This window comes from Lontra canadensis, unplaced genomic scaffold (assembly GCF_010015895.1).
Source record: "Lontra canadensis isolate GAN:19392208 unplaced genomic scaffold, GSC_riverotter_1.0 scaffold13, whole genome shotgun sequence".
Lineage (NCBI taxonomy): Eukaryota > Metazoa > Chordata > Mammalia > Carnivora > Mustelidae > Lontra > Lontra canadensis.
In genome coordinates this window covers 14,992,176-15,064,264 of record NW_022631007.1, presented here as the reverse complement: position 1 = coordinate 15,064,264, position 72,089 = coordinate 14,992,176, and the positions used below count along the sequence as shown (strand labels likewise).

The window sequence follows — 72,089 nt, the reverse complement described above, 5'->3', positions numbered from 1 at the left end:
TCAAGAAATGCTCAGAGGTAAAACTCGCAGGACCTACCCCCTTCCTCCAACCTTTTCACACATCAGGGTCATGCATAGGGAGTGTTCAGAAGACATTTCCTCGTTTGAATGAGTCTGACTTCAGTGAAGATCAACACTACTCCATGCAACCACTGAATGTTAGAGAGTTGCAGCCCAGAGAAGTTGGAGGAGAGTCCCAAGGTCTATAGAAGAATCACCCAGACGTCAGCCCTGAAGCCCACACCACTGTGCTACAGGCACAGAGCTAAGGATGGATGTTCATCAGCACCCAGTATCTGCCAGGTTCTTTTTGGGAACACAGCCACGCCCACTGTTTAGTATATTGTCTATGGCTGCTTTCCCAGTAGAATGACCAAGTGGAGTTGTTGCTATCAAGACCCAGTGGCCAAAAACCTTCGCTCTCCCATCCCTAACAAGAAAAGTGTGTTGACTGTTGATGCGGACCCCATGTTGGGGGGCAGAGCAGCACATGCTCAGAGCCAGTGAACAGAGTGGTGCAGCCCATGGTCACTGGGATTGGGTCTGAACTTAGAGCCCTTTAGAGTCTTACTCCAGTGCAGCTGAACGGGCTCAGTCAGGGTGACCTCCTGGTCCAAGTCTCTGAGTCACACAGAACAGCTCAGAGAAGCTGCAATTTGAGGTTTGCAGAGGTGTTCAGAGTGTCTGAAAAAGGCTGGGGGGTGGGAGATTGGAGGTTTGGGGATGGGCACTCACCTACAGCTCCTGGCAGCCTGGCAGGAGGACCTTGGGAGAGTCCGTGTGCTTGTGCTCTGCATACCTGCCTATGTCAGAGAGGGCAGCTCTGCATCTCCAGCTGGGGGACATCACCAGAGCGGACCCCCTAGAGAGGGAAGGCATCTGAGCTGCTGGCTGTGCCTTGGGGAAGCCGTCCTCATTCCCAACAGAACTGGCTGCCCAGACACTAGCCCAGTCTCCTGTCTTTTCGGTGCTCCCATTCACACTCTCTTTCCTTAGTCAGGTTCCGTTGCTACATCTAAACTCTCACTCTCTTGGAACATGGGTTTTTTGTTGTTTTTTTTTTTTAAACCTGCCTTTGCTGGGGTTCAGGCTGGCTGGCCCTAGCCCTAGCCCAGAGACAGACATAAGGGAGCACAGCAGAGAGGAACAGAGTGCAAGGAGAGGACTCACTCTCCCTGCACATAATACTGGAGCAGGAGAGTGAGGCAGGTGGGAGACAGGCACATGCTGGAAATGTACCAAGAGACCAGAGCCATGAAGGATCCAGCAGCAGATGCCAGTTTGGGGAGGGGACTGCCAGCGAGAGCAGCTTTGTCTGGATAACCCTGGATCTGCCCTCTGAGCCCCATGCACTACTCTATCCTCAAACAGCTTGGTCTGTCAATTGCACAGACCACCAGGCAATGGGGTGCTCTCATAGATGCTGGAAAATAGCATCATTGGTCTTGGTCTGCTCCGGCAAGGGGGCTTTCTTGGCCCCTGCCCCGCGGAGCAGAGCAGGAGGTGGCCACTGTGTGCCTGAGAATGTCAGTCTCACAGCCTCCCCTCCTGCCTTTAGATTCTTCTTCCCCTGATATGAAAGCGCTGGGTCTCCAGGAGCTCCCGGTTCAAGAGTACATCATTCTGAGGCAGGAGAGCTGGTCCTCTAATAATTCAGGCAAAAGTTAGCACTTCAGTGGCCATGGCAGGATGTGATTCAGGGGCGTGGGAACTCAGTTCATCAAACACTTAGGAAGCTCCCACGCTGTGCCCAATCTAGTGGTAGGGGACAGAAATGCAAGATGACATGGACTCTGCCCCAACCAGCTTACATTCTAGTAAGAGCTACACATAGGACAGGGAGATCCAGACCCATATATGATAGAATAATGCCTCCTCCCAAAGATGTCCATGTCTTAATCCCCCCACCTGTGGCAGTGTCACCTCACATGGAGGAAGAAAAGTTAAAGACCTCCAGTTGAGGAGGTTACCCTGATGGTGCAGCTGAAGCCAGTGTGCCCCCAGGAGTCCTACCGAGAGAGAGGCAGGAAGGTCGGAGTCTGAGAAAGCAGAGGTCCTAGTGACTGGATCTGAGAAGGACTCAGTCTGCCATGCTGGCTTTGCGGGTGGAGAAGGGGCACATGAGTCAAGGGACCCAGGCCGCTTGTAAAAGCTAGAAAAACAGGAGTGTGTATTCTCCCCTAGGACCTCCAGGAAGGAAGGCGGTCCTGTGGATACCTTGGTTTTACCCCCTGGAGACCCATGTGGACTTCTGGCTTCAAAAATTGCAAAATAAGAAAGAAATAAAATATAGTAATTTGTTATAGCAGCCATCGGACATGAAAACGGATGTCACAGGTGGCCACAGCAGTATGCTTGGGGGCTGTAGGAGCATGGAGGAGGGCAACGTCAGCTCAGGTTTCAGGGAATATTCCTGGAAAAGATGCCCACATTGAGTTTTGAAGGGTGAATAGGAGTTGGAGAAGCCCAGAGGAGGCCAGTCCAAGCAGAGGAAAGGAATAGAAGGACAGTGGTGTCCAATGGACGCCATGACATAGCAGGACATGACATGATGGGACCCACTCCCCAAATTCCTTGCCAACAAAATACAGGGTGAAGGACGGAGAAAGGATGAGGAAGTGTGTGAGGAGCCTGTCCACACAGGCCTTTTAGGAAACACCGTGAGGCAGTTGGTCACATTAACATAGATTATGTTTTCCTCTCAATGGCACACTTTAAAGAAATAAATGCCTTAATTGTATTGGTCAACAACTGACTTAACTATCATTGCTGGCTATTAACTAGTTATTAAACTCATCACTTCATTAAAATTTAAAAAAATCTACTGGCTGTTCAGTCAACCCATGAACTATATCTATCAAATTATCATTCTGACATTTTAAAATACATTTGATAGTGAAATGGATAGGATCAAGCCGTCGTGTTATCTTGTAAGCATGGTTGCCCCAATTTTCTGACCATATCAGAAGCACTACTGGATATTGACCCTGAAGATACAATGTAGTGAAAAGAAGGACCCTATGTACACTAATGGTCATAGCAGCAAGGGCCACAATCACCAAACTGTGGAAAGAACAAAGATGCCCTTCAACAGACGAACGGATAAAGAAGATATGGTCCATATATACAATGGAATATTATGCCTCCTTCAGAAAGGATGAATACCCAACTTTTGTATCAACATGGACGGGACTGGAGGAGATTATGTTGGGTAAAAAAGTTAAGAAGAGAGTCAATTATCATATGGTTTCACTTACTTGTGGAGCATAAGGAATAACATGGAGGACATTAGGAGAAGGGAAAGAAAAGTGAATTGAGGGAAATCAGAGGAGCAGATGAACTATGAGAGACCGTGGACTCTGAGAAACAAACTGAGGGTTTTGGAATGATGTACTGTATGGTGACTAACATGTACTGTATGGTGACTAACATAACACAATAAAAAAAAAAGAAAGAAAGAAAGAAAAGAAGTACCTGAAGTCCTTGAAAAGCCTGGATAAGAGCCCCCTACCCATTCGAGGAGCCGCCTGTTAATTTTGTAAGAATAGGATTATTCTTATAAAACGCAGAGCAGTAATACATGTCTTGGATACAGCAAAGGCTCTGTCTTGACACCACCTCTGCCATGTACTGCCTAGTGGGGGGCCAAGGGGCTTTGGGCAAGTCACTTACCGTCCGACCTCAGTTTCCCCATCTAATATGTCGGGTTGATAACACCAAGGTCATTGCACTCTGAATGTTAAATAAAATAACAAAGGTAATTAAAGAGCGTCCCCCATAGCCTGAACACTCTGTGCTCTGCTACTCAAGGTGTGGGTGACGGGAAAGGCATCATGAATTACAAACTCAGCCATGGGCTTGGCAGGAGCAGATGCCACGAGATCCCAGGATCACCACCAGCTGGAACAGCCCAGATCCTTCCAAACAGAGAATAGTATGCATCTCAGGCAAGCCTGAGCTAAGACATGAGGAGGAAGCAAATTCCCAAACAAACCCAGATTCCCATGGAAAAGAAAGGAAAAAGGTCAAGGGGTTTGGGCTTCTTTAGCTGCTGCTCCGACCCTGGGCTGTGCCCGGTTGGTTTTCCTGTGCTCTTGGCTCTTTTTGACCCTCTCCCAGCGTCCTTGGCAGGCCTGCTCTGCGGGGCTTAAGTGTGATCTTCCCTGACGCCAAGGTCGTTTGTGATGTCACCGTGGAGATTGCCAGACCTCCCCAGAGCTGACCTTTTCTGTTCTCATTTCCAGGCCATTAGCATCCACCCAGACACACACACACATTCACAAGAGCTCCCCGCCTTTAGGCTCCTTTAGAATATGTTTAGCAGATCTATTTTAATTCACAGCTGAGCATTTTTGAGCAGAGCTGGATCCATGATGCTGGAAGGGTTAAAAACAACTCAAACCAGTTACTTAGCATCTGCTGCATCCGACTTCCAGTTAGAGTTGAAGGTCATGGAGCCCACCTGCAAATTACTGGAAGCAGAGGAACAGCAGGCCCGGAACTGCCTCCATCTTCTGGAACTGCCTTCTGGAACTGCCTCCATCCCCATTGCCACTCCCTCTCTGCAGACTGTTTTCACTTTCCACTTGCCTCTGTGCAGGTTTACGCTTACTAAAACCCACGGCTGGTCTAGCTCTCTAATGGACATCCTGTTTCTCTTTCCCCACTCACTGCAAAGCTTCATGTTCTTATTTTCATATGACCATCATTCTTTTAGAGAGTCTGGACTGTGAACCAGGCCGAGTGCTAGATGTGGGAGCACATGGTGTTGAAAGCAAAGCTGTGGCCCTGGGGATCCTCACGGCCAGGTAGGGGAGACAGGCCTCTGATAAGCAGGTGAGAAGCTACCGTGGTAGGTGCCACACAAAGACAAAGAACCCATAGCCCTATGGGGCAAGAGGCATCATGGAAGGCTTCCCAGAGGAGGTGATAGTCATTTCATCTTGACCATGTGGACTCGGAAGCTCCCGTGAAATGCCCAGGTGGAGACGTCCAAGAGGCAGGTCTGTGTATCTGGAAGTTCAAGAACAGGGTCTGAATGGAGCACTACCCTGGCCTGTTGTCAACCCCCTGAAATCCGCAGAGGGAGCTCTCACTATGTTGCCATGCCCTTCTCCATGGTTGTGTGTTATCTCCTCTCTCTTGAATCTCGTGGCCTTTCTCTGTAAATGTCCCCTTGGCCATCTGAAGCTTCTGACATTTCCCCTGCCTGGCCCCTCTGTCCTGAGCCCCTCCCTGGTCAGGGGCTCTAGTAGAGCCTTCCTGGTGGTTCCCCTCTTCTGTCTCCAACCACCTCATCTCTGCACTACCCTTCCTCCATCCCCTTCCCTTTGTCTGGTCCATTTATTAGTAAAATAGACAAAAGTCCATTAAGCTTTCACATGTGAGAGACTCAGGCAGGAGAGGGACAAATGTCCAGGTGATGGGGAGAATCAGAGAAGTGAAAACACAGCTAAGCCCTGGCCAGGAACTAAGGAGATTGACACGTATTGGCCAGGTGAGGAGCATGAGTGAAAAGGAAACAAGGAACCGAAAGTAATGTGGAAAACGTGAAAAAAGAAGGTCACACGTTGAGTCTGAGTGGCTTTCAGAGCAGGAAGAGGCCATTTCTGGTAGCGAGCGGTCAGAAAGACTTCTTTCAGGAGAAGACTTTCATCTTCTGGGGTTGGTAGGCATCACACTTCCTTTATGTCCCTTGTGTCCTTTATGTCTCCCTATTATTACACTTGTCACTGGGGGCTGCCCTGTTTGTGTCTGCCTGCGCCCCTAGGCCGTAAGTACTAAGAGGTCGGAAACCACATTCTGCTCACTGCTGTCACCTGCTTCCTGGCACAGCTAAGCACCTCATGGATAAACAGTAAATGCAGGTGCAGGTGAGCTATTCTCAGTAGTCTCTGCCCCATGACTTAGTGTCTAGCCTTTTGTTCTTTCCTCCCTTACACTCTCTGTTAGGAAATGCACCTGCTGCTGGCAACAGCTCTTGGTTCTGGGTGTGCGAGGTTTAGCCCACCTTCCTCATTGCACATCACAGCCTGCCCAGCATATGCACTGGCACCCATGTCTCATGCAAGCTGCATGATCTTTCACCCATAGGGACCTATCTTGGTGTTATCCCTTCATCTGCCAAAAATGCAGCCTTCGAAGAGGGTTGTGTGCAAGTAGTTTTTGTTGGGAAGTCAACTAGGTAGGGGGGTTGTGGCTCTGGGAAGGGTAGATAGGGAAAGAGGAAAGGCCAACACACGATATATTCTGCCCCGTGATATCAAGCTGGTCTGCCCCAATGAGACATGGTGTGGAGAGTAGAGTGTCTCAGAACTGTCCACCCACAGGATGAAATGGAGAAGCATCACCACCAGGGCCCATCTCCCTGTGTTCGAGAGTTGGTCCATGAGATGTCAGCCCTCCTAAATGTCAGTGGTTCTCATGCAGGAATGCCGGCCAGGTTCCCACAGGCATCCCCCAAGGAGTAGGAGACGAGAGGGTGGCTCTCAAGATGACCTGCTGGTAGCAAGATGCTGACCAAAGTCTGCATGCAGCTCTTCACCAGAGCCAAGGCTGGGATCAGAGGTGGGGCCACCAGGACTGCAGAGCAGGGCACAGATGGTGTCTAATGCAGACCCGTGTCCACCCGCAATCCTATTGTCTTTTTAGGCAGCCAGGTTCATTCACTGAGACGTCTGTAGCTCTCTTCATTGCTACCCGCCTCCCAGTGAAGTTTCCTTCTCTCAATTCTTCCCTTGGAGGTGGGCATCTCCCCTTTCTCACCTTCCTTGTAGTAACTGTAAGTCTAGATATTCAACTCTTCCCATTTGGATTAGCTTAGCCACCTCCCAAGGGACTTGATTACTTCATTTATTCCCCTTCCCATCCATCCTCACGTTGCTGCCATACTGGTGCCCCAAGTTACTGTCACCCTATCACTCCATGATCAAAGCCATGGCTGCCTCCATCCAAAAACTTGGAACAATATGTCAAGTGCCTTTGGAAGGGATTGGAGTTTCTGCAAACCCAAAGGAGGTCTCACCAGAAACCAACCTGTCAGCACTGTGACCCCGGACTTCCAGCCTCCAGAACTGGGAGAACATTAACCTCTGTTGTTCAAGCTGCCCTGCCCTCGGCGTCCTGCCATGGCAGCCTGAGCACACGAACTAATCAAACACCAGAGTGAGGTCCTGGAGAAGATCTGGGAGAGGAGAGGACTTGGTTTCAGCCAGGTGGGGAGGAGGGCACTCCCAGGGATGTGTGGCAGGCAGAATCCCACGAGAAAACAGGAAACAGATGGTACACCCCAATTAAGATAATTGGGTGGCTATGGGTTTTTTGTTTGTTTGTTTGGTTGTATTTTTTTTTTTAAAGAAGGTACTATTCATGTTGACAAGGGGTGTTCAGGGAAAATATGGAGCTTCATTCCAGATCTGCCTAAATGTCCATGTCTCGTACCCATGACTCCCTTCCCATCGTCCCTTCTTTAGCTCTACCTGGTTGATTGAGCTTCTAATTTGTACTCCACCTTGCACCCCATCCATATAACCAGAGCCTAGACCAGGACCTCCCCCCAGTCTGCCTGGACACCACCGAAGAGGATTCTGGAAAGCTGGCTCTGCACTCATGTTCTTAATTGCATATTCATGGCGCTAATTTCTTTTTCTCTCTGCATGCTCCCTGGGTGGTAAGAAGAAGCCAGATTACTCCATAATCTTTATAATCATTTTTGTTGCCATAGTGACTAAGTGCCATAGCCACTTGATCTCCTAGTGCTTGCCTTCCACCTGCACTCCATCCCATGCTACCACTGATGATAATATGATGATAATATGATCATCATGAGGCCTCCACGTGCCATGCATTAATCATGTTGCCAGCAGGGAGGTTACTCCTGAGGTCACTAAGTAGATAAGCAACCCAATCCTGGAATCTATAATGAGGGTCAGAGGGTTGCTTCTGGGTGCAGTTCTGGTATTAGTAAGCATCCCACCAGGAAACAGAAGGCACACTCAAATTAGAAGAACTCAAAGAAGGTTTTAAAAATATCCACCCCCCAAGTTTGGGAAGGGTTTTTGAGGTCCCCAAAGAATGGTGCGGTAGCCCAGGGGAAAGGAAGGTGGGGTGGTGAACAGAACATGAGGGGGAAGTCCTGCAGGGGAGGCTTCCCTGTATGAAGCCTTGTGACTTCAGTCAAAGGACGGCCTGCCGGGGAGGGGACAGGTGTGTGAGTACCCTGATTGTGCTCCTCCCTCTGCCTCCTGCAGTGCTTCTCCTACCCACGCTCCTCAGCAAAAGCCAGAGAACGCAGCAGTCCAAGTTTGCATACCATATTAATCACACTTTTTCTCTTCTATATTTTATGGGGTTTTTACATCTTGAGGCTTTGCAGACCCACCCAGGAGCTGACTACCTCTCTCAGGGTTAGCAAATTCCTAGAGGCAGTGCAGGACTCACCTGGGAGCACACCTTTCCTACACAAGTCAACCAATCCTTAGTCCAGACCCACAGTCACCTCCTTTGTCCAACTGTCACAACAAGCCAGCCTCTCTGCTGCCCTAAATCAATCCTATAGCCCAGAGCCTGCCAAAATTATTCAAACGATCCTATCCTAAACCACTAAGCTGGTCTGCCATCCCTCACCCATTCTTTCTCACAAAACCACATCCAAGTTCTGTCCCCTGCTTGCCACCCACTCCCCGGACCTCCTGAATGACTCCAACACTTCCCCTGTGGCCCTGCGTCACTATTGTCCACCTTGTCTAAGGAACTGTGAGTAACATACCCCTCTCTCATGGCAGTGGTCTCCATGTCTGTCATTTTCCCAGACCTGATCAGTTAAATCCTGGATATAGTTTTAGACACAGCCATGCAGGGACAGGGAACAGGGGGCACAGTAGAGAGTTGACTGAAGGTACCCATGGGAATCCCAGCACAGGTGACTTTGAGTTGTTCTCTGAAAAACAGAGGTTGCCAACCTTTCAGCGATCTGAGTCAAGAGCATTCCAGGTGTGGGGAACAGCCATTGCAAAGGCACAGGATTTGGAAGGAGACCAGCCCTCAGGGGATGCTGTAGCTACCAAGATGGCGTTCCCACATCCTGAGGCTGCTTCTCCCTCACCTGCCCTCTCTTTCTTTCACAACTACAATCATCCAGTCTAGCAGGCATGAGGCCTACTGAATCCCTAGGCTTTCTGCCCACCTCAACCATCTATGGGGAGTGAACTTGGTCTCTTTGGGTTCTGTTGCATATTTGCTGAATGCACCCAGGGCTGGGCATTTGATGTAGATTATCTTGTTCAAGCCTGAAGCAAACCCAAGAGGAAGACATTATATCTCCATTTTTAGATGGTAGAGATGGGGAACCCTCTGAACACAATGCTGGATCCTTACCCACGGGCCTGCGTTGTCTCACCAATGGCTCCAGGGCTATGGACCTCTGAATGTGTGAAACAAAAACTGTATGGCTGTCGTAGACTGAGAATTGAATCTGAATCCAGTTTCTGAACACAGGGAAGGACTGTTCCTGGTTCTCGATTAAAGAGCAAATGCTCTCCAGACAGCGACCACCTCAGCTCCCCATGGGATTCCCCCTTGACCTACCCAGGTCACAGAGCTGGGTGGGGTAGAGGGGATGTCTCTTGGACACCTGCCTCCTTGGTTTCTGTGATAGATCACAAGGTGCCTTGGCATTTTGATGGGCTCTGGACACACTTACACATGCCTTAGAACTCTCAAATGTCCCAGGTGTCATACTGCAGGGTGTCCCAACTCCGCAGGCTGGGATTTTCCCTGCGACGTTCTGTAGGACAATCACTTCCATGTGAATGCAGCACAATGTGCCCTGATGTTCTGGGTCCACCACCCTTGCATAAACAGGCAGGTCTACCTCAAAGCACGAAAGAGCTTTCTACCTTTGGTGTTTCCTACAAAAACGGGGATACTCACCTGCTGGATGAAGACCCCATTTATCTCAATCGGTAGGACCTTGCCTTCTCCTTTCCTCCATGTTTTAACGATATTTGGGGACCATGGCACTAAGACAGGATCATTCTGAATCTATCACGTCTGAATGAACACAAGCCTCCCCAGATCCACTTTTCTTGTCTCCAGCAGGAATAAATCCACTTGTTATGAGTCCCACAGCAGTGGGGTGTGTGAGCACATCCTCCGTGGGTATCAAGAAAATTGATGTGACTCTAATATACCCAATCCCCCCCATCTTGCCTGTTTCCCTGTGTCTGGTCTCAGATCAGCATTTCATTCACCAGTGCAAGCATAAATTATGCTGGCGGAACGTGCGTACATAAAGGCCTCTGGCTGGGCTGATCTCTGAGCCTGTCCTAACAGGTGTTGCTGGGCTGATGCATGTTAATCACAACATCTGCTCAGCTCCCTCTCACTGCCCTCATCGTGGCCCCAGGGGTAAATAGCTGACCATGGCCCCTGCTCAGCTCTCAGTGCCTTGATTGCTCTATAACTAATCCATGGTCCAGAAGAGAAGGCCTCAGAGCCAGTGTTTTTTCTCATCTCATCTCTCGACTTCTGTGGGACCTCACAGACTCCAAGGGTCAAGCGGCTCCCCAGGCTGGTTTTCCTCTTCTGTGGGCCTGGTGCCCACTTCGCACAGCTCTGCAGGCATATCCTACATCTTGTGGAGAATGCCTGTCTGTGGGATGAAAACCTGGCCTAATAGTTGAAAAAGAAAAATCCTGAAAGCCTCAGCACTGAAAGAGGACACTGGGAATTGTGGGCCTTGCAGACACCTCAGACCAGTCTGTTGGCCTGAAACCTCACACATTCATAATAAGAAAATGTGTCAGTTACCTGGACGAGAGCCACGGCTGATTTTATGCTGAGCTGGAATTGAGCACCCCGAGGAACAGAGCCAGCGTTTACTAGAAACGAAGCTGTTCTCCCTTCCACCTTGGTAGAAGAGAGGCTGACCTACACAGGGCCAGGCCTTTCTCTGGACAAGAGGTGCAAGAGACAGGGATGGAACAAGGGGGCTCTGGGGCTGTGGTGGGGTGAGCCCCACCCCTTGGATCTCAGTCGCTAGGGGCTGTGTAAGCTTTGGAGCTTGGCAAGGGCTAATATATTATCCAAATTAACCCAGCATGAGAAAGAAGCTACCGAATTCAGCAAATAAAAATATAGGATGCCCGTTAAAATGGAATTTTGGATAAACACAGTAGTTTTGTAGTGTAAGTATGTCCCAAGGGTCTGAAATTCACATTTTACTGGGTTTATGTGGTCATGAGGGGGCAAGGACCTGACCCAAATGCCCAAGTTCAGAGGCAGCCAAATGCGGTAAGGAGGCAGAAATGGAATGGGAATTGGATCCAAGTGGGAACATGTCTGCAGCAGCAGAGCTGAGGCCAGGACAGACTGTCTGGAATGACAGTCTGGCAGGCCACCCAGCTACAGGCCCCTGAGGCAGGCTCTTGTGTGTTTGACATGGACCTTGCTCTCTCTCTTTCTCCCTTCCCTCCTCTCCCTCCCCTTCTCTCTTCTTTCCTCTCTCCCTCCCTTCCTTCTTTTCTTCCTTCTTTCTTGCCTTCCTCCATCCCTTCCTTCCTTCCTCCTCTTTTTCTTTCTGGCCACAAAACAAATTGAAACCTGATTTCTGGAGTCACTGGGACTCTGTCTCAGAAAGTCTGGAAGGGGATAAATAAAGGCTAGTCTGCTTTCCTACGCTAGGCAGATAACATTTCTTAGCCCTTCTAGATGGTAGTGTTCTGGTTAAGGACTAAACACACACCTGGTCCCCGAGAGCAGGACCATGGCCTTCTTCATTTGTCTAGCACCTGGTACATAACTGGGAACAAACACTAACAGAGGCACTCACACACACACACACACACACACACACCCATGCACGGGAATGTGTCTGAGAGAGAAATGAGTCACTTACTCCCCTTAAGCCCTGACACCCTTGCTCGTATCCCATTTCACAGAGGGAATTGGAGGTGGAGGCCCAGAGAGGTTACTCTGCCTACCAAAGTCACACAGCTGGGCACTGGAGCCAGAATCAGACTCACCCTTCCCAGGCCCTGTTCTTAACCACCACATTCTTGAGCTACCCCCAGGAGCTGGTCATGGGGAACACTTATCCTGATGGATGACAATACAACAAACAACACAACATTAGGATCTGTCCTAATCCCTGTCTCTTGCACCTCCTTCCTGCCCCTACACATTACCACAGACCCCCCAGTCCATGTAAACTGCAGGAATTAAGCTGTGCTGGGTAGTGCAGCTCACTAAGGTGTCCCAGCCTCTCGTTCTCTGGTTTTCTCTCCTAGGACACAGACAGATGGCTCAATGGGCACATAGGCCACGTGGAAAGCTTGGAGCTCCCCATGATCTCACTCCCTGGGCAGAGGCCCAAGAGCCATCCTCTTGCAAGGGTCAAGAGGATGGCCCTGGGCTGGGGCTGCTTTCCTTTCTCAGAGAAATATTGGCTAGACCCTCTTAGTTTTTGCTGAGAACACCAACTAAGGGCCTTCTGCCTCCTCTTTTGAACTTTTGGGATCAAGTGTCATGCCCTTTAAATAGATGGGATAATTTGACCAGATTGGATGAATGTAGCAAATTCCAGGGTCTGTTCCAGAAATAATCCCAAAGAGGAAATGATGTGCCATTCTCTTGCCTGTGGGATCCTGGGGGCATGACTTCCTATACTCTCTTCCAGGTGGGAAAATAACAGTCATAGTTTTCACTGGAACAATGATATATTTAGCGTTTTTTAAATTTAGACTTTCTAATCTTTCCCTGTAGCTAAACAACTACACACAAATAAGATGCACTGTTTCTAGCCCAAAATAAACAGAGCAAATAGTTTCCCAGATACCACAGTCAGCCCTGCCCTTCTCTGTAGCCAGTGCCAGGTTATGGAAAGAGGATGTTCTAAGTCCCAGTTTGCCTCCAATCCATAGAATCAGGGGTCTCGGGACTAGAAGGAAATTGGAGCCTCTTGATACCGCCATTCCCCCTACATGACCAGGGGATTCCCCTAGGTCAGTTCTGGAGTGGCAGTGACTCTTGCCAAGGCAACCCCTTCAAGTCCAAGCAATTCCTTGCTGCATTCTGGCAAGTTTGCTTCTTCCATCCATCACTCTCGCATCTGCTCTCTAGGCCACACGGAATGGCTAGCCCTCCCCCCATGTGACACACAGCACAATATCTGAAGACAGGTGTCATGTCACCCACATAAAAGAGTGTTAATTTCTCTTCTTATCTGGATGGTGTTTCAAAGGATTGTTGAAAGCATGGATTATTCAACACAGTGTTAAGGTCACTACGGAAAGAGCCGAGATGCCCTCCAACGGAATGGATAAAGAAGATGTGGTCCATATATACAATGGAATATTACTCAGCCATCAGAAAGGATGAATACCCAACTTTTGCATCAACATGGATGGGACTGGAGGAGATTATGCTGAGTGAAATAAGTCAAGCAGAGTCAATTATCATATGCTTTCACTTACTTGTGGAACATAAGGAATAACATGGAGGAAATTAGAGGGAAAGGAAAAGTGAATTGGTGTAATCAAAGGGGGAGACAAAAGATGAGAGACTGGATTCTGGGTAACAAACTGAGGGTTTTGGAAGGGAGGGGGTGAGAGGATTGGTGAGCCTGGTGGTGGGTATTATGGAAGGCATGTATTGCATGGACCACTGGGTGTGGTGCATAAACAATGAATCTTGAAACACTGAAAAAAAATTAAATTAAGATGTTAAAAAATAAATAAATAGGAAAAAAAAGGTCACTGGCTAACTATTTAGATCCTTATCTCCACTGATGAGACAAATACATTTCAGCCGGACTAGAGAGAGAAAGCCTCTCTTTCAATGAAACTATAAAATAATGAAAAAAATTTCAAACAGCTAGAAGAAAATGTTAGCAGAACAAACAAACAAACAAAACCCTGTGGTTGGTTTAGCTTTTCTAAGCATAATTCCAAAATCAGAATACACAAAGAAGGTGTTTACTGATTCTTCTGAGACCTAAAATTACAACTATTCATGTATTAAAAGAGCCCATAAAGTATTAAATTAAACCAACAGACTACGGACTCTGAAAAACAATCCGAGGGGTTTGAAGGGGTGGGGGGTGGGAGGTTGGGGGAACTAGGTGGTGGGTATTAGAGAGGGCACGGATTGCATGGAGCACTGGGTGTGGTGCAAAAACAATGAATACTGTTATGCTGAAAATAAATTAAAAAAATTAAAAAAAAAAGTAAACCAACATATTGGGAATATCTGCAGCACATAGGACAAGTCATTGGAATCCTTAATACAATAGGAATTTTCTCAAAGGAGCTTTTTTATTATTATTTTTTATTATGTTAGTAAAAAATAGCTTTAAAAAGGGCATAATGTATTCATAAAATGATAGATTTACATTAAAATATTTAATGAAAATATTTAATATTAATTAAATATGTCATGATTTGCATGAAAATATTGAAAATATTTAATTTTGCCAATAAACAGAGAAATTCAAACTTAAATACTGATGTGTTCTACCTGTTAGATTAGAAAAGGTTAAAGACACATAGAATGCCTTGTCTTGATGCAGATCTCGGTGATGGGAGTCAGGGAAATGGCGTGATGGTTCTGCAGCGAACCGTGTCCATGTGCACCTAAAGTACATTCACACGAGCACCTGGAGGCAGCAGCTTACATATGGGGAAGTGGGAAGAGAGTTGGCAAAAAGGTTTGGGCATGAAGCTGAATAAATAGTTTCAAATCAAGAGCTGAGACTCTTAAGTTGAATGTCTTAAACATGGAATTAAAAGAAATAAACTTTCTGATAGCTTAGGAACAAATGCTTATTTATTAAGGGAAGGTCTGGTATCCACAGAAAAACCTCACATAGTCACTGAGACAAGTGTGATCTGTTATGGCCTCACATAGGTGCTCAGCAGTAATTCTTGAAAGACCGTATCATGGGCTATCTCTAGAAGATAAAACTACAGGTAGCTTTCACTTTGTTCTCCTTGCATATCTGTACTTTACAATTATTCCAAAATAAGGTTGTGTTCAATAGGCTCAAAAAAAAAAATGAAGTAGCACTTAAGATATGTTTTATCGATAAAATAATTAAAAACCCACACATGCACTGCTGGCAGGGCTGTACAGAAATGGGCACACTCCTACATTGTTTGTGAAAATGTAAAAAGTGCTGGGAGTATTTGGGGAAGTCAACGTGGCATGAGTGACTGAGAGCCACACAATGGTTCATTTCTTTCAGCTGAGTAACGTCCCACTAGAGGAAATTATAACGAGAAAAACTGCTTTAGGGACACGTAGGTGGCTCAGTTGGTTAAGCATCTGACTCTTAGTTTCAGCTAAGGTCATGATCTCAAAGTCCTGGGATCAACCCCATGTTGGTCTCTCCGCTTAGTGGGGAGTCTGCTTCTTCCTCTGCCCCCCTGACCTGTGTGCTCTCTCTCTCTCTCTCTCTCTCTCTCAAATAAATAAATAAAATCTTAAAAAAAAAGAACAAAACTGCTGTAGGTACATAATCACTACAGCTCAATACATTCATGTAGAAAATGAGTCCTCTTATAATAAGGAACTCTGTAAATGATATAAAACCAAAGAACACTATCCTGCCATCATTAGCATTATTGATGCTAAAGATATTTTTATATTTGATATTTTTATCAGATATTTTTAATTTAATAACACAGTTTTGTATTTGTTTTGAAAAATTATTGTCAAATCACAAGAAAAAAACACATTATTTCAGGACTGTGTGTTGGTATGCATGCAATAAAGGAAAAGAAGGGACCCCAAACTTAGAAAAATGAGAGCAATTTTATTGGATGGGTGAGGAGCTGTAGATGAGGATTTTGGGTGTCCAGTACCCATCTAAGAAATTTCCTATGGCTTCGGTAAAAGGACAACAGAGGGGACACACTGAAGCTCTTAGGACTTGCTCTTTGTGGAAACAGGTAGAAGATGGCAGAGCAGGAGTTGGCCTGGGTCCCTGAGTGGTTAGACCTCACCCACGGAGCAGGGTCAGCTGCCAAGCAGAGACACTGAACCCCACTGCTACTTACGTTAGGGCTCACACACTGTGTTAAGTTTGAGGTCCCTTAGGCAGCTGGTGTCATGGCAGCTAGCATGCTGGCCATTCCAGTCGTTGCTTTACTACCTGGTACTACTCATCTTCCCATTCTCTGAGTCAAAACATATGAGATTTGCCCATTATAGAGAACACTCTGCCAGCCCCATGGTCACCCTGTTCATAATCTCAGGTCCCCTTGCTCTCTGTCCCTAAATGCAATCTCCTCCCAAGGCCTCCAGTTTTTTTCCTCTCAGTGCGCTCTTCCCATGTCCCCACCACAAGGGACCCCTGCTGCAGACTCTCAGCATCTCAACCTATCTTGACCCGGAACCTCCAAAGAGCATCCCTTCTCTCCTCTCCCCACTCCAGCCCTCCCTGCAGGCTGACAGGGCTCAAGTGTAGTTCTGCCCAAGCAGTCCCTCCTCATCGATTACTCGTACTGCTTACTGCCTTCAGAGGCACAGATCTCTCTTCTGGATATTACAGAACCTTGGCAACATGCCCGATACCCTTCTAACCTTATGTCTGTTATGGCCCTTCTGGAACTTACTTCCAGCAAATTAGGTGGCTGCTCACATCCCCACCTCCAGGAAATTGCTCATGCTTTTTCCTCAACTTATAATTCTGTCCACTCTGCCCTAACTCAAGCATTCCTACTCCTCCCAGAGCGAAACCTTACAGATCCTATAATTCTTCAGCATGACAATCCTACAACCCCCAAAAGCTCTCTAACATCTCCCCAAATCTGGGAATCTGACAAGCCTTTCATTATTTTGAAACCCTCAACACCAGAATCCATTTTACCAGTGTGCCCAGGGTCCTCAAGTGTGCCTTTTCTGTCTGTCTGTGGTCCATGTAGCTTTGCTTCCTCGAACCCAGCATTAAGTGTAGAACATGCACACCACACAGGTTCTCAGGAAAGGTCTGAGGAACGGCATGCCATTGGTCAGTAATGTTCCTAGGGTGAAGCCCCTGTGCTCTCCCTCTCAATTCCTGATTTCTCTCATGATCCAATTGTCTTGGGTCTTTTGAAATTAGGATATCCTAAGAAGGTAAGATTGTAAACGTTAGAAAACATCGTGAAAATCCAAACATTGTTTCTTCCTGGTCCAAGAGACAGCTGCCCATCCGCTCACCCAGCTTGGATTACCGGCTGGCACATGCCGGTCTCAGCTTTGGATAGGGCAGCTTGGGCAAGTTGGAGAGATCAGCGCAACATGATTGAAAGAGACCATGCCCCCTGCCCAGTGCCTCTCACACCCTCCAATCCCCTGGCCCACTCTACATGCTGCATTTGGCACAAGAGGTGGGCAGAGAGTCCCCGTGGAGAGCGCTGGGCTGCAGAAGGGACCTCCCACCACAATAGCCCGGAGCCTGGCGGGGTCTGTGAAGCTGGCTCGAAGAGCTGGAATGGCACGCATACTTCCAGCCCCAGACATTTCAGGGGCCTGGAGAAATCTTGAATCCCTTTGGAATTTCCTGAGCATCAGCTTTTTGAAATGCCACTAGCGTGCACTCAGCCAGCAACATGTGCAAACCGGGAGCGGCTGGAACTCTAACACACTGCTGGTGGGAACAGACAAGGCTCAACCCCCTTGGAAAACACTGTTGTTACTTGAGTCGGTTCTTGGGCCCGACAACCACAGAATCAAGGCTGGACCCAAAAGTCAAAGGCACAGGCAAGGCCTTACAGGTGCTCCAGCTCCAGCAAAGAGACAGACTCCCCCAAAGAGGGGAGACCCTTCTGATGCACAGGAAGTTCCCTCCCTCCACTTCCAGCTCAGGTCCAATATGCAAATGAAGGAAGAGGTAGTGAAATGCTTGTCTTGATTGGCTGGAAGGGCCTTATTCTGATTGACTAGAATTGGATTGTCCTGATTGGTCGATATTGGCAGGCTACTCGGGGGGGGGGGGGGGGGGCCCTCTTCTGTGCTTTTCTGAGCCAGGATTCTCTGTTTTAAGACCCACTAGAATGCGGGACCCTGTCCCGGGCGCATCCTGGCTCTGCTCCTTAAAAGAAGCAGTTTGACCGTAACAACCAACAGAAAGCATCCCAGGCATACAGTGCTTTCCCCCTGGGCTTGTTCCCATGGTCCCTGTCTCAGTTTGAGAGTTTCTTTAAAAGTTAAACACATGTCTGTCATATGCCTCAGCCATTCTACTCCTAGAATGAGAAAAGAGAAAAGAAAGAGAAAAAGCAATATCCACGCAAAGACGTGGACACAAATGCCCACAGTGGGTTATTTGCGCTGCCAAAAGGGGGAAACAATCCAGCGTTCATCAACAGGTGAATGGACGCAAAACAATAGGGATGAGCCTGGGCAACGGGACACAGGGGAAACAGCCATGGATCCACACGATAACATAGACAAGTCCAAAAATAACGAGGTGCAGCAAAGGAGGCAGGATAAACATGAGTGCATGCTCTGGGTTGCATTGACCTACAGCTTTAGAAACTGCAAAGTCATCCTCCTGACAGAAACGGGATTCATGGCTGCCTGCAGCCAGGAGTGGGGCAGGCACAAGTGCAAGGGAGGGAGGACTAGGGACTGGGAAGAAGACTTGGTGGTGATGGGCATGTTCTCCACGTGGATTGTGGTGATGGTTGCATTGTAAAAATGTCAGCGTGGATCACATTGTACATGTCCAACTGGTGCAGTTGCTCCCTGGCAATTATACTTCAAGAAAGCCATTTAAAATCTCCAAATTAATTACAAGTATATGAAAAAGGACCCTTATTGTCTAACGTCCTCTCTCTAACTTGTAATAAATTCACATTGACAGCAGAAAGTTAGTTCACACGGAGAATTCAAGGCAGCAAACTTGTTTTGTGTCTTCCCATGCACAGAGTACTTACTGATGCAAGAAGGGATGGGAAAAGGCCCTAGTCCATCCTCAGTCGTTGAGAGACATGCAGAGTGGGGGAAAGTGAAGCCAAGCTCCTCACTAGAGAAACTGTGAGTCGGGTCTTTGGGAGTGCCCAGAGAACGAGACGAGAACCTGGGCAGGAAGGGGGTCAGCCAGAACAGAAAAGCCCTAGAGACTCAGGGAAATGGTCCAGACCCTGGAGCACAGCCGGGAGCTTCAGTGTCTCCGGGAGACAAGAGACTAGTGCTCCGAGGGGTCAGGTCAGATAGCAAGCAAGGAAGGAATGGGTTATAAAATGGGATCTTTATGGGAACTCTGGCCGGGGCCAAAACAAGAGTGGGGTTCAGTCTCCCAGGACTATGGGCTGCTTAGGGCAGAGCCAGAAGTCTGCGACTGAGCCTTCTGGGGTGTTCAGAGGGTGCTACCAACCCGAAAGTCCCCTCCCCATCCTCCTTGGGACACACTGCAAGGGGGCCTGTTTCAGAATTCGAGCTTTCAGAAGGTGTCCTGGCCAGTTGTCCTGCCTCAGGGTGGGACATGTGATGAAGCTGCAGCAGGACCCCAGGTGGGTGTCTTGAGGACAGAGCATTCTTTCAACAAGCATTTGCTCACCCTGGTGCTGTGGTCCGGTGCTCGGCATCAGTGTATGCAGGTGAACTTGGCTCTGATGCTCACAAGAGAGCAAATCCTGGCCAGAGACAGTGAGAGGACGGGACAGACATGGCAAATACAGTATCTGGCACATGGCAGCTACCCTGTAAATGCATGCTGCTGGAAGGAGGGAATGAGGGAGGGATGAAAGGATGGAAGGAAGGGAGAAAGAAAGAGAGGAGGGAAGGGAGGAAGGAAGGAAGGGAGGAGGGAAGAAAGGAGCAATGGAAGGAAGGAAGGAAGGAAGGAAGGAAAGAAGGAAGGAGGAAGGGAAGAAGGGAAGGGAGGAGGGAGGGAGGGAATGAAAGAGGGAGGGAGGGAAGGAAGGAAGGAAGGGAGGAAGAAAGTAAGAAAGGAGGGAAGGGAGGGAGGAAGGAAGGAGCAAACGAACCAGGGACCTACTTTCCAGACCACCCAAGCCCTATCACCAGTCAGACAAGGGGTAGGCTGCTCCCATCCCTCTTAGATTCAAAAGGAAGGAGGAACAGTTCTCAAAAAATGCCCAATAAATTTTTATTAAAATTAACTGTGTACCACACTCAAACCAGTTATATAGTTGCTCCCTACACACACAGTGAAAGTCAGAGATTTCATGTTTGGCCAGAATTGCTGGTCTGCTGGCCCTAAGAGGAAAAGTTGCTCTGCAATCACAACAAAAATAAAATAAAATAAAATAAAATAAAATAAAATAAAATAAAAAGAAGCATCTGGCCTGCCTTAACTTTTAAAATAATCATCATGGCACTTTGGAGCTCCTGCTTTGGGCCAAGCTTTCTTTCTCCCCAAAGGAAATCTGGTGGCATAGAGTGAGCTCCAGATCCTGGCATCTCCTAATGCTTGAATTCTACTGAGTTCTGAAATCTCTTAATTGTTTCCAGGGCCTTTCTATGGAGAGATGTGTTCTTCTGAGTTAGACGGGGCTGGTGTTCTCCCCTTTAGGTACGGCTCTGAGAAGGCGATGGGATTTCTGTGCAATGGAATCCCCATAGCACTTCACAGCCAGAGGATCAGAAAGGGCGACATAATTTCCTGAAAGAGATTCTGGGCTAGAAACTCATTCCAAAGCACAGCGATTCCCCACAGTGCTGAACAGGATGTACGTTGCAGCTGAATTTCTGAACTTTTTACCTCGTGGACCTCTATGGGAAGCTTAATTCACACCACTCTGTCCTTGGCCAAATTCCTTTTAGATGAGAATGGGGCATCAAGCTTGGTTCTGACCATGAGCTTGATGTCGGTGGGGAAAGCCCTGTGCCTTTTGGTGTGCTGGGCCTGGAGAAGCTGCAGGGCCTCACTCTAGAAGCACAGGGCCCTGGGGTCTGGGGTTCCGTGTCTGGAGGGATGCACAGGAAATGCTGGGCAGGAGGGGACAGGTGCCAAGCCCCTGGCTTGTGGACCCACTACCCTGGCCAATGGAGAGAGTGATGGGAAGGCTTTTTCCTCCCAGAGGTTCCTGCTGTCTATATGGCAACAGCTGGGGTTTGGCAGGGTTCATGTTGATCATCTGGCCCAGAGCCGGGAGCCTACTGCCCGCTGATGCACAGCCCATTCATGGCAATAAAATTATGAATGAAAGTCTCAGTGCAATTGCAGACCCCACACGCACAGGGTAAGGGGTCCTGGCATGTGTTCTCCAATAGCCTCAGAATGTGCATGCTTGGATGGCTACCTTCAGCTCTGAAATTCCTGGACCTTTTGCAGAGAATATGACTTCTGACTTCATCTCAGGTTTCCAACAGAAGAGATAAAGTTCAAGACTATAATCAGAAGACTAGACGTTTCTTTCCGAGACTTTGGCCCCGGGGTCCAGCTCTCCTCCGTATCTCAGGAGCCTGTTTAGTGGCAGATATGTCAAAAACAAAAGTAGAAACAATACCAGTAACAGCCACAGCCATTAATCATAATAACGACAATGAAACAATAGAAACAAGAGTTCGTAATAATAATGGCACTAGGAACCCTCACTTCTTCAGTGCCTTCGACAAGCCGGGACAGGGACCCCACTCCGACACTGGTGATTTTTTCCCTCTTTTTACAAATGCAGACACTGATGCTGAGAGCAAAGGGTAGGCATCCCTCAGTTGCGCTGCTGTGATCGAAGAGATTCCAGGTCACATGAGACTGAAGGGGAAGGGCATTCCCTTGAGTGCTTGCACATGGCGCATCAGGCCAGAGCACAACTAGAGAGTTCAGGACCCGAGACCCTTTGGCAGATCTGGTGGGAGGTGGTCTCTCCAAAGCCGCCACCCTCTCCTTGAATACCTGCTCTTCCTCTCCTGCTGCTGCCCTTTCTCTCCCTCACTGAAGAGTCTCCAGGATGCTGTGAGATATGCTACTTGCCCTTTAACCTGCTGACACCTCCATCAGCAGGGTTGGCGTGGGTGGTCCTTCACCAGGAAGGTTCTGGACTTGCCTGCCTGGGCTAGTCACCCAACCAGCATCTCTAGATCCAACATGCATGCCCTCGTCTGTATCTGCAGCAGACCACAGCCTATCCAGCCCAGTGATGTCTGCATGACTTACCTCCATGTTCCCAGCCCTAGCAGTGTCTGGAGTAACAGAGGCACTGATGAATACAGGAACAGATGCGTGAAGACAGGAGACTGGCTTGGGTGATTCTTCTCAGCCTTTCATAATCCATGTTCTGCCAATAAGTGTAAACATCACGTGCCGCCTCCCCAGCAAGGCTCAAAACCCCCTGGGACACCCATCAGCTCTCCTGCCCAGGCCTGTTCAGGTCACCATGGCTCTCCATCTGCCAGGGAGCTGTCCCCGGCTTGGCTCCTATGGTCTGTGTTACCCAAATGATTGACAATTTATTTCATCATCCAAACATTCAGCACAGAACACGTTTTTCCAACATGAATACTTGCTTCACACCTTCCAAAGTCTGATTCTGTGCCTAGGGGTGAGGAGAGGGGAGGACTCCTTACTATCCAGCCTTTGAAAACTCACTGGGTGATGGAGTCAAGGTAAGCCGACAGGAAGCCATGATTTGGCTACAGTCACAGGAGGTCTAACTCAAGATGAGGAAGCAGATTTTATGAGCACATCAGAGAAAGAACCAGCACAGCCTGACAGGTTTCTCTGGGGCGGGGTACTTCTGGAAGACCCTGAGAGCGGGGTAGAGGCCATGTCCTGGTGGATGGCTGGGTTGTCAGCCGTCAGTGACGACGGAGCAGAGCAGAGCGGGGGAGACCGCGCAGGGCAACAGCTCCTGCAGTGGGTGGAGAACAGGCCTGAATCCTGCAGTCCACTGGGGACACCAACCCTAGAGCATCCATGAAACAGCTGGCCAAACTTGGGACAGCTATGGGTATCTCATTGAAGTTCTAGTCTTAGAGGAGATGGACAATGAGAGACCTGCACCTGTCACCTGTCTTGGAAACCTTGGGAATCTCAGAATCAGAGGGAAAATGGGAGTTGGTGAAAGAGACCTGGGCAGGGCTGGGGGGCAGGATGGAGAGAGTGTGAGACATTGAAAAGAAGCGCTGTGTTCCCTGAGTTCTAGAGACCCGTCCGTAAGCCCAGTGTGGGGCCTCAGTGCTTTTGCAAGTGTGTTTTTCTCACTGACATACTATATAGTGCGATGAAATCATAAGAATTCTCCAGGACCTCACCATTTTCTTCCATTTGTGGCAATAGAGAACTAAAAATATTTACCCCTTTACATAAGCAATATAAAAATAACAGCTTAAAAACAAGTCATGCCAATGTACTGAGAGGTTCCTGGGAAAAAGGTCTGCTGTGCCAAAACATAAATAAATGAATAAATATGATTAATTATATGAAGGCATGAAGTCCAAAGATCAGGATGGCTCTTTAAGATCCAGGAAGCTCTGCCATTTGGGATAGTTCCCTCACAGCCCGGCCTCCCTTCTACATTTATACATATTCTAAGGTTCACTCAAAAACCTTCCTGAAGAGCCTGGGGGGAGGGGCGGTTCTGGGGTTGCAAAGCTGAATATGACCAAGTCCTATCCTGGGGTTATGATGTAAACAGTTGTCCTGCAAAGTGACCAGGACCATTATAGCAACTCTCCCAGAACATCAGAGAAGAAGGGAAAGATCCTTCAGTACATGATTTTAGAATAATAACATTTACACAGTTTAGGGGCACCAGGGTGGCTCAGTCAGTTGAACACCTGACTCTTGACTTTGGCTCAGGTCATGATCTCAGGGTCACTGGGCTCTGTGCTTAGTGGGGAGTCTGCTGGACATTCTTTTCTTCTCCCTCTGCATCCCCTCCACACACTCTTGCTCACTCTCTCTCTCTCAAATAAATACATATTTTAAAAAAGAAAAATAATTTATTGAGATTATTTCAGAGGGTAACCAAAATACATCCTAGAGAGATTCTAGAAGGACATATTTAGTCACTTATTTTGTTCAAAGTAGCAAAACTACAAGACAACAACCATCAATCATCATATCTTGGGAGAAGGTTGAGCTTTTTAAAGCAACAGAAGAAATTACCAAGAAAAGATGTCACATTACTACAGAAAAAATTTAAATGCCGATATTGTAAAGATATAACCAAGATTTCAGAGTGAAGGGATAAAGAAAGGATAAAGAACACATACTTGTAGCAAATATGAAGGCAGAGGGTTAATTTCACAGCAAAGAAACTGGAAGAATAGGGTTGGGGTCATGAACCAAGATTCACCAAAGGAAATACGATTAGTAAACAAACACTTGGGAAAATTTCTGGCAGTATTAAGTGTGGAATAAATATAATTAAAATAATTACATACCGTTTGACCTATCAGGTTAACCAAGCTTATATAAATACACATCACTGCCAGAGAACGTACGGAGACACAGTCCCTTTGCCTGCCAATGGACAATACTTATCCAGCCCTCCAAAGTCCAAATAATCTAACTTCTGGGAATCCTGAGGTAATGCAAACAAGTCCTGTAAAAGTTTCGGAAAGAAAAAAATCTCATCACAACATCATTCATAATAATGACAAACTGATAATATCATCAATGTCCCCCAAGGAGATACAATGGTTAAGGGAACACTCTTTGGCAAAAGTGATTACTGCACTTCTATTTTAAAAGAGTCCGTCATAACAAGAGAAATATGTCTGGTTGAATGTTAAGTGGAAAAAGCAGAACATAAACTTGAATCTACTGCGTGATCAAACCATAATAAAAAGGATTTACATGGAAAGTCAGAAGAGATATGCCACGATGTTTTCAGGCTGGGGTTAGACATGATTTGTGTTTCCATCTCGTTCTGCTTGTTACATTCTACAAATGTGCTTTAATGCATACGTGAGTGGCTCTCAAATTTTAACACACATTAAGGATCACTAACATACTCTTTAAAAATGGGGACTCCCTGGCCCAGATGACCTGATCTATAGGATCTGGAATCTATATTTTTATTAGCCTTCCAGAAGAGTATACAATCTGCAGTTCTGAAAACCAGCCTCTGACACCAGCTGGGTGTCCTACAATTCCATTCAATTCTGATACTCACTGTCCAGAGTTAGCATCAGACCTCGCAAGTCAAGGGCAAGTTCCCCACGAGACTGCCTTTCTTCAGATGCCAGCTGCGGATGGGATCCCAAAGCTCCCTGGAACTCTGTCCAACACAGTTACAAATTTGGGGATTCCCACCACCTACCACCTCACAATTGCTGATCTGCTAGGACATGCAAAACTCATGAAAGTGCTAAACCTGCAATGACAATTTTATTTTAAAGGATACAGACTAAATAAATAAAATAAATAAAATAAAATAAAAAAAAATAAAATAAAAAAAAATAAATGGATACAGATGAATACCACGATGAAGAGATGCCCAGGGCAAAGTCTTGGGGAGGCCAGGATGGAGGTGCCACATCCTTTCCTGGAATCCAGGCACACCACACTCCCAGAACCAACCAGGAAACTCCCTCACACCTCAGTGTTCTTAATTTTTATCTGCTGTTTTATTATCTAGGCACTATTGATTAAACCATTGGCCATATGATTGAACTTAATCTCCAGCCTACCCCTCCCCTCCCCTCCCCCAAGGTCTGGGTGTGGGGCACAAAAGTTCCAACCAACCCTCAATTCCATACTTGGTCTTTCCAGAGTGGTCAGCTCACCCCTGGGGCCCCTCTACCTAAGGTTCCACCTCATTAGCATAAATGTGGGTGTGGACAAAAGTGTTCTTTATAAATAGACACTTCAGTTATGAAATTCCAGGGGCTTTGGATCTCTTGTGCCAGCGATGGGGACAAAGACCAGATGTAATCTTTATTATATCACAATGGCCCATAGCTAAGGCATTCCCTTTGGAATGCACACAGAATCTCACTCACAAAGCTGCAAATTTAAATAAGCTTGGGAACTGGAATTTAGGAGTTTTCTAGGCTCTGGAAAATGTCCCCCCAAACCTACCTGGATCGAGCCTGCTGGAGCCAAAGTGATTAAAATCCTATGGGCCTGATATAAATAGATGGAGCTCACAGTGGCACAGAAGAGTTGCAAAACATATCCTTCACCAAAAAGTAGCAGGAAAGCTGGCTTGTGGATAAAATAAATAAATAAATATATTTATATTTATATATATATATATATGTGTGTGTGTTGCTCTTCCCCTTAAACTCCACCCAAATAAATGTTAAGCCTCTCAAAGAGGGAATAAACAAAACAAAATATATGAATATCCATGCATCTTGCCTAAAGAAGGGCCTCTAAGCAAGAGTCACTCACATAAAGTATTTTAAAGGTCAACAAAGGCAGGAACAAAAGCAAAAGAATGCACTGCAGAGAATTAATGGGGGCGTTTCAGAAAGGAGTGGCCCATAGTGTCAGCCACTGTGTAAACCACATTTGATTGTCGAGGTTAAATCGGAACCGGGTCTTGAAGACCACTTGAGATTTAGACAGGTGCGGACTGGGGAGAAAGGTCCAGGTGGCCCAGGACAGCCTGCGGCGGGGCCAGGGGACAGCCGAGCCTTGGGGTGGCCTGGCTCAGTTATCAGGTTACAAAAGTCCTGCATAAACAAAGACCACCTGGCAAGTGACACCACCTGCCTCACTTCATTTCCTCATGACTGTCAACATTGACATTTGCAGACTCTTTGAAAACACACTTAATTACTCCAGCAAATGATAGCCTCTCTGCAGGCAAGTGGGTCTAATCCGAACACCTGATCCAGGATATTGACTTTGCTGGGGAGAATGGCCACCCCACCTTGGGGACAATGAGCCCAGATATTTCTTACGTGCCTACAGGCAGAGTTGGTTTTCTAGTTATTTTCTCTTTCATCAAGCACATTGAAAGAGCAGCTTTTTGCATATTGTAACCAGGAGAGGCAAGAGATCTTCAAAAATAGATCCCTCCCATCAGGGGAAGGAAAAAACAAAACAAAACAAAACAAAACAAAAAAAAACCAAAAAACCTTACGAATAATACCAACAGAGGCAGCATATTCACACCAGACTCGCTGTCACCTTCCCGGGATGGTATTTCAAAGAAATGATTAGATTTATCATTAAATGCAAACTGGTATGTTTCAACTTTATCGACTTTCACGGGAAACGAACACGTCCAAAATCTCCAGCATCCAGAACAGAAGGTATAATTTACAGAGCCCGTGAGAGGTCCACATTTTTAAAAGCATTGCTCTCCTGATTTGCAAGAAAGGACCGAGACGCTTACACAAAGGGATGAAAAAATATATCCTTTTATAATTACAACCTGGCTTTTTTTCTTGAGTCCTCTTGGCTAGGGGAAGGTTGGGGAGGGTGAGTGTAGACATGCTCAGCACCCTCACAACAACAACAACAACAACAATAACAACAAAAAAGAGCAGAAGCGGTTTTTCTCAGGGACAAATCCTGGATTCAAAATGACGCCATTAATGTTCACCAATTGTGAAATTCAAGACCACATTTAGGATGCATGTGCTGTACTCCTGGGGTGCACACAATATCCCCCAGGATTTTCTGAGGCCTTCTTGCACTCTCCCAGCAGGCAGCGGGATCCCTGCACGATCTCCATTTCCTAGAGCCCTGATTTGAAAGATCCCAGGCCTGAACTTGATCTCATTTACAGACTTTAGTAACAGGGTCTCACCTTTAATAAGGTGGTTCTCTTCCTTTTAAATCAGGACAGTTTTTGTTTGCAGAGCTGATGGAAGGTGTTCCTTGCCAACCTGATCTGTTGTTGGCTGAGGGCAAATACCATTGGAAGGGAGTGTTTGGTGAGAAGGGCCTTCTTTAGGAAGAGGAAGATTTTGCTCTATCTAAGAAAACAGATGGATACAGACCCCTTGTGAAAAATCTGAGAGCTCGCCAGATTTTGAAAGAAGCCGATGAGTGCTCCTAGCACACACAGATTGTGTTTGATGCTTTTGTCCTATGGAAGTTAAATAAAAGGTATTTTCTGTACACTTTGGGAGGAGAAAATGGAGAAACACAAGTCTCCTTTCATGACATCCAGGAAGTAGCTGGAGCCTGTGGTTATTGACAGTGAAAATCTGAGTCTTGGGGGTCTCGGGGCCTGCCCTACAGTCCCATCCCTGTGCTGATCTTGCCTCTGTACCCAGCTCATCTCGGTGGCTTTCCTCACAGATTGCAAGGACCTGTTTGTACAGACCTTTGGCCATTGCCCCACTAGACCCAGGATTAGGGCTGAGAAACTATGTGTATTCACTTTGGCAACCCAGGCTCTTGCACGGGAAGGGGAGGGGCCCCAGGAGACACTCAGCCATTACTCAATGACCCCTTCTTGAAGACAAAGAGGCTTTAATGACATCTGCCCTTTGTTCAGAAGGATACACAATTTTTTGTTTGTTTGTTTTATGTAAGTTTTTTCCTGTATGCTGGCTTCTCTCCTTACACTAATAAATACATTTAAACATCTCTTATATTTAAGAGAAAGAAGGCAGGCAGACACAAGACACAGAAACAAGAAGAAGAGAGGACACATGGGACACCTGGGTGGCCCAGTCAGTTGAGTGTCCAACTCTTAGCTTTTGCTCAGGCCATGATCTCAGAGGCGTGAGATGGAGCCCCACATCGGGCTCTGCACTTAGTGGTAAATCTGGGATTCTCTCTCCCTCTGCCTCTCCCCTCACTCATTCTCTCTCTCTCTCTCAAATAAATAAATAAATAGATCTTTTTAAAAGAGAGATGACGCAAAGAAAGAAAGAACAGAACAGAGACTTTGCCAATTCTGTCTCTCCATCTGGCTATGCCATCATCAGACCTCTTGAACAATGATGTAGTTGTCCTTTCAACTTGACCTCACTTCCTTATCCTTTGGCCTCAGCTGCTCACTTTCCCCACATCTTCCATTCTGACAGCTTGCCTCCTGCACCCAGAACTAATCAGGTAATAGGGGTCTACCCTCAGGAACCAGGAGTCTGCTCCCCAAAGGTCATTATCCTCTTCATCAACACCAGCCCAGTTTACTACCAGTAAACCAGTAATACCAGTACCCATACCAGTTTAGTGTGGTCGGGCAGAGAGAAGGTCTGACCTTCCAGATTCCTTCTTCCTTCTTCCTAAAGTTGTGTTGACTCTTCCATCACCTGCAAGCCCCTACACCCACCCCACCTCCATCATCCAAAATCCAGCACACGGGCTTGCCTTCTCCTTCACAGAAGTAGTGGAGATCATGGAGCAGAAGGAGGCTTGGTTTTCCTGGCATCTCCACTGCTAGAATTATACCTACCTTGACCTTCTTTGCATGGGGGTCTGTTACTGAAGAACAAACTGTGCTGAAACCTAGTGGCATAAGACTGTAATGAATGTGTATTATCTCACATACCTGAGGAATTCAGGAGGTGCTTAGCTGTTAGGGGTTCTAGAACAGGGTCTCTTATGAGTCAGGGGTTGAAGTCTTCTCAAGGCTTAACAGGAGCAGCTGGATCTACTTCCAAGATGTCTTACTCCCAGGCCTACTACTATAAAATCTTAGTTTCTCACTGCCTTTTGGCAAGAGTCTGAGTTCCTCACCACATGGACCTTTCCGTTGGTCCTTCCGTCATGGCAGCTGGCTCCGCCCAGAGTGTTATCCAAAAGAGTGTGAGGTCAAAGCCACAAGGACTTGTACAATTTAGCCTCAATTGTAACACTCCATCAGTTTCCTAATGTCCTCTGGGTTACACAGGTCAGTGTTGGAGAGACCCACACCAGGGTGTGAACAGCAGGAGGCAAGGCTCCCTGGGACCATCTTGAAGCCTGGCTATCACATGGGCCTTTCTTCTCCTGGCTTTGTCAGTGATCCACTTTTCAATTTTATCTCTAGTCTCTCCCTGTCTACTGATTATTTGCCTAAACAAGTGCATCCAAATATCTTGTAATTGAAAAAAATGTTCTGGTCCCTGTTATTCCTCCAAACCACTGCTATGGTCACCAGAGAAGTCTTAGTCATCACACCCAGTGAGCTCTATGACTCAGGTGACATCTCCAGAAACACAGGCATAGGGACCCTCCCTTCTTCCCAAAGTACCTTCTCCTTCAGCTCATCAGGCATCACCTGCTATCATCCATTGAAATATAGCCTTCCAGCTCACTTTGGGCAATCACTGTCCTTCAGAATTGGCGTCACCTACAGCGTAACTTGCAACCATGTGCCAATCCAGCTCTTAGGTAGATGTCCTCATCCTTCATCCCAGACAACAAGGCTTACCAGCTGGATCTTTCTCAGGTAGTTTCCATGCCCTTTCAGACCACAGGAGGACCCTCCACATCTCCATGGAGATGGTGTCTATGGGCTTCTGGGAGATCCCACAAGCTCAGCGGTCTTTCTGGGGCCATGTTGCACACCTGACTCCTCTCCAAGGCTTGGTGTCCACCTTGCATCTTCAGGAAGGGAGGCACAGGATTCTTCCAGTCCAGGACCTGATGTGACTGAAACTAGATCATTCCTAGAGGAATTTAGTTAGAAGAGGTCTGGTGGAACCAGGACTCCTAAAATGAGTCATGACTCTCTTGCTTCTCCTCATTTCCACATCACCATTAGGGGCTGTTACCAGGATTCCAAGAGGAGGGAAAAATGCAACTGCAATTATTGACAAATAATTGGGCCTCCCAGCCAGTCTGTTCCCTCTATTTTTCTAACTTGAGGTAAAAAAGTTCATCAATTAATCCTCTGGATTCTCTGTTCATAATCCTTTTCCTCCTTGGGGCAATACCAGATGAAGGCTTCCAGCCTGAATAGGGGGAAATCCCAGGCCTAAGTTATGTGTGTGACAAACCCAGGTTAATAATTGCATGCCATCCCACCATGCATGTATGGACTGGTAACTCGTAAACTCCTTCCCTGCCCATGGCTGCCTGGACAGCCCCGTGAGGTCACTACACTGAAGGCTCACGTTTGCTCGTTACTCTGTCTCTGCTTCATTCTCACTGTTCAGCCAATTCTGACACCACAACTTCCTGCCCTAAACCACAGACATCTTCCTACAGAGAGCTAGGGCAGGGCTCCAAGTCCCCGCTCCCTCGGCACCTAAACGTCCTGGCCCTGTAGGGTAGATAGAGTTGTTTGAATGAGAAAAGACTAGATTCTGGTCCAGAAGCAGCTGTTTCATTATTTTAAAAAGATTTTTTCCAAGATGGCATTATTTCCTAGACCTAAGATTCTTCAGTTTCTCTCTCATTATCTACTGGCAATGATTTTTAAGCTTAATGTTATTTAAATTGGGTCACGCCTTTCCCAAAAGTCTTCTTCTGGGCATTGACCTCCCTGATAGATTCTGCACATTGCAGGGCCCAGGAGAAGCATGATGTCACCTGAGCAGCGGCGGGTGCTGGGACATGGTTCAGATGTTCAGATGCCCACCGTGCATGAGTCTTGGTTGCTGCTGCCCAAGCCTTCATCCTCTCAGAGTGAGTGGACGCTGCCCTCCAGAGTGGAAAGGGCAGGAAGGGCTTAGGCTCTAGGCTGACGGATGCACTTGGTTTGGGTTCTGCCTCAGCTTACTTCTGGAATCTGGCATTCTCGGGGAAGCCAACTTTCACTGAAAGTCATTTCTTGCCCTATTGATGTCAAGGATGTCAACTTATTTGACCTGTGGTGTCCCTCTTCCTCCCACTGCCACTTCCTCCTTGTAAATGTTCTGATCACTCTCTTATCAGCTGATCAAATGAAAAGATCCAGGAGGAGAGAGATGTGTTGGAGGAGGAGCTGGTACCAGAAGACCCAGCCATCACTTACAGATGCCACCAGAGCTGCTTTCCACCCACAGTCAAAGCAATGTCACTAAATACTGCACCCATGTGTGCACACTCCGGGGGAGGCACTGAGACACCATCTATCAACTCTATACCCCTTCCCAAGTCAGGGCCACCTTGGGACCAGTGGCTCTCCTGGCTTAGAGTTGTTGCCCTGCTTAACACATCTCCTGTGACACAGGTGGCCACTAAAAGCTGAGAGTCCTGCCTGGAACCTCTCAAGATGCACGGTTGGCCTTTCAGGGGCATCTGGGAAGAAAACTTCTCTGTCCTGCTAGCACCTTCCAGGCATGACCTGGAGGATGCCATCAGGAGATGAGGTCAGCTGTTCAGGGCACTTTCCTGTCCCATCTACTAGCACCTGACCTGCCACACTTGGTTCATGCCCTGGACAAAATGTTTGGGTCTTGTTCAGGGATCCTCAAGAGTTCCCATTATCAAGCTTTGTGATCACAGAATGAACAGGCAGGAGTGGCTGTGGCCCCACCAGTCTTCAACCCTTCATGTGATGAAGTCCCTACTCACATGTCATCCCTGGCAGCTTAGTCAAGACAACAGGGGCCTTCAGGGACCTGGGAGGCCTCTCTGCCCATTGAGGAAGTGAAGCTGGGGAAGCTGTACTGAAGAGGCTACTTGGTTGTTTCCACAGTGGAAAATGCTGGGAAGTCACTCATGGGGGACTCCCGAAGGTAGCAGAGGCCATTATTGATTAGGCTTTGTCAGACACGGCAGATGAAAAATGAAAACAATGAGGGTGGGGCCCTAATTCACAAGGGTCAGGGCCCTAAGAAGAGGAAGAGACAACAGAGCACTCTCTCCTCCATTCAAGAACTCAAGGAGGAGGCAGAGATCTATCTGTAATCCAGGAACGGGATCTCACCCCAGGAACAGAATGGGTGGCATCTTGATCTCAGACTGCCAGCTTCCAGGACTATGAGAAATAGAAGCCTGTTTTTTAAACACCCCCACTCTCCCCCCCCCACACACATTTACAATGTTTTTACATATGGCCTGAGCACACCACTACAATGTCATTGCAGCCTATGGCCTGAGCCCCAGGGACTCATGTTAGAGACCCATAGAAAGGTAAGGACAGGGACAAAACCTGAAAGGGCCACCCAGCACTTTCCCTGCTTCACACAACACACGGGAATGGGGGCGGGGGGCGTCTCCTCCATTTTGTTGAAAATGCCACTGCCCCGTGCCTTGGGAGAGGTGGGCTGCTCCAGGAAGAGAGGGTGGGAACAGCAGCAGTGTCCACATGATACTCTAGAGCCCAGAGTCCCAGACCCAGGGGACCTTGCAGTGCTTGACTGGGAAGAATAGCCCTACTGGGCACTGTAGCCACCAGGAAAAACCAGCGAGATCCAGTGGGCTCAGGCATACCCCAAGGGACAGCAGAATGACCTAGAGAAGGTTCATGTCAGGTAGCCGGCCAGACCTGGGGGGGGGGGTCTGTGAGCTATCCTGAGAAGGTCCCCAATCATTACAGAGACAGGGGACTCTCCCTGCAGTGGCAGGGGTCCAAGGATCAGGGAAGACAAAGAATATATTCCATGAAGTGCCCCCATTTGTAACCACAGTCCTGATGGGACACAAGTCAACTCCAGAACTGTTATTCCGGTGTCCATTCATTTATTCAACAAATATCTATTGATTACCTGTTGTGTGCCAAGCATTGTTCTATATTGTCTTAGTCTGTTCAGGTTTCTGGGACAAAAGTAAGATCAGCCAGTGACTTGTAACAATAGAAATTTATTTCTTACCATTCTGAAGGCTGGAAGTCCCAGACCAAGGCACCAGGTGCTCGGGTGTCTGGTGACGTATTATCACCTGGCTCACAGACAGCCACCTTCTCCCTGTGTCCTCACATGGCAGGAAAGGCAAGGGAGATCTTCAGGGTCTCTTATAAGTGGCACTAGTCCCATTGTTGAGGTCTATGACCTCCTGACCGAATCGCCTCCTCAAGGTCCCACTTCAAATATCAGATTTCCAGGAGTATATTTTGGAAGGACACAAACATTCAGCTTATAGCATATGCCCTGGAGCTTCAGTAGTGAACACAGTACACAAGGTCTCTTCTAGAAATAGCAGTTATATCCTGAAAATGGAGGCAGACAACAGACAAGTGAACCACCATGTAAAGCCTCATCTGAGAGAACAAGAGGTAGGTGTACGTACGTGCATATGTCTATAGAGTCTAGAGAACCACATACATACATACGTGTGCATATATTTGGTCCCTTTCTTAGGGAGTCAGTTACTATGAAATTGTTTTGGTATCTTCGTAAAGTTTTGAGTGAAAAGGAGAAGGACATGGGGGTAAAGATGTGAGCCTTGTTCTCAAATTGGATGGAATCTCCTTCTAGGACAGGTGGGTCCACCTTACACTAACCAACTCTCAGCCATTATGCATTGGGTAGTGGCTCTGGGGTGCCTGGTCCTTCTGACAATGTCCCACCATATGGGCAAACTCCTTAGTGTGGCTTAGGAAGACTTGGTCATTCTTGGTTCCGAGGGAAAGTGAAGGGTGTTAATCTGCCCACCTCCTCGCACATGAGAACTTGCCAAGTTCCATTTCCAACATGCATCAATGTGTCACCTCTATTTGCCTTGTCATTCCTGGAACCCCTTTTCTTACTGGCAATCCCAAATGTTGCCTTCAGAACACTCCAGTGTCTAGAAGAGCTGAAACACATTAAGGCTGTTTTAATAGGCACAGAAATGCAGTGCTAAATCTCTTTAGTAGTTTTTCTTATAATTTTTTTTCTTATATATTACAATCGTTCGTGTGTGCCAATGTCAACTGTTAAAGGAATAACCCTGTGATTACTATTAAAAAGCAATAATGAGGCTGGAAGACTAGCTCCCAGCTTTCCCCCACGGAATCCTGTTGGCCAACAATAAGCCCCACACAAACACGATGCCCTTTTGTCCTCAGAGCGTCTTCTTACCTTTTCTTGCTTGAGCACAGCATCTCAGTCACATGGGCAGGCCAGTCTCTATCTTGACCTTTTCTTAAGGACAGTGTTTGCACGCTTCCCTCAGCTGGTCCCAGGCAAACTCCCTGCTGAGTCCCTGCTATCCCTACTGGAGCAGATAACCTGGTGAAACCTCTCCTTTCTGTCTTCTCCAGCAACCCCCAACTACAGTGACCGTTAATCTTGTTACAGTGCAGCAGGATCTGCAAGAACCATTCTGCTCACAAATGTTGATACCTTCCTTTCTATACTTGGGGTATTGCTGAACACTCCCCATTTTGTCAGCCCCTCCTAAATGCAGACAGTGCAAGCACCCTGGGGGGAGGAAGCCTGAAGAGGAGAAGGCTGTGCTGGCCAATGGGTCCCCCTACCCTGCACCTGGGCCCAGTGCCACGGGGAGTCGTTCTCTGCCTTGCAAGGAGGTGGTGACTCTAGCATGTGACAGAGCAGAGGGCAGGCTGGAGGAATCCATGGTGTCTGGCTCTCAAGGGATAGTGGAGGCTTCCAGAGGGCCATGCAAGAGAGGCACCACGTTGGGGAGCTCTGCCAAGACAGAGGGTGTGTTCTGCAATAGTTTGAGCCGGCGGCCTTGGAGTCACCATGAGAGCCTTGCTGAGCTAATGTTTATTGATGCTGTTTTCTGTTAATTAAATTAAATCTCTTTCTGAAGCTGTGCTGGCAGGCAGGGCTGCCTGGTGGGGTGGAGGCGTCTATTTTCCCAGGTGCTGGGTGGGGCTCAAGCCAAGGGAAGTGAAATCCGATCCCCCCCAAGTGTGGAACTCCCCACAGCAACCCTGCCCGTCTTGCCAGAGGCCCCCTCTGTCACCAGGGCTGCTCATGGATTTCAGCACATCTTGCTTCGATTCATTGCTTTATGCATAAAATTCCGTGCAGAAAAATAAAACCTAGACAAAATGATTTTGATTGGAAATTACTGCTCTCTAACATAAAACATATTAAATGTCATTAAATTTTATGGATTATGATTCCCTCGTTGATGGCATGCTAGCCCTGCATTCAGAAAGCGGTAATTTAGTGAATTTGCATCCGTGTGATTTATCTAGAAGACCCAAAATGTCATCGAAATGACTTCACTTGATACTGATGCACTGAAAACCCGAGCTGTTAGTTTTTAATTACTGCTGAACCTCTTTATTTGCTGATTTCATCTTTGCAAATTCACTTTCTTTTTAAAAAAATTTATTTAATTTTTTATCTTTGCAAGTTCACTTTCTTGCTAAAATTTCTCTGTAACTCCAAAATCAAATACTCGTGGTGTTTTGAGGTATTTCTGGACATGCCCAGAGCAGCAACAACTTAGAACCACATAGAGCCTTGTCCCCAGCTGAGGAGGAACAGGGGTCCTCCACCCCCCAGGACCCAGCTCTCGGTGCTGTGGGTATGTATCCTTCTTGTGGTCTATTTAGTGTCATGTCTTTTGCTTTTTCATGCTCTCGTTGGCGATTTCACTGTTGAAAATGGCCCCCAAGTATAGCCCTGAAGTTCTCTCCATGTTCCTAAGAGCCAGGAAGCTGGGATGTGCTCAGGACAAAATGCATGTATTCGGTGAGCGGCGTGTGTCATGGAGCTGGTGGCCATGAGTCCAGGGCTCAGAGTAAACAGCCCAGTGCATGGAGAAGGTGTGCAGGCCACTGAGGCTGCCCCCCAAAAGTGCTGAGGTCACATCCACAGCCAGGGCCTGAGGAAGATATAGAAATCTAGACTTGCAGATCCGTGCGACACACACTGAGTTGAGAGAATGTAGTAGCCGGAGCATTGTGTGAGGTGGAAAGCTGGAGAAATGTATGGTCGCATTACCCATGGTCCTGAAGATAGTAAACCCTCTTGGCTGGTGTTTTATTATAAAGAAACACTCCATGTAATCAATTATGGATAAGAAATATAAATTAAAGTGTCTTTATCCAGAAACGCACGTAAAACAAGGTTACATATGGACAAGTTGTTACCAGGGGTGTGATGGAGGCTATAGGGAGCCCAGCCCTGTGTCTCCCCTGGGAGTTGGCTCGTATCCACCAAACATTGTCTGTGGCCCTCTGTCGAACATAGCTACCATGAACAATGAGAACGGGCTTGAGTTTGTTTTAATTACAAAAGTTATACACATAGAAACTTTAAAATATGAGATTGCTAAGGAAAAATTTGTCTCCTAAGGATAAGGATGGTTAAAATTTTGGTTTATGCCTTTTCTGTCTTTCTTCAATGTGTCAGTGTCTGTAATTACATTTTACACTGTGGTCTGCTGCTTTATTTTGCAGCATTACCTTAACAGTCTTGCTTTTCTCAATAAACATCTGCCTACAACCTGATTCTTCATAGCTGTGTAATATTCCACCCCGTGAATTTACCCTGATACTTGTGTCTCTGTGGCTCAACAGCATTTCCAGGTGTGGCTGTATGGGTTGTTCACGGCACAAGAGCCCCAGTAGAGGGGCTAATGAAAGAGGAATTCAGCTTACATGGAACTTGCCAAACCAGGTGTCCTGGTTGGGGCTGTGCCTTCTTGGTGGAAGGGGTGCTTGTCAGGCCCTGAGACCATAAGACCATGAGACTGGGTGCTGGCTGCCCAGCAGACACACTTTTTTCCCCATTTCTTCCTGGGGAAGAAAGCCAGGGGAGTCCCAGCTTGGACTCATAGAGACAGTGAGGCTGTGAACCACTTCACTCACTACACCTCCCAACGCAAATCACTGACTGCTGATTAGTGATCAACTCCGAGAAGTGGGGTAAGTAGGTTAAACGAAATCTTTATTACTTTAGTGATAACCATTTCGGGAAAGAGAGAATTCAGATGAGCGTAGGCTAATACTACTTTTAGGAAAAGCTCTCATGGAGCACATCGACTGGATGCTGATGCTGGCAGAGGCTCCAGGAGAGTGAATCCAGCTTTCTGGTGAAGAAAGCAGCACTTACACACACATAAGCTCTGTGCAGATCATTCTCACCTCTTCCTGAAGGCTTACAAGTAGCCAGGTTTCCCTGGCTCAACCTTGACCTGGAAGAGGATTTGAAATAGGGCAACAGGGGCTGGCACTCATGTAAAGCCCTTTCCATGCCAGAAATTCTGCCTATTACTCTCATTCTCTCAGGAATTCCCCTGCCCAGCTGTGTCTTCTGAAAAATTAGATGAGGGGGCGCCTGGGTGGCTCAGTGGGTTAAAGCCTCTGCCTTCGGCTCAGGTCATGATCCCAGGGTCCTGGGATCGAGCCCCACATCAGGCTCTCTGCTCAGCAGGGAGCTTGCTTCCCTTCCTCTCTCTCTCTCTGCCTGCCTCTCTGCCTACTTGTGATCCCTGTCTGTCAAATAAATAAATAAATAAAATCTTAAAAAAAAAAAAGTAAAAGAAAAATTAGATGAGGAAAGTGACCACCCTCCAAGGTCCTTTTCTGCTTGAAAAAAAATCATCCTTACATTGTGTGTTGCTAGACATGGACTTTTATTTGGAGCTATATTTAGTGTCAGCACTTGAATCAGAACATTCCTGTATTAAGATGCTATAATGGGTCTTTCCCAGGCCCCAGGCTCTCTGCCTCAGTCGCCCCCACGAGCTGTTCCTACTGGAGTTTTATCTGCTGAGCCCGGCTTGCACAGGACCGGGGAGACCCCAGCCCGAGGTCTACATTGCCCTGCTCTTCATCTGCTTCCCCTCTGAAGAATGAGCTGCAGCCATTTCAAACAAATAAACCAAACAGATGGGAGAATTCTAAAAGTGCATTATTTTGTTTTTTAAAAACACTTTCTTTCTAAATGGCTGAAGTGTATTTTCCCTGTTTCTCCTTCCAGGCAGCAGCTTTGTGGGGTACTAGCGTCATCATCCCAGTACCCTCCCCTACATTCCCCAGCCTGGCACGCACAGAGCCTGCGCCGATCCCCAGCCTGGCCTGTCCACCTGCAGCCAGCTCCTAAGTGTGACCTCCACCAGAAATGCTTCCACCCAGGGGTTAACTCTCTTCTCCTCCCTGAAACCCTGAGTGAATATCTAAGAGGACACAGTCTTTCTAGGGAAAGTGTTACAAAGGGTAGAATGGCCCACTAAGCAGTTAACTTCAGGACCTCAAGTTCACGGCAAAAGCATGAGGGGCATTTCCCCTTTCTCCAAGAGGTTGACCGCTGCTATGCCTCCCAACCCAGGGCTCGGGTCTCCCCTGATCCTCTGCAGTGAACTCCAGTCCCCAGATCTCCAGGTGAAGGGGGTAGGATGGGTATTCCTGGTGCTGCAGGTGTGGGATGGATTTTCAAAACAAAGAGAAGGGACAAGGCTTCAGGGGAGAGGGAAGAGCCATCCCCAGAGAGCTGCCCCCCACCTGGGAGCAGAAGGGAGGAGGATCCCAGCCCTGTGGGCAGGCACTGGCCCAAGGTAGGCAGTCCCTTCCTGGGGGTGGGGAGCATAACCACTGGGGGGCTGAGTGCCATTGCCTCATGCCGAAGCAATGTGGAGTGGGGACACCCCAGGGTCATCTCTCTCAGGGCTCCTGGAGGAGCCCACACACAGTTGAGGACCACACTCCCATCTCCTTGGCATCAGGGAGCCCCAGGGCTCAGGGCTCACAGCAGAGAAGAACAGAGAGGACCCTCAGAGCTTCCCTGGGCTTGTGCGGTCCTGCTCCTTGGCTGTTCCCTCGAACTCCAGTTTCTACACGGGCTCCTGGCACCTCCGGAGACCCGACCCATCAGTTACTGATGCCTGGGACTGCATCCCACACCTGCAAGGCTCCCCCACGTCCTGGGTGCCGTTCCCCAGTCCTCACCCCAGACTACAGAACCCGACCTCCACACCTCTTCAGCGATTATGCACCAAAGTTCATACTTTTGATCCTTTGCCTCTCCCCTTGCACTCTGGAGGTTCCTGCTTTGGGGCCCTCGAAGTTAGGGGTCTGGAACTTTCACCCCTGCTTTGCTCTTCCTTAGCGGGGTAATCTCGGGGAATGCATTTGTGTTTTCTTCGCCTCGGCTTTCTGAGTCAGAGTGTGTCCCAGACACCAGCGCGTGGGTTGGTATCAGTCCACAGAAAGCGTGCTGGGAGTGTATGGCTGAATGAAGACACTGGGGACGACAGTGTCTGTAATGTGCTGTTTGGGAACTGTCTCTCCATTACGATAATATCAGCTTCCCAGTAGAATTTATGGAGAAGGAGTGATCAAATGTTTTCAGGATTGAAATTATTATTATGGTAAGTGGTAACTACTTAATTTTTTATCTTATTGACCATCTTTACATGAGAAGATTAGAAGTTGGGGATTTTATTGGGGCCAATGCCCTTTATTTTGTTTGTTGTATTTAAAAGGTCTCCAGAGCCCAAATTCCAGGAAGCAATGAGCTCAATGCTTTTTGTAACTCTTTTCACATGTACAACTATGGAATTACTTGACTACAACTACGGGGGTTCTAATACCCTTGTCTGAAGACATTTTCCGTAATGATCTTCAGAATCTCTTAAATACGTTCTTGTGGTAAATCCCTTTAAATTTTAATAGGATAATTCATTTGGTCTATTTTGAAGAAAATGTTCTCTTTTCCAGGTAAAATGTTGCTTGTCCCTATCTGCTTTGTCCCTCAGGAAGGTCAGGTTTAAACATTCCATTTTAGTTAATATACTGGGTATACTATGTATGTTTGCTTTTTTGTTTTTCTCTCCCTTTGTGTTATGTTTGGTCTTATTTTTATTTTTTTCTGAAGTTTTTTATATATTTATTTATTTGAGAGAGAGAGAGTGTGTGTGTGTGCACAAGTGGGAGAGGGGTAGAGGAAGAAAGAGAGAGTCTCAAGCAGACTCATTGCTGAGCATGGAGCCCGACACGGGGCTGATTTCACAACCCTGAGATATGACTTGAGCTGAAACCAAGAGTCAGAAGCTTAACTGACTGAGCCATCCAAGCACCCAGGTTTTATTTTTATTTTTTAAATTTATTTTTATTTTTTCAGTCTTAAAAAAAAAAAGCCACGTCAAAACCTCTTTTAAGATAGAGTATGAACAATAAATGCAGAATTTTTAAAAAGTTAAAAATAAGAACACACTAATTGAAAAGCTGTTTATCTTTTGAGGAGGAAGTTCTTATGAAATAAACACAAAAGGATAATGAAGACATGAAAAAAATGTGAACTTCCCAGGAAGCAAGGAACTGTGTGAATTTACCCATGGAAAGGTTCCCCGCCCCTTCCATACTCCAATACAAAAATATTTTAGGGCAGAGGATTTATCAGTAAATACCCAGAGATTTAAAATGTGCAGGTCTTTTGCCCTAGACTTTCGTTCCTTGGCATTCCTTGTTAAAGAACATGATTAAGGATGGTGTTTGTTGGTTATTAGTTATCAAGATCAATTTATTGCTTGTCAAGGTCATTTAAATCAGGATGGCGATAACACGGAACAACTGTAGCCACAACCGAACGTCAGCAGCTCTGCACTCACTGGCTGATCGTGGCCCGTCCTCATGACGGAATCTTCTGGAACCACCACGGATGATCTTCTGCCAGCTGTTACTGCCCAGTGAATACAGCCCATTACCAAAGAGACTGTTTATTGAAACCTAACCATCATAAAGAAATACAAGCAAGACTAGAAGTTATCTGGAAGTGCCTTTGCAAACATGAAAGCAATCGATACCATGAGGGACAGGTCTTTAAAGAGACATTTTTACCCTCTTCTCTTCACTTACCTCCATGTTCTGATCTTCTCCCCCTTGCAATGAACTTACATTATTTTTATAGTAAGTTGAATTGTTTTCAAAAATAAAAAGAGAGAGAATGAGTGCAACCTGATCGTATGTAAAATAATCGATCATAATAAAACCACTTTTCCCTTTGTTCTTCCATCAGCATATATTTAAAATATAACACATAATTTGTATATGGTTGATAAGAAATGTCCCAATAGTCTGCGATGGACTAGGGAGTCTTGGGTTAATTTCAAAGTTATTATTTTCTTCTGGGTTTTACCTTAACATGAAGCACCAGCCTTTGATGGGGGAAGTAAAACCGGGGATATCAGAGCCTGGGGGGCCCCACCTGACAGCAGCATACAATCCCAGTTCCCTTCTCCTGCTTGTTCCTGAGAGCTGTCCCCATAGCCTGAGATTCTGGGGAAGTCTCAGATACATTGTGCATTGTCTCTATTTTGAAAACTTACCAAGTCAACAACATACTCACATGGGGATACAAATGTAACCAAAACGTGATGCCTTGGGATCCAGAAATAATGGACAAAAATAAAGTCCTCCTCAAAACCATACAGCTGAAATCAGCTCTTCCTTTATAAAAAACAGACACCCATTCCTACCTCAATGACTAGGTGACACAAACCAAGAAAACTGTTCACCGAAAGCATCTGGAGGCATAGATGGTCACATCTGTTGGGTAGAAAATGAAAAAAAATGAGGACAGAATTTAATGACTTCAACACACCAAAGTCCAGATGAACCACTTACACTGCTTTTCTAGAATGTTGACCCCAAGCCCATGATGGCCTCCCCTCCAGGCATGCCTTTCCCTGCTCACTCGTTTCCTCCCTCTTGCTCACATCCGCCCTCCTCTTCTGTCTCCAGCTCCTTTAGGTGTGGGGTTAGGTTGTGTACTTGAGACCTTTCTTGTTTCTTGAGAAAGGCTTGTATCACTATATACTTTCCTCTCAGGGCCGCCTTTGCTGTGTCCCAAAGATTTTGAACAGTTGTGTTTTCATTTTCATTTGTTTCCATGAATTTTTTCAATTCTTCTTTAATTTCCTGGTTGACCCATTCATTCTTTAGTAGGATGCTCTTTAGCCTCCATGTATTTGAGTTCTTTCCAACTTTCCTCTGTGACTGAGTTCTAGCTTCAGAGCAGTGTGGTCTGACAATATGCAGGGAACGATCTCAGTCTTTTGGTACTGGTTGAGAACTGATTTATGACCCAGGATGTGATCTATTCTGGAGAATGTTCCATGTGCACTAGAGAAGAATGTGTATTCTGTTGCTTTGGGATGGATTGTTCTGAATATATCTGTGATGTCCTTCTGGTCCAGTGTGTCATTTAAGGCCTTTATTTCCTTGTTGATCTTTTGCTTGGATGATCTGTCCATTTCAGTGAGGGGGGCATTAAAGTCCTGTACTATTATTGCATTATTGTCAATGTGTTTCCTTGATTTTGTTATTAATTGGTTTATATAGTTGGCTGCTCCCATGTTAGAGGCATAGATATTTAAAATTATTAGATCTTCTTGTTGGACAAACCCTTTCAGTATGATATAGTGTCCTTCCTCATCTCTTACTATCGTCTTTGGCTTAAAATCTAATTTATCTTATGTAAGGATTGCCACCCCAGCTTTCTTTTTATGTCCATTAGCATGGTAAATTGTTTTTCACCCCCTCACTTTAAATCTGGAGGTGTCTTTGGGTCTAAAATGAGTTTCTTGCTGATAGCATGTTGATGGGTCTTAGTTTTTTATCCATTCTGATAACCTGTGTCTTTTGATTGGGGCATTTAGCCCATTTATATTCAGGGTAACTATTGAAAGATATGAATTTAGTGTCATTGTATTGCCTGTAAGGTGACTGTTACTGTATATTGTCTCTGTTACTTTCTGATCTATGTTTTTGCTTAAAGGACCCCTTTAAGCAAAAGACCCCTATGTCTTTGCTTCAAGGACCCCTTTCAATATTTCCTATAGAGCTGGTTTGGTGTTTGCAAATTCTTTTAATTTTTGTTTTTCCTAGAAGCTTTTTATCTCTCTTTCTATTTTCAGCGACAGCATACCTGGATATTGTATTCTTGGCTGCATGTTTTTCTCATTTAGGGCTCTGAATATATCATGACAAAAAAATAAGGAGCGCTTCACAAATTTGTGTGTCATCTTTATGCAGGGGCCATGCTAATCTTCTCTGTATTGTTCCAATTTTAGTATATGTGCTGCCGAAGCGAGCCCCCACACTCCTCTTCTGGCCACGTGGGGCAACCTTCCCAAATAACAGCCCGCCCTGAATACAGACTGACCATACAGGCATTGTTCCACATTCTCTATTGATTTAATCCTCATATAACTCTTCAAGGAAAGCAGTTCCTTAAGAAGAATTCTGGGGCCAGGAGGGGTTTTATGTGTTTACATGTTTTTACCTCATTACTTAAATGATTACATTAGCTATTCTGAAACCTGGAATTCAGTGTTTAGAGCTAGAAGGAACAAATGAACAAGAGTGGGTTTATTCTCTGTGTAGCTGTTAAAAGGTAGGACAGAGTCATATAACGATTCTATTTTCCGCGATGCTTTTCTAATTTAGGAAGATGAGTCCAAACAACTACTCCATCTGGCTCAACTCCGGAAGGGACCCAAAAAACAATTCCACAATTCTGTTTCAATTAACCTCAGTACAGTGTTTTCAAGCCAGTCAGAGGAAGAGAGAGGGAGCTGGAGGGTAGAGACAGAGGCGGACTAATCAAACAATCAGAATTCTAAGGAAGTCACGCTGGAATCCGGATCCCCCTGTCCCCACCCTCTGGTTTCTGCCTACCTCACCTGAACCTTTGTAGATGGCCCAGGAGCCCAGGATGGCCATGCAGGTGTGATGGACGTGCAGGGACAGAGGGAGGGGTCCAGCTCCTTGGGGCTCCACACAGGGGAGCCCGCACCAGTACCCACAGACACACTCACCCTCTCTCCCACACTCACTGCCTTGTGATTTATAATAAATACATATCTTGGTCTTCCTGCAGGTTCCTGGTTCACAGCTCCCCAAACCCTTGGAATTTCCTGAGCAGTGAGTGCAATGGGAACATATTTTGTTATAACATTTGGTCTCATGTCCCCAGTTCCTGAAGTCCATTCAGAGCTCTAAGGTGAATGGGTGTCTCATTATTCATAACAAGCCCCTTTCCACAAGGAATGAATTTATTTTAATGAAGTGACTTTTGGAAATCCCCTGACTATGGTGGAGAATGGTTGTCAAGGGAACTAACCAGCGATAGAGAGCTGGAACTTTCTGTCCCACCCCCTGATTTCCCAGGAGGGGTGAGGGCCTGGAGGTTCAATTAATGACCAATGGCCAATGGTTTACTCAGTAAGGCCTGTGTGATAAGGCTTTCATGAAATCCCAGCAGGTCAAGATGGGGAGAGTTTCCAAGTTGGTGAACCAGTATGGTGCCACAGACCAGGAGCTGGGCCCCCAAATCCAGGGGGACATAAGCTGCCTGTTCAGTACCTCGTCTTGTGTATCTCTCCATCTGGCTGTTGATCTGTATCCTTTAATATTCTTTATAATAAACTGACAATCTAGTGAATAAATGGGCTTCTTGACGCCTGTGAGCTGCTTTAGCAAATTCACCGAACCCAAGAAAAGGGTTGTAGGAACTGATGATCTAGAGCTGGTAGGTCAGCAGCACAGATGACCAGTGACAGTCCAGGTGACCAGGACTTGAAATTGGTACCTGGCACAGATGGCAGTCTGTGGGACTGAGCCCTGTGCTCTGGGATCTGATGCCGTCTCTGAGTAGACAGTGTCAGATTGAGTTGAATTATAAGATGCCCAGCTGGTGTCAGAGAACTTCTTGGAGGCGTGGGACGCCCCCATCCCCCATTGGAATCAGGTGACAGGTCAGTAGACCCACATACACCTCTCACACACACACCTGTTGTCTCTGCTGAGAGCACACTCCCTTGTCTGTTCACAAGTGTTCGACACCTGTCCAGATGTCTTCCCAGAAAGCCCTCAGCAGATTCCCTCTACTTAGCATAGCTTCTACGTTCATCTCAATAGTTCTTCTCACACTATTAGCTTTTTCAACTCTAGGCTGAAAGTTCCTTGAAGTCTGGAATTGTGTCTTGTCATTATATCCTGGGGGCCTCACAAGGGAGCCTTTCATCCAATGTTGTTGGGAAAACGCATTACAGAACAAAACACACTAGGACAACACTTTGTGAGTTTTTAACACAAAAATATTTTTTTTTATGTTCCATTCATTTTTGATCCCTCCCACCACAGGCAGAATATAGAGAGCAAAATATGACATGGGTTTGTCATGACCTAGAGCAACGGTTTCGACTCGCCTGTTCTGTCAAGCAGTAGCTCAGGGGTCTGTGCTTAGTGATGGTATCTCCCCACATTGCCCAGCCCCTGGGACCAGGTGGCCAGAAGGTCCATGCATCACTGCCAGGGTCATGGGAGAGTGACTTGTCTATAAGCTATCCTTGCCATGGCCACACACGGACTCACATTCCAGAAGTCACAGACCCCGTCAGACCCTCCCTTACCCAGTGACACCATAAGCAAGAAACCTCGCTATTTTAAGCCCCTGAGACAGAAAATCTTAATCTGCTACCACAGACTTGCTTAGCTCGACTAATCATAGAATGCATGTTCTTCTAGAAAAGAACGTCTGTAAGCTCCTTTGAAAGTGTTATGGGCTGAATTGTGTCCCCCTCAAATCCCCATGTTGAAGCCGTAGCACTCGCTACCTCAGAGTGTGCCGCTGTTTGGACACAGGGTCTTCAAAGTGATAATTGAGGTTAAATGAAGACAGAAGTCTGGGGCCCTGATGCCAGGGGACTGGTGTCCTTTCTGAGGAGAAGGAGACACTGGGGAGACACACACACATAGAGCACAGGGCCCGTGAGCATGCACCAAGACGACAGCCAATGGGAGAGGGCATGGAAGCAATCCATCCTGCCAGCTTGACTTTGCCCCTTCCAGCCCCCAGAAGTGCCACAAACACAATTCCATTGTGTTACCCCTCGAGTCAGTGGCACTTTGTGACAAGAGGCTGAGCAGACAAATACAGTGACCTTGATGCTGTATACGTTCATCTTCCATTTGCATGATAGGAGGTGAAATCAAAATTCGGGGATAAATGACATAATATGTTCTCCTCTGTTAAGGTTTCTCAATAATCATGGAACATAAAGTAATAATATAAAAGTAAAAGAAACACAACTCTGTTCTCCCTTCCAGGGAAATTTCAAATTTCTTAGCATCCCAGTCACAGATTTATGATGTAATTTCAGGAAGCCCACATCTTGTTTTGAAAATGTACTTTCCGTGCCTGTATCTGCATGGGGGTGACCAGAATGCGGCCTGCACATCCCAGGGACACTGGCTAAGTGAGTGTTCTCATTTGCATCACAGATCTTTGTTGGGAGCTGAGGTGAAATCAGATTTAAGTGAAGAGCTTGATTTTGAATATGGGGATTGAGGTATTGGTTCACTTAAAGAATACAGGTGTATAACATTCAGGAGCAAATATTTCAGCCAAGAAACAATGCATGAGGTTAGCGGGTCAGCTGGGTACACGCTGCGGTGCCCCCTTCCATGTCCACAGCACATCAGGATACCTTGCTGGTTGGTCAGGATGCCTGTCCCCCACCAAGTCTGGGCATGGCTCATGACCCCACGGGAGAGCCAAGAAGCCCCATCAGTGAATGAGAGAGGGCCATAAGCCGAAACCAAATCTGTTACAGGGGCTCTCAAACTGCCCACCTTTTAATTGTATGCTTGTCTTTTTCCTGCGGGTTGAACTGGATCCCCCAAAAACTTCTGTTCTGGTCCTAACCCCCAGGTACCTGTGAATGTGATCTTATTTGAAAACAGAGTCTCTGCAGATACAATCAAGTTGAGGTGAAGTTATCTTAGGGGCTCCTGGGTGGCTCAGTGGGTTAAGCAGTCTGCCATCAGCTCAGGTCATGATCCCAGGGTCCTGAGATCGAGCCCCACATTGGTCTCCCTGCTCAGCGAGGAGCCTTCTTCTTCTTCTCTCTCTGTCTGCTGCTCCTCCTGCTTGTGCTCTCTCTTGTTCTCTCTCTCTCACTATCTCTGTCAAAAAAATAAAAAATCTAAAAAAAAAAAAGAAAGATAAAGTTATCTTGGATCGGGATGGGCCCTAGTGACTGGTGTCTTGATAAGAAGAGAAAATTTGGGACAGAGCCACAGAGGAGCCATGCTCACAGAGAAGGTGGCCAAGGGACGATGGAGGCAGGCATGGCAGTGGTGACCCATCTGTGGGCTGAGGATCACCAGCGATCACCAGGGATCACCAGGGATCACCAGGGATGGCCAGGAACGGCCCAAAGCCGGGAGAGACAGCAAGGGAGTCTTCCCTGAGCCTTCAGAAGGGACACGGCTTTTCAACACCTTGATTTCTGACTTCCAGCTTCCAGAACTGGAGGATAATAAATTTATTTTGTTTTCTATCACCCTCTTTGTGACCTGTTTGTGGTCATTTGTTACCGCAACCACAGGAAACTAGACACTTCAGTTCCTGCCAATTCCTTCTTATAGTGTGGAAAAATTTAGAGTCAGTGATGGTGATGGGCGGAGGTAAAAAAGACACACACACACTCACAATCTCTCACACACTCACACTCACTCACACTCTCACACTCACTCATACACACTTGCTTTCACGCTCACCCCCACATACATCATGCACATACACTCACACACTCATACACACTCGATAATAAATGAAGAAAGTAAGCCCGGGGTTGTGTCATACAACACACTATAAATACTCACTTTTTTACTGACTAAAGGAGCATAGTACTGCACAGTTAATCTTCAGTGAAGCGATTCTGACACAAATAACTTTCATTTTATATACTGCCTTCTATGTTGGAAAGAGAAATATGTTTGTTTGCCCTTGGCCAACACCAGCTCTGAAAAAGTTCCTCTTAACTCCAGCTTCCCTGTCTGAGCCCCTGAAGACCTGCAGTGACACCTCAGGGGACTTTCTGGGGATGAGCACTGTGTTTGCCCTCCTGACGCCCACCTTGCCTGTTCGAACAACAACACAAGTTGAGGTGATGAGCTGTCTCCTTGTGTTTAGCCTCTCACTCTCTGAGGGGCATTGAGATTCAAAGACAAAACTGGGAGGGTCAAGTCATAGGATCCCTGCACTAAAAGGAGATAAAATGTGATAAAATGGGGTCATTTGTCAGAAAGGAAAACAAAGTTTTTTTTCTTAACTTCACAACTCACATGTGGTGGCTAAGAAACCATGGAAAGCAGACCTTGTGTTTTCCTTCCTGATTCACAGGCTTTAAGTTTCTCATAAGTTGTAAGTTTCACAATGGGCCGTGGGTCACCAGCCCAAACAGTTGAGACCATTCTGGAAAGAGAGGGGATTTGACGTGTCAGGACATGTGTTTCTGAAATCACTGTGGAAAATCGATGCCCTTCCAGTCATGAAATCCTTTGATTGCCTTGATGAGATCATTGTAATCTTCCGCAATGCTTCATGGTGTAATTACCGAATTGTGCAAATTAATGCTATTTTTAGTTTTTTTTTTTCCTGTAGAGACTTTAACACCAGCGCATTCTTTTACCAGATTCATAAATCTTAAGCAATTTCAGCCTGAGTAGGCAAAAGTTGAAACAAAGATGCAAGGCAGTGTTGAAATATTTAGAAGCTTGCTCTGAACCATTCCAAATCCATTATTTTTAGAGTGCAGTTTTGAAAATACCACTTCATAATAATTCATAATCAGAAAAGTTCTCCACAACTGTGGGAACTAAAGACCATCCACTGAGTTAAAAATTATGGAACAAACACCAATCCCAGGGAGCATAGTTCTGGATACTAATCATTCTGTTATCATCTCCCGGGCCTGGGCCTGGGCCCATCTAAACTACATATGTGCACCAGGCAGACCTGGTTTCTTGATATCAGCCTCTTGGAGGAATAGCTCCAACCCCCACGCCACACCCCTCCCCAGGGGTGCACTACCGTCTCCTACCTGCAGAGGCCACTGTTTTCTGGAAATGAGACCCTGTCTTGAAGAACCCCTGGGGTTTTTCAGGTGTCCAGTAGAAAGAGATCTACAGCTTTCCACAAAGGTCAGCATGGAAGAGTTCCTCACAAGGAAGCTCCAGCAAGAATAAAAGTGGTAAGTAGGGTCAGGAAATCCCCTGGCCAGAGTTTGGATCCAGATGTGGGCGTCTTAACCTCCTGAATGTGATTCCTCCATTTGTGAATATCTGCTTTTCATCAACGAATATGGTGGCCAACAAAGCAGGATTTTATCAAGATTGAGAGGAAGGGCTTGTTGACGTGGAGATGTGCCACTAGGATGAAACTTCGGGAAGGCACTCTCTGCCATCTGGGGTTGGGGGTGGGAAGGCATGTTGGTCTGACACCTCCAGCTGTGGGCTCCTTCAGGCCCACCTCTGGCTTAAGGCAAGATCATGGTCCTCTCAGGTGACCCACAGCCAATGACCCAGCAAGGCCATGCAAGGGCTTGGTTTTCCCACCCAACGCAAGGCTCCTCTCTTGGGCAGGTTTGCTCCAGCACTCCCTCCTCAGTGGGGAGCAGAGACAGTTGGGTCTGCACCACAGCCTGATAACCCCCCAACCCCTGCCTGATCAATCCTACACTCTCCCCTTAGCTGTCACAGCCATTACCCCCAACAAACTCTTCATCCCAAATTCCATCTCCAACACAACCTTGCAGACAACTGGCCAGCTTAGGACTTGTTGTCAAGCCCTTAGACGCAGCCTTACTGAATCCAAAGGAATCTAAAGAAAACAAAGGGAGTCAAATTTGGCTGAACCTATAAGAAAGGCAATTTCAGGAGGGGAAATGGGACTTGAGACCACCAAAAGGCATATATTTAGAGGACAGAAAATCAGATTGTATAAGATTGAAAGGGTACAAATTTTATTAGTTTATTTAATTATTAATTTATTAATCTTGATTTTTCAATTTTCCTTTCATGTCTCAGTGTCCACATATCTTTTATCCAAATTACCATAATGTTTTGATGAAAGGAGGTGTGGAGGACTGCTTAGAAAGTCATGGGCCCTTGGTACTTTTTTTTTTTTTTAAGATTTTATTTATTTATTTGAAACAGAGAGCATGAGAGTGAGAGAGAGAGAGAGAGCGCGCACGTACCAGTGGGGTGAGGGGCAGAGGGAGAAGCAGACTCCCCACTGAGCAGGAAGCCTAACACGGGGCTTAATTCCAGGACCCTGAGGTCATGACCGGAGCCAAAGGCAGACGCGGAACCCAAAGATCTACCCAGGCATCCCTCAGGCCCTTGGTGCTTTGTGCACAGTGAATGACCAGTAAGGAGCCCTGGTCTGGGACAACCTCTAGGTGTCTGTCAGGAAATTCTCTGGCCTATTCTCAAGGTCAGCATTGCTACCAGTGAATGCAGAGGCCGCCCACGCACAGCAAGGCCACAGCAAGCCTGTGGGAGCACACTCTCTCCTGTGAGCACAACGCCCTTGGAGAAAGAGCTCTAGGAGCATCCTGTAGCAGGCAGAAACCCTTCAACTTCCAAATCGGATGCTTCAGCCCCCAGATCTGGGCATGCATCAGGGCAGGGTGTCTAGGAGTGCTTTGCACTGGCAAACTTGAACCCAAGCTGCCCAGGGATGGCGCCAAGAACATGAGGGTGGCACAAACAGGCTGGCCCCTGGAGCAGGAGCGGAGCTGGGGCTGGCCAGGGCAGAGCTCTGGTTTTCACAGAAGAGAACACCCACTGCTCTGAGGCGACCATCTGGAGCTTTGTGACTGGGTCTGAGGTGTTCTCTTCCCTTGCAGGTCCTGCCTCCATGCTTTGTCACCTGCTCTGGGCCCCAGGATGTGTACCTGCTGGACTCCCACACATGAGCTCTGGTTGGGTTTGGCCAATGAGAAGCAGCTGGAGATCGGACAGAGAAAGGAGACAGGGAGGGATCAGGCATCATCCCCGTGGCTCCCTCCTTCTCCACAGTGAGGTTGCCACCCACAAACTATCCCTGTCCCTCAACTGAGGGACCCTGTCCCTCTCCAGACAGCTGAGTCTTCACCCTGACTGCTCAAAGCACCTTCCACTCTGAGAAGTCCAGACGAGATGTATGGACTGTGGTGCTCACCCTTCCACTCACTTGGAGTGGGCATCTAACCAGCTCCGAGGGGCCCCTTTCACAGGCTCCACACCTGCACTCCCTCCAGTCCCTGGTTACTCTCTGTCTCTCCTCCCCTCAGGCCAGTGAAGGGACCAAGTCAGCAGCTTCTAGCTCTGGTTACTCTGGGCTCCTTCTTGCAAACAACTCCCACTGGTACTTACCTTACGGCGAGAGTGCCTCTGTTTACGGTGGGACTCTGACCTGCTCTCCTCCTCCAGTCCTCCTTGGCCTCCACCCCATTCCAGCGACCCAGCTCGGACAATGGTACATGCACTGTTGCTCACATCATCAGCAGGTTTGGGACACACTGCCTTGGAGGTGACATGCCAGGGTTGGATCAGAGGCTAGATAGAGAAGAGGCCTCCCAGGGGCATCCCAGGGGTTGGGCTTGACCTGGTGGAAGACAGAGTCCCTGGAGAGCCCAAGAAATGAGAGAAAGGGAAAAGCTGGAGAGCAGGTGAGGGATGAGACTAGAGGGGAGAAGAGACAAAGATGCAGGGTTATGGAGGCAAATGGAGAAAAATATTAACATTTGTTCAAACTTCACTTAGATGAGCTGATGAACCCCCACTGTGAGCACACCATGAAGACATCACACAATCCTGGGCACAGCTGAAGCCTGGGGATCCCTGCAAGTGCTTCCCCAATGCTGGTTCCTACACCCCGCACTCTCCTGACCCTTCCCCTTCACCCCATGCACCCCTGCCAGAGCCCCTCTCCCTCTCTTCCTCTTCATACTCAGCTCCATTGTCCCAGATCCTAATAAGGGGTCCTCATGGATTCCCAGGCCCGCACTGGGGCACCCCGGACCCTGGTGCCTTGCAGCAGCCTCTCCCTGACCCCCAGGTCCCCTCTCCAGGCCACCCAGGCTGCAGAGGGAATGAGTGAGATCTCTTCTGCAGTGAAAAATGAAGCCCAGGAAGGCACTTTCCCTATTGAGGTCTAAACCAAATTAATTTGAGGAATGGCATTTGCGGTTTAATCCTAATGACTGTACATGAGTGGCTACGTCCTATTTTCTGATGAAATATTCCACCGTCTCTCCCACAAAAATGGCAAAATGAATGAGCACAGAAGTGATGGATGTGGAGAAGCCAACTGTAAACACAAGTAAATGCATTTTCCCAGTCCAAACCCTCTTGTAATCTGAAGGACGCTGCTTAATATCCCTGTGCAGCCTCATTTGTAACACGAAGTGGTTGAAATGGATGCTCTCATACTCCGTGACTTCATGAGTTTCTACGATTTCATAAGGCGAGAATGGGACAAAACAGCTGTGCACAGAAGGAAGGTCCTTTTGGTCTGACCACTTCTTGCTGGCCTCTGTGTGAGAGGGAAGTGGTCAGAGGCAAGACCCAAAGGTGGAGACTTTTCAAGCAAGCACACGCCCTCATTGGGCCCGCATCCCTGTTCTTCTAAGGAGACTGAACACTGACAACACAGTGCTCGCCAGCATCCCGTGACCAGAATTCCTTTCGACGTTACCCACCTGCCCAGGGAGGGCCACGGCCTGACCTCCTCACGCTGCTTGTGATCGCTGGCTTGGTTTGCCTTGGTTTTAATTTTGATTGGCTTTTCATTATAAAAGCAGAGCAAAGGCATTTGTGGAAATTTTCAATAAACAAACAAAAAGTTAAAAAAAGGAAAGGAAATCACCTAAAAGGTCTGGCACCCAAAGCTAACTGTTGGCATTCTTCTACAGTTCCCACCAGCTTGTGTTAGGCATGTAATTTTTGCAGTCGCAATCTCTCTGTACATAGGAGTCCACATCTCTGTTTTGTCCTATCCCGTGGGAACTGGAGCATTTAGAGCAGACGATGGGGCAGATGTCTGTGCACACGGACAGTATCTGAGGGTTGCTCAGCACCGCCATCAGCCCACAAAGAAGATGTCTTACTGTAAGAACTTTAAAAATTAGTAATAAGGGGCACCTGGGGGGCTAGTGGGTTAAAGCCTCTGCCTTCGGCTCAGGTCATGATCCCAGGGTCTTGGGATCGAGTCCCGCATCGGGCTCTCTGCTCTGCAGGGGGCCTGCGTTCTCCTCTCTCTCTCTCTGCCTGCCTCTCTGCCTACTTGTGATCTCTGTCTGTCAAATAAATAAATAAAATCTTAAAAAAATAGTAATAAAGGAAGAGAATCAGGAGACTAGAAAGGAGGAATGGGACCGAGTTATGTTTTTGTATCAAAGCACTTGGCTATCTCTCGGTGTGTCCTTTTCTAAAAAATACAGAACAGGGGAGTAGGAAATACAAAAGCAAAGTAGAGTAAATGCTCTCACTGGAAGGAAGTCTCCACTCCTCGAGGCCATGGCTGCTGCTTTCTTTGCCCATATCTCTCCGAACTGGTTTCATAGCCCCTGCTCCTGGCCTCCTGCCCTGTGACCTGACCAAGCACTCAGGCTCAGATGCAGAGATGCGTCATGGCTTCCAGGGGGTAGATGCTGGACCCTGCTTCTTGCTGTGCTGGTCCCTGAACTGTGACCACCTCTGGCCCAGGACCTGCCCCAGCCCAGATGACAGATGTGAGCCATTGTGAATAACGGCGCTTCCACAGGGCTCCATCCCGGGATTTGTCCACACACCTTGACACTCACGAGACCCAAAGGACAGGCCTTTGCCACAGCGCTCCGCAGGCCCCATGCCCCTCCGTCCTCAAGCCCCACACGTGCCACACCTACTTCCCCACCCCTCTGACTCATTTCTGGCTCTACCTCCTCTCCATGCGTCTCTGCATGGACAGCTCATTCTAATTATACTCCCTTACATTCCAGACATGCAACAGGATCTGTCATAACTTGAAGGTCGTGTTCATACCATAGAAAAAGGAAAGAGCCAGCTAGTTGTTCTTGGGGAGGGCATCACCAAATGCCCTTGACACGTTTGATGCCGCGCCATCGTCCAATCAGATGTCTCCAAAGCCACCGATTTCATTACATGTTTCCCTCACCTCCTGGCATGCGCCTGAGAAAGAAAAATCAGATGATTTCATCAGAGAGAGCTGATTCATTTTGTGGTTTTGGCACAATTTCCCAGACTCCGTGTATTCAAACTCTCCTTAGGAAAAAAACCACCTGGGTGCCAATTTGAGTCTGCCTTGGATGCCCCTTGCACGTGCCTCTGACAAGTGCTAACAAGGCCACTTTTTGTTTGCAATGGAGCCTCAAGTCCTGGAGTTGGGGGCGGGGGTGCGTTCTGGGATGGCAATCACCCTCCCTGTTAAAGCACACTTCCTGGGGACCCTAGCCTTTGGGGAGACAATTCCACAGTGAGGACCAGGAGGGCTCTTCACTCATAGAGACAAAACAGGTGAACAGTAAAGCATCCCCAGGCTCCAGAGAGATGAGGGAAGTCCATCCAAGTACAGATGGGATGGATGGCTCTGTCAGAAAGATGCTGTCAGCACCTCAAGATCCTGGCAGGATAGAATCCAAGGATTAGAATCCAAGGAAAAGGGAAAAGGCAGAGAACCTGAAAGCTGCTTTTTGTGCCTTCGTTACCTGTGAACATGGAGACGAAAAGCCCAGGTGCTGGAAAAGAAAATGGAAATCTCCCTAGAGTCTGGCATCAGCCCACTGGCAGGTGGCTGGGAAGGTGGCATCATGCCCAGGAGGACCTGAGGCCAGAGCTGGGCCAGAAAATACAATGACTTCCCCTGATCTTCCTGCACACACGGCTTGTCCAGCTTGCCTGTGCTTGTGGTTAAGGAGCAATCCAGAAGATTCTCTCCAAGGCTTTACGACGAGGCATTAGACAGCTTTCAAAGGAGTGGCTTCTTCTCAAGGAGCTTGTAATTCTGTTTCATGACAGACTTTTCCTCAAGCCGTTTCCCCGTATTTCCAATGAAACATTTGCATTGGCTTCTACTTCTAAAATTCACCCTTCCCCAGATCTTAACTACGACAAAGAATTCCAAATTCCAAATAAGCCTCACACTTAAAAAGAAAAACAAAAACAAAAACAAACAAAACAAAACAACAACAACAACAAAAAACAACACACTCCCAGAAGAATCCTCCAAATTCACATCATATCCCCTGCATCAGTGTGGGACCACTCAAACGCACCAGCCTCGGGGGTGAGCAGTTGGGCCCCAGCCTAACGATGCGGACTGAATGATGACCGCTCTGACTCTTCTCCAACTTTGAAAAAAAAAATCTGGTTTGCCTGAATTTTAGTTGTAACGTGAACCAGTTGTTTCATTAAACTTAATTGACTCAGGTGGGACTTGGGAGGGAATAAAGGGTAATTTTATGATTCATCACTTGAGATGGTTTTGGACAGGAGGGGGATGGGGGTTGGGCAAGCTTGGTGGTGGGTATTAAGGAGGGCACATATTGCATGGAGCACTGGTGTGGTCCAATGAGTCTTGGAACACCGAAAAGATAAAAAAATAAAAAGTGCATTTCCCCGCAATCGAGCTTTTCTCTCCCACTTGAAGATCGAATCCTAACCAGTGTTTCAGAGGAAATAGGTCTGTCTGTTCCTCTGCTTGACAGAAACACTTGTAGAGGCCTAAGCTGGCTGGCTTTGCAGGGAGAGGGGCAGCCCCGAGCTTTCCGGCTCAGGTGACCCGCCAAAGGTCTGGGTGGCCACAGTCTCGGGGTGGCAATTTAAAATCAGGCCAACAGAAACTGGCAGATGAGGGGCCCTCCCTCCCTGCCACAACCTTAGAAGAACAGTAAGACGGGGCGTCCTCCCAGTTTGGCTTTCTGCTAGAGGTCCTTCTGCACATTTTCTCAGCTATTCAAAGCAGCTGTGTGTTCTCAGACCTCCCTCCTGAGATGCACCCTGGGTGGGTTTTCAGGAGCTCCTCCGGCTTCTCCCTCTCCCCCCGCCACCCCACCCACCCTTGGCCCCATTCTGGTTCATAGCTGATAAAAGACAATCCCACGTGCTGGTTTTCTGGAAACTATCCGATAAGTGATCCCAAACAGGCATGTTTTTCCGCCTGGCTGAGCAGAGGGGGTCAAAAGCTTGCAGCCTGTCAGTGCCCAAGAGCAAGGCAGGGGAGACCATGGTACTCTCAGGAGGCCAAGCAGAGGCTGGCCAAGAGGGTCCTGGGAACCAGCACAACTCCACCGCCATGCGGGCCATTTCTCTGAAAGTGTTACTGCTTTTCCAGAAATGCCCAAGGGAGAGTAGATGCTAGCTTCTGTACACTCTCACTTTCCTTCAACTCTTGGTGTTTGGAGGAAAGTCTCAAATCCTGAGACAGGAAGAGGACTTCTTCCCTCACCTCCCCGCCCCACCCATGGTGCCACCACCTGCCTCGATAGGCTTCCTGCCCCCTGCTTGACGTCTTGCTTCTTGAAGTCCACCCGGGCCTCACTCAAGCTTTTGGATCCTGTCTGGATCCCCAGGTATATCCAGCCAAACCCACCCCTGAAGACCAGACCTGCTCTCCGAGCAATCACAGAACTTCCTTGGAATCATGGCTCTGCCCTGAGACCCCAGGCCAGCACATCCCATGGTCACAGACAGCAGCCAGACCACCCTGAGAAGAGCAGGCCTGGTGAGGGGAGGCTGGCCCTCCCCGGTGCTACACCAGGTTCCCAGCTCCCTTCATTCCCCATGTTCCAGCTCTGACGGGCCAGCATGACATCCTCACCCCTATCCCCCAAGCTGTTTGCCCAAGCCAAGAACAAGACATCCCCTGAGCTATCCCGACTCAAAGTTATACGAATTCGGCATGTATCCCCAAAGCTGGGATTTGGGTATAGCTGTATTACTGTGTGTTTTTGCATGAGGAAATGGAACATAAGCTCTCAAAGTCAGATTCTGTGACCTTTGGCCATTAGCAAAAGGAGCCACAGGTATGGTCTCAGTTGCTGATTGCACCAGAATCCACGAGACACACCACTCTACTGAAGGGTTTGGAATCAGAGTTCTCACGAGAAACAAACAAACAAACAAATATGTCTAGTCCCCGCACATAGGTTCCCTTCGGAAGTAACCTGTGCGGAAAACCTAGTCTGTATCAACTGATTTTTCACATTTTAAAGTTTCTTCCTGTACCTACTAATAATGTGGGATTTAATACTTTTTTTAGAAGTTCTGTTATTTACGGCTAGACCTCTGCTGTGATGTTTATGCCAGTAAATCTCCCTGGCTTCTCACATAGGTTGCCAAATCCCTCCACCCCCAAATAATCCAAACCAAAAAGCTGCATCAGAAATTAATAACCATCATCATAAATCAAAGTGAAGGTTTTATCCTTGCACTTTGCATAGGACATCACGACTAAATGAGTACCCCAATGCACACAGGACTTATCAAAAAGGGAAAAAAACCTTCCTTAATCAAAGGCATATTTCATCTCTGAAAAATTCATCAGAATGTGTTACGGGGTGACTGTACGTCTTAAAAATCTCTCTCTGGCACATCTGGAAGCTCACTTTTTTTTTTTCTTTTTCATCATTATGTTCAGGAATACAAGCGGGTTTGATTTGCATGCATAAAGCAGTTTCTTCATCTCTTATCTCGTGTGCCATGCGAATGAATTTCTGTGATCTATGGTTACAATTACTGAAATATGGATTAAGAGGGCCTGCATTATGCAGATGGTTGCTGTGATCGAGAAGCTGCCGGAAATACAGTGGTGCAGGAGCAGGCTCGTCTTGTTTCATACAATGCTGACCCCCTCCGAGGACTCCTGCCCACAGCCTAGAATCTGTTTCCCTCAGGCTTCTCTGGTCTGTAATCAGGAAAGATGCTGATCACCCCTACAATCTTGCATCTTGCAACCTTTCACTCGCGCTGATTGTCAAGACACCATCTTCTGATTCCTGAGCCCATGGGGCTGAGTGCTCCCCTTGGCTCTGCAAGGGGGCTCTACCTCTCATCTCTAAGTGACATGCCTTCTGACTTCTGCGACATCATCCAAAGGGGGATATTCAGTGCATCTTTTTTTTTTTTTATATATTGGCTGAAATCAGGGGCCGAAGTCTCCAGGAAGGGCTTTCATTGTTTATAGTCATGCCCATTCTGCTCATTCAGTGTCCGAGTCTGTGCACAGAATAGATGGTGACACACGAAGGAAGGAGATTTTGTGCAGCAATGCAAGATATATGGACTGTGATGTTTACACCTCCGCCCTCCCAAAGGAAGGCTGCTGGTACCCTTAGTGGCTGTCATCAGTAGGCAACCTCCCCACCCAGGGCATGGGAGGCACCAAGAAACTCTAACAATGACATCATCCTTGGGGCCGTTCCATAACACCGGCTACATGAGCTTGGAGAAAGTCCTTACACTCTGTTTCCTCCTCCACAAAATGAAAATAATATTATTGATTAGTGTATCTGTCCTATGGCTGCCAAAACAAAATACACAAATCCTGTGACTCAGAATGACAGAACTTTATCAGCGCACGGTTCAGGGGACGGGGTGGGGGTCCAAAATTCAGGACTCGGCAGGGCTTTGCAGCCTGTGAAATCTGGAGGGGAAAGATCCCTCCTGCTTCTTCTGGCCCCAGATGTTCCCAGACTGCTCACCTCAGTCTCCACATGGCCTTCTCCCTGTGGCTCTTCACACAGTCCTGCCTTGTGTCCAAATGTCCCCTTCTTATGAGGACACCAGCCATGCTGGATTGGAGCCCAGCCTAATGACCTCTTTTAAAGTCAATTGCCTCTGTAAAGACCCAATTTCCGTATAAGGTCATGCCCTAAGGTCCTGGGGTTAAGATGTATCCTCTCAAGGGGTCACTGTTTGCCTTGTGACCTAGCACGAGGATCATGGCAAGCACAAGGGAGGGGTTCATGCAGGCAGAATGAGCTCTGTGCTCCCCACGTTAATGACCTCACCTCAGGCCCCAAGGACAGGCATGTGGGGTGTGGTACACCGTGACTTCTTTGCCAACATCCAACCTACAGTAGTTGAGGCAGATTGGATAGGCCTCAAACTCCTTAGCAGGTAAGAGCACTATTCAAAGTGAGCAGCACCATCCCAGTGGCCCCCCTCAGCTAGATATGCAAATCCAGCTTCCGGATAATCCTGCTAGCATACGCAGCTGCCCTACACAAGGCAGTCACATGAGCTTCTAAATTTGGCACAAAACCTGCTTTCTTCCACAATCATGGGCAATTATCCTCTCTGAAAAGAACAAGATTGTTCATTGTTTTTCAAGGCACTATGAAAGGGAGAAGAAGAAGGAATGAGGCATAACTGCTAAAAATTGCTCTGGGTTGAATGCTACATAAGGTGGTGAGCTCTTTGAACACAGATCAGCTACAAGCTCGTTCAGCTTAATGACACCAGGACAAAGTTCACGTCAAGACGGATGGTCGAGATGGCACGATTTTCAGAAAGGTTCCCGCAGTTCTAAGCCAGGCTATACTCCTTAACCCTTTTTGAAGAATTCTTTTCTTTTCTTTTTTCTTTTATTTTCTCTTCTTTTCTTTTCTTTTAAGATTTTGTTTATTTATTTGAGAGACAAGGAGAGAATGAGCAGGGGGAGGAGCAGTAGGAGAGGGAGAAGCAGACTCCCTGCTGAGCAGGGAGCCCAATACGGGGTTTGATCCTAGGACCCTGAGATCGTGATCGGAACCAAAGGCAGATGCTTAACCGACTAAGCCATCCAGGTGCCCATGAAGAAACCTGAATCAACAAAACAATGCTTATCACTCCCATGAATCTTCCCTGGCCTCTGACTGAGGACCCAGCCGGGCTGAAGGATAAGCACTGCATGGGAACTCCATCTAGACACCACTGCTTCCATCAAGTCTCTTGGCAAATCAGACTGTAATTCCAGTGGCATCAAACAAGACTGTTGTGTCCCCCCCTCCTTTATCATTGGAATGGCTTTCAGCAGCACTTCTGTTGCCCACCCCTCTGCCCAGGAAGCTCAGGGCAAGAGCCAGGAGGAATCTCTACAGACCCGCTAGTTAGTTATTGCCAGAGATTAGAGCGAGATGGCAACTCGTCTCAAACTAAAATCCTCATTCCAGCGGAGGTTCTGTAAAAAATGTCATCTCATGCACCTCTTTAAGGGCACAACTGGCAAGAATTTCTTCTTGCTGCTTCATTGAGAAATCATATGGAATCAACACTGATGTCCTATGGGAATGTTACTGAGATTTTTTTCCCTGGGTCATAATGAAGAGTCAATCTCAAGAAACTTCCATCTAACGTAATTTTTCCATTTTTCTGTCTCAGATAAACTTTGGGAAACCCACTGGTTTCTAATGTGTTCTTAATCCCCCTCTGCTTACTTATAAGGGAGAATTTAAGTTTGGGTCCTCAGTTCCAAAAACATATGCTCAATGTGACCATCTAATAGGCTCTCTGAGGTAATTGGGTCTGACCTCAGCCAATAACAAGAAGGGTTTGGTGCACTTTTCAAAAGCAACCATCTGTCCCTAGAGCAACTCTTATCCAAGCTTCCACTGAGAAATGTTTGAGAGACACGGAGTCCAGGCAGTCCTCCACAGGTTCTAGAATTTTCCACAGGAAGCACAGTCTATGTTACCTGGCCTCCTCCTCTGTCAGAGTGGCACTTTGCTGTTAAGCTCTGCACAGGCCTATAGCGATGACCCAAGAAAGAGCCTTAGTGACTGAGGACGTTGTGAGTCACATCACCTACAAAGTCCATGTAAAAGATGGTGTCACACACACATGCGTGCACGTACACACACACACACACACACACACACACACACGGAAATATTTGCTTGCCTGAGGGAGGGACTCCCGAATCTGGTAATAGATTCATGTTTCTGTTTTTACTCTGACCATCAGGACCGTGAAAGCCGAATCCACAGCTTTGGTCTCAGCTTTTTGTGGGGAATACCACGGGTGGCCCCATGTCTGTTGTCTGCCTTCCTACCCTCTGCCTCCTCAACCCCCACACTTCTGCCATCTTGAGCTCCTCTCCCAAGCGTGGTGCCCCCGGTCCTCACATGTTATTATTTTTCCTGGTTCACAATCCATGTTGTGAAAAATGCCTCAAGTCATTTGCAGCAAGAGTTAGGTATATCCATCCATCAATCAATCAATCAAACTAATGAATAACGGGCTCAGAACTAAAATATCTTTCATCGGGGTTGCAGCTCTGCCGTGACACATACATTCCTGTGCGTGAACCTGAGAAACGAGGCCTTGTTCTGACAGCAGGTCTTGTTCTTCTGAACGTCAGCATTAGAACAAAACAAGGAAGCCTGACAGCCTCTGGACAAGAAGGCTTGTGCCTGGGGCTCTGCTCCCTCCCATACTCCAGGCACTCCTGCCTCTGCTCCTCACTCACAGCAGGCAAACATGCTCCCCCCTGCAGCAGAGCAAGAAAATAAAAAGAAGCAATGCCCCTCCACCCTTTGCTCCTCTCTGGCTCCCCCAGATTGAGCCTTCTTGAAGAGTTGTCACTATCCCATGAATGGGAATCGAAGGCTTTCCTGATCACCCAGAGCTGGACGGAGCACTCCTGGGTCTATGGGAACAAACAGTATCTAAACCTGTGTCCAGATCTCATATGGATCCTTTCCTGGCTGGTGTGCAGATCATTATACTATGAGTGATGGTTTCAAAGACCCAAAAAGCTTAGCCCGTCGAGGACGGGATTCTGTTTATACTGTGTGACGCGTAAAGGCAAGCAAACAGGTTTCGCATCACATCTTACACGTTAGGTGGTGGCAGAGAACCTAGCTGGGAGCTAAGCCCGCCCGGCCCACTCAGGGTCCTGTCCGCCACATGCCTGCCTGCAACCCACTCCCCCCAGCTTCTGCTAGCCCTGTGCAGCCACTTGGACGCGCGCCCTGCCTGGGCGCTGTGCCAACCAGCTCCCCCGGCTCATCAGCAAGATGGATGGGTGTGATGAAGACGCAACATCCATTTCAGGGTCCTGGGGGCCTAGCAATGTGTTCCCATGGGCATTTGTTCTGTACAATTTGCCGAGTAATGTGTTTGCGCCACTGGTGAAAACCACCATTCTTCCCACTCTTTCCTCTCCACTGGATTGCTGCTGGTGTCGGGGAGGCCAAGGGCATCTGGAGGACCCATTTAGGGGGATGTTGAATTGGAAAAATGATTTGTGTTCACGGGCTATCTTTCTGTGGTTTGTGTCCATTTCTGTGGACAGTTACATTATTGCTCCCCATCCGGGTGGAGGAGTGACTTCTGGGACTGCAGACATAGAAACCCCCTGAAATCATACAGGAAAGAATTGTGACAGCCACTTTTCCAAATCTGACAACAATCGTAAATGTTCACCTGAATCTTCAGTATTTGTCCCCCGATGTTACCTGTGACCGATGACGGTGCGTGAAACCAAAGGAAACATTTCTGGACCATCGAGAACACAAAACTATTTTGACTGACCCTGCCAAGGGAAGGTCTAAGCTGATTGTTTTGTCTCCCTAAAGAAAGTAATAATCCAAAACTATTGTCAAATGCAGGCCCAATCAAAGGAAATGCAGCCAAAGGGAAGGGCAATGTGCTATAGACAGTGGTTGGGTGGTTGGTATGAATATTCACTATAATTCCAAATGACATAAAACAGGGTCATTTTTCTGATTTTGTAACTTACATGTTACGTGTCTGCTTTTCAAGGTGTGTGATTTGTTGTGATTTCAAGTACAAATGAATACTCATTTACCTGATTTAGTACGTGTAATTGTTTCTTCTTTCTTTTTTTTTAAGATTTTATTTACTTATTTGAAGAGAGAGAGAGATCACAAGTAAGAAGAGAGGCAGGCAGAGAGAGAGGAGGAAGCAGGCTCCCCACTGAGCAAAGAGCCTGCTGCGGGGCTTGATCTCAGGACGCTGAGATCATGACCTGAGCCAAAGGCAGAGGCTTAACCCACTGAGCTACCCAGGCACCACTATTCCCTGTTTCTTAAAGAGAACCCTGTGCCTCGAACACTGAAGCACAAAAATGGCACCGTCCGCTGCCATCAGGCCGTGGAGTCAGGACCTGCTTTGCCCAAATCCAGCATCCTCCAGTATCCTCCAGTGATAGGGGTCCTAGGTGCCCACTCTCCATCTGGGGTTCTCTCTTATTGCCACAATGAATACTCAGCCTGCACTGACACCCTTGCTGCCCTGAGGCTCCCCCTTTGTAAGAGGCCCTGATACCCGCTCATCACTTGCCCATCCCCTCTTCCCAGTCCTGGATTGCCACTTCCCCTTTAGCCAGCGGTTGGAGGTCTTCCTCAAATTGGGTAGGTTTTCCCCAGGATCAAGATGATGGCTCCCAAGGGAAGGTTGCTGTGAGCAGGGCTTCTGCAGTGAAACTCCAGCCTCTGAGGCCCCTCGCTTGCAGGGGACCCCCGTGGAAATGAAACAAAGTCAACTACCCTCTCCACCCTCACCCCCACGCTCTCCTGTCTTGGGCACTGGGCTGTAAACTGCTTGGGGTCAGACAGGCTAAATTGTCTTTTCCCAAGTTATTTCCCTCCCAGAGCCGGCCTTTGCTTCTTTGGTAAAATGGGAAAGTCATAGTTGTTACCTCAACGGATTATGCAGCATTAATAATAGAAACCTTGTGATGCCTTGGGCACTGTGCCTGTTCACAATGAGCACTCGGTGGAAGTTCTGTCACCACGGTCACTGTTTTCATTAATAAGAAATATTAATATTATTAATAATAACACCCAACGTGCCATCAAAGTCATCTAAATTATAGACAGAGGTATTTCACAATAGAGGATAAATAACAAAGCCCTGTGGAAAGCTGAAGGCTGCCCACTAATTGGAGCCCCACTAATCCCTTACCAATCCAGCATGATCCCCCAGCTTATACATCCAAAAGATGTCATGAGAAACTTCCAAAAATGCTGTTTTCAATCCAGATATATTATGTCTACAGAAGGCCTCAGCTCTGTGAGTCCAATTTCCTTGTCAAAACAAGGAAATGAAACTAATCTTGCATGATTGGCCCTCACTGAACTCCCACTGACTTCAAATGATCACCTTCCCTCTCCAGAGGCTTATAAACCATGTACTTGAAAGTCATTTCTAAATTCTTGCCATGGATGCAGCTCCTAGGTCTGTGGTTGGTGGAGATACTTCATCCTCCTCTTTTTATGGAAAGTGTTCTGTCAGACTTTTCACATGGCCCACAAGCATTCCAGAAGTAACCACCACATAGGTGTAGCTGGCTAAAACGGGACCAGCATTACCTCTCCATCCTGGTTATCTGGGCACCTTTGGCTCAAAGTAGAATCTTGTCTCCATCTACAATGCTAGAAGAGAGGGGACACGAGTTTTTCACAATAGTGACTTCTAAAATATCTTCTTGAACTTGGCTTTCTAGAAAACTCAGGGTTTATATTTGAATCTGGTTGCTGATGACCTGAGAAGGTGCAATGTCTGAACCTAAATCGGGAGAGACCACCATCAGGTTCTTGGCTTCCCCATGCTGTCCAGGACACGATGAGTTGGGGCTACTTTACTTCTGTGACTGCCACCAAGGGCAACCCAGAGCAAATCAGAGCTCACTCCTGGTAGAAGGGAGGCCACAGCAATAAGGGCTGGTGGGAGAGGTTAGGGCTATGTGAGTTCTTTGTGGCCCGAGAAATAAAATAAATGCATGAGCAATATCTGTGGAGGACGTCTGATATTTTTGTCTGTCCCATACCCTTTTGCCCCTCTTTAGGTTGTAAGGCATTGACTTATTTTCTGGAACCACCCTACCCTACTCTTTGACCAGGTAGCTCATGAAAGGCTAACCCACCCTTGGCACATGGACAAAGGTCATAAAAGAGGCCTGACCAATGAGATGTCACACATGCTCAGCCAATTAATTAATTTGAGATGTGCATCACATGATTCAAACCAGCCAACCAACTTTAGCCCAGGCCTGGAACTTCACTAGGATTCCTGAGAGTGTCTCTGCCTTCAACAAGCCTGGAACTTCAACCTTTGGGAGACTCTGTCTGAGAATAAAACCAGCTCAGATGAAAACAGAACCAAGGGATAGAGACCAATTTCTGTCAATGTTATCTGAGTATCTGAAACTGGTTTCCCCTAAAGGTTGATTTAGCAACCACTGGGACTTCCAGCCATAGAAGGCATTAAACTCATTTCTTCTTAGGTCAACTTGAGTTAGAGTTCTGTCTGTTGCAAGTAAAAGAATCGTATCTGATTGTCTGCAGAACTAGAGAGCTTAGAAACAGGTCAGACAGGCCAAGGACCAGGAAGACATCCCTGATACTCACCAAAAATCGCCAGTTATTGATTTTCCAGGCTCATATTAGGATTGCACTTCACCCTTTCTGAAGTTGGCTGTGGCTGTGTGACTTATTCTGGCAAATAAAATGTGATCAGAGGGGCACATATCACATCCAAAGAGAAGATTTAAGAGCAAATGTGTTATTTCAACACATCCCCTTTTTCTTGCCTTACTAATCATGGGAACATAGAGACAGCAGCTCCCTCAACCTGAATCCATGAAATCTAGATAAGCCTGTTTGCCTAGCCAAACAGTGATGAACATGTAGCAGAAATGAGAACAGGGAGACAAAACAAACAGAAATAGCTCTTTAATCCACTGATATTTGGGGCTTCTTTGCACTGCCAGCATAGTTTATCTGATCCTGACTGATGCAAACATCTAGCAAACAGCAGAGAGAGTCCAGGCAGGAATCAGACAAGGTGCCTTCTTGGGTGGTCAGTCATGCCATCTAGGAGGATCCTGAAGATTGGGGGGATCCAAAGGGCCATTAGATAAGGCATGTGGATATTGTTAATACAAGGAGGTAAAGGAAACAGTAGGAAGGAAGACAGGTTGGTCGGTAGCCAGGATACATCAGATAATACTTGTGAATAACAGCAACCAAAGAAGACAGGAGAAAAGCAATCTAGAAGAAGGTATGACAGTGATCACACCAAGAAGAAAGAACTGAATTGAAAAGTGGAACTACACTGAAAGTGATTCCTCCTGGATTGTTCTGACTCAGAGTCTCAGCTGACTTATGTGTGCTGTACTGAAGCTCCAGGCAGACTCTGAAGATGACTCTGAGGAGACCATCATATCAAGAGTGTGGTCATAGAACCAGACTCTAGTCATCTTGTCCCTCGGGGTGGTATGGGGTCCTGACTAGATAAGAGAGTTCCAAAGACTACTGAAGCACAAAATAATGTACTTCTTTTATTGGGGGCAGGGGGAGGGATTCTGACATAGCTTATTGTTTTAGTTATCTTGCTGTACAGTAAATTGCCCCAAACTTTATGGCTTAAAACAATAAAGATATGTATTATGTTACAGTTTCTTTGGGTCCGGAATTTGGAAGTGGATCAGTTGGGTGCTTTTGGCTTAGGGTCCTCATGAGCTTATAGTCAAGGTGTTATCTGGGGCTATAGTCACCTAAGGGCTCAACGGGGGTTCAGCATCCACTTCCAAGATGGCCACGTCACATGGCTGTTGGCAGGAGGCCTCAGCTCCTTACTGCATGGGCCTCTCTACAGAGCCATTTGAAAATCCTTACAACATGGCAACTGGTCTCCCCCAGAGCTGTTGATCTGAGAGAGTGAACCAGGGAGAGGCCATAACACTTTGTATGACTGAAACTCACAGTTTAGACCTAAGCTACAAGAACTTACAAACCCACTTCCACCACATCCTATTTGTTAGAAGTAAGCAGCTAAGTCTAGCCTACAATCAAAGAGAAAGGAAATAAGCTCCATCTCTTGTAGGGAGGAGTACCAGTTTGTGGACAAATTTTAAAACCAGCACATGCATGCATTGTGTTCTCTTCTTCGTGTGGTAGACAGAATAATGGACTCCCAAAGATGTCACCTCTTACTTCCTGAAACCTACAGATGTGTGACCTCACTTGGGAAAAGAGATTTGCAGATGTGATTAAGTGAAGGACTTGAGATAGAGATTATTTAGATGGGTTTGTTATAGCCACCACGGTTCTTATCAGGAGGAGGCAAGAGTGTGAGGGTCAGAGATGGCTGGATAGAAGCAGAGGTAGAAGTGATGTGAGGAGGAGGTCACAGGCCATGGAATGTAGGCAAAAAGCAAGGAATAATAGTCCCCAAGGAGGGGAAAAAAAAAAAAAAGGACACTTGCTGACCCTTGACATTAAGACCCCTGACTTCCAGAACTGTAAGAGAATAAATTTGCATTACTGTGAGCCACTAAGTTTGTGGTAATTTGTTACAGCAGCAATAGTTAGCTAATACATTTTGCAAGTATTGGTTGAACACACACATGTGTTGGGAAAACAGAGCCATAAGGGATATGGAAGTACACAGGAAAAACAAGGGGCGGGAAACAAACAAATACCTGAACAAAATAAATCGATCAGTGATCATTGCTGCAAAGGCAATAACACCAGGTGATAGAATTCAGCCACCATGGGGCTGCGGGAGGGGGATATTTGAGGCTAGATGGTCAGGAAAGGCCACTTGGAGGAAGACTCATGAGAAGCAGTGGTCAGCCTTGTATGTATCTGGGAGAGGAGCAGAAAAACATCCAGAAAGAGGAAACAGCAAGCACAAAATTACAGAGGGACGAATAATCTTGGCGTCCTCCAAGAAGAGAAAGCAGACTGAGCAAGGGGGAAAAACGGGCAAGTCCAGATCATGTAGGGCTGAATGAAATGTGCATCTGAGCCATGTTCTGCTTGGGAAAGTGCTGTTTTACAGGGGACATCTGCTCCCCAATCCCCACTGATGGCCAGGCTACTGTTGGATAATGACTGGAAGGAGACAGAATGGCCCCTGGGAGAGAGATTAGGAAGCTGCTGTAATAGCACAGACAGAGATGGGATGGGTGGACTAGGGAAGAGGTGGCTGGATCAGAGTGTGCTTTATTCATGGGGATAACAGAACAGCTCCATTGGCCAGGGAGTGAGAAGTGGAGCCAAAGAGAAAAACCACGGGAATATTCTGAGCACCTGAGAAGGGGTTTCGGTAATTTTTTGCTTCCCTGGAGAAGTGGTCAGTGCTATGGTGCCCATGCTCCTCTCTTGACCTCTGCAACACAGGGCCAAAGTTTTGTTGCCCCCGTTATTGCCTGTATGACCTCAAGTAAGGGACTAGACAATCCCTAGAGCCCTTTCCAGTGTGAAGATTCTTTGGGTTTTTGGTGGCTTTTAACTAGACAGCTCCCTGACCTGGGGTACTGACTGCGTGTGGCTGTCCACAGAGAAAGCAGGGAGCAGCCAGCATCCCAACCTGCTAATATTGGAGGGCCTCCTTATCCACAAAAGTCACAAAATGATCCAGGCAGCTCCATGGAATGAGTCCACATGGAAGGCTCTCACCTGGGAGATCGGATGCACCCAGCTTAAGTTGGTTTCCAAATTGCTTGAGGGTACCTTGGCATTAGCTCTACAGGTGATGGGTCACCCAGGGTTACTGTTCATCCACCCTGGACTCTGCATGCCTTCAGAGCAGGGATCCTGGCTCGAGTTTATCAAACTCAACCAACAAACGTGGTCTGAATTAAAATGTTAGCTGCCATGTCCATTTTTCATCTGTTCTCCTTCCGGAAACCTTCAGCGCTGATGATGGACAAGCAGCTGATAACTCCAAATGGGACACAGACCCCTTTGACTCCATGTCATAAAGAACCAGATTCTACAATCCCCAGGTTGAGAGTTGGACTGTTAATGTCCACGAGTGAGAGCTAGTCTCTGCCATTCTCAACAGAGCGTGCACAGCGATGGTCACCCCCCCGTATTCTGCAATTCCCATGCATATGGGCTGTTTCTTCAGATCAAGAATGCCAATGATTTTTGCCTAGCAGTTGCCTTTCTTTTGACATTTGACATAGTTACCACATGTTCCTATAAAAAATACTTTTTTTTTTTTTGGTGCTTTGTCTGTGATAAGAGCTCAGGATATATTTGTTGAGTGAACGTGTGGATGGATGGATGGATGAAATAGACATTATCTGGAAGATCTGGGTCTCATTGGCCAGACTTCTCTGTGGAAACTCTGGCCCTGGCGGCGTGGGTCTCAGAATGACAGGGTCAAGAGATATGTCAACAATACCTAAGGCCAAATATTCACAGGTATCAATGATATGGCTTAAGGCATGGATCTCTGCAAAACCGATATATTTTTTTAATTGCATTACTTTAAAAATCAATTACATCAGAGACAAAGGGCATGTGCATAGTATTTCTGCTTCTTTTGGGATTTGTTCTTACTGGCAGTGATTTCAACTCCTGACCGATGGCCATGGAGAGCTGCATGAGCTCATTCCTTATCAAATAAAGTGTATTTGTCCCCAGAATCCTAATGCTTTGTGGATTCCAGGAAAGGATTTATTTGGAGCTCCTGGAAAATGATGAAATAAGGAATGTAAGAGACATGGGAAGTGAGAGAAATGTTTTTGCCCCCAAAACGGTTACTTGTACTCAGTATTTCGACGGCAGCTCGCGCAATTAATGTTTGTTTTCTTACAAGAGCTAATAAAGGTGATAGTCCCTGGTGAGCGTGAGAATAGCTCGGCTTTACATGCAAACCGTGTGCAAACCGATCAAATGGAAAGAGCGAATGTAAGAAATGGGGCTAGGATGTGAACACATGCAACCATCTCCTCCTTGCAGACCAGCTGCTCTCCACTTACTGCCCTGTTCTGCTGAATAGAGAAAACTGGTCCCCCTGCTCTACAGAGTCACTCCTCGGCGCCCTGTCTTGGGGAGTGTTATTTGAAAGGACAAAGGTAGAGTGAGCCTTGAGCCAACAGGTTGCTGCCCAGTGTGGCTCTCGCTGCTGAACTTGCTGGTTACCTTAGGACCCTGCTGTGTCCCTTCCGTCTGCCACACCCTCTACCCGTGAACTCACTGAGACCAGCCGGGGCCACCTCCCCTGCCTGCCCACAGCACTTAGATTTGTTTTTCAATCTGCTGAAACTCTGGCTGAGTGTTTGGTGTGGTGCAAAGGGAAGCCATTGGAGCGGTAGGCGGGGGTGCTGCCCTGGCCCCTGGGGGGTTGGGGGGATTCACATTCTCATTCAGACTTGACACCTTCGAGCTGGATCCTGGTAGTTCTTGCTCCAGCCTGCAAGGGGACAAGAGGGTTTATCCTGTCCTTTTATCCTGGGGACTGCAGGCTGAGGGGGTTTTGTCTTTCTTGGGAAGGGATGGCCAGTGGTAACCACTGAAGAGAAGAGGCAGAAAAGACGGGAAGCAAGCAGGCCATCTGCTAGGGATGAGACCTGGATGAAAGGCAGTGTAAATGCTGATGAAAGGGGTTGAGAGGCTGGGATCTTTCTAGAAAGGCACTGACTTTCAAGAAGTGACAGCTTCTAGGATGGTGGCCGGGGCACAGTGGAAAACATTAAGGCCCTGAGAAGTGACTCTGCCACCCACAGAAACATGACTGCAGGAGAGTGCCCAGGATGAGCAGGGATACTACTCTTATTCTGATGTGCTGAGCTGAGGGGTCTGTGGACTGGCCACATTCTCGGCCTCAAATTCAGGATGTAGTCCCGGAAGTGTCCGAGATGGAGCTTCCAGTCTGAGCAGCGACAGGCGGTTGAGGCAGTACCTGGAGAAAGAGCAAGAGGGGCCCCAGACAGAAGCAACGCTTCCAGGGATTCAGGAGGATTCTTTCCCTACAGTGTGAACAGAAAAATAGTGAGGTCTCAGAATGCTTACCAAAGTGCATTCGGGAATTAGAGCCCCAGTCTTGGATAGAATTTCTGTTTTGACAGAAAACACAATATGTAACATGTACGGCATATAACTTTCAAATGATAATTAAAGCCAGGGATATCTGGTCATGTTTACATCAGAAGAATAAAAAATTAGGAGATAATCTATACCTGAATGTGTGTGTGTGTGTTAGGTATGTTATTTGTGGTGTTTGCAGGGTGTGTGTGGAGTGTGTACGTATATGATGCGTGTGTGGTGTACGTATAGTATATGTGTGGTTTGTGGTGTGTATGTATATGTGGGTGTGGTTTGCATGTGCACAGATGTATGGAAATGACACATACAAGCAGGGTTGTGTTCTCTGGTGGGCCAGGAGTCCGTGCTTCTGAAATGAGAGAGCATTTCCTCCTGTAAGCCTCCACAGCTAAGCTCAGGGCTGTTACAGTTGCTGAGCCCTGTGGATTTTGTGGTACGAAGGGAATGTTAGCTGAAGGCTGCTCATCCCTTGGAGAGTCAGACAGACACAGGCTTCCCCTCATACACCACACAGCAATTTCTCAGTTACCTTGGCAAGCCCCAGAAGTCACAGGAAATCTGTTGTCACGAGGTGCTTTCTCATTTCTGTCCGGCCCTTCGATGTTTTGACCAAAAGAAGTTTTTAATCCTTAAAATTGTATTATAGGCAACCCAAGAAAAAACAGATAAGTTGGAGTATATCAAAATTTTAAAAACTTCTGTGCAGTGAAGGATACCATCAACACAATGAAAAGGCAACAAATAGAATGGGAGATGATATTTGCAAATTGTATATCTGATAGGGTGCGTATACAGAATATATAAAGAATTCCTACAGCTCATCATCGACAACAACAACAACGAAAACAAGCAACCTAATTAAAAATGGACAAAGGACTTGAGTAGACATTTCTCC

At 47.1% G+C, this 72,089-nt stretch overlaps 1 non-coding gene across 1 annotated transcript; it reads right to left on the bottom strand.

Moving 5' to 3' along the window:
• Positions 1-43,556: 43,556 nt before the first annotated feature.
• Positions 43,557-43,663, bottom strand: LOC116867988. The gene has a single exon (XR_004382710.1). It is a non-coding gene; the product is annotated as a U6 spliceosomal RNA (small nuclear RNA).
• Positions 43,664-72,089: the final 28,426 nt, after the last annotated feature.